Source organism: Pelodiscus sinensis, chromosome 31 (assembly GCF_049634645.1).
Source record: "Pelodiscus sinensis isolate JC-2024 chromosome 31, ASM4963464v1, whole genome shotgun sequence".
NCBI classification, from domain to species: Eukaryota; Metazoa; Chordata; order Testudines; family Trionychidae; genus Pelodiscus; species Pelodiscus sinensis.
In genome coordinates, this window is record NC_134741.1 from 1,174,984 (window position 1) to 1,236,568 (window position 61,585).

Consider the following 61,585-nt stretch of genomic DNA (forward strand, 5'->3'; position numbering starts at 1 on the left):
CTTTCCTGCTGCCACGACTCTTATTCCCACAATGCACTTGTGCAGGGGTCATTGGTCTTCCTGACAAGGCATGTGGCTGGGAGCCAGGACTCAGGACCCTTCCCAAAATATACAAATGCCCCCCCACCCTCTGTTCTGCTCACACGGGGGCCACAATGATACCCACAGCACATGCCGAGGGCCGCAACTTAAGTGTGGTTGTATGTATATGCAAATATTTATGCAAATATATTCAAAAACCCTCTTTCACACTGATGGGCATGAATACAAAGATTAAGGCAAGACTACAGAACACGCAGGCCCTATGAAAGTCAGTTCTGCTGATGTTAATAAAATGCAATACTTTCCTAATTTCCACCCATATGACAACACTTTTAATGAGCAATGGCGGTCCAGGAATTTAACTACTAAAACACATCTCAGCAGAAGACCATTATATTGACTACTTTTTTGTTTTGGCTTCACAATTTTAACAAATCAAACAAAAACTTCCAATACAATATTTACTGAAATATAGATACAATCAATGTGAAGTTAAAGGCACTGAGGGGAGAAGTGGAATGGCTAGAAAAGAAACCCAGGAATTCTGCTTCCCAGAGTCTCTTCCTTCCCCTGCCCACCCCACCAAGCACTAGCTCCCACAGTCCTCACAGAGCAGAGACTGGAATTCTCAAGTCTGACTAATATACCCACTGCCCACCCACAGGGAAGGAAAGAAGTCAGAAGTTTTAACACCCAGTTCCTGGCTCTAACCCTCCCCCAGAGTAAGACACCCCTCAGACTCTTGCTCTAACTCAGTGCCCTTTCCCTCCCACAGAGCAAGGGGAATAAATCTAGCAATGCGGAGGGTAAAGCCCTGGATCTCACTGGAGCCATGGGTTTTTCCCTCCAGGTACTGGGGCCTGGCCCCACACATGGCTCCAAACGTTCCATTGAAGGCACCTCTACTCTTTAGACAGTCTTTAGACTCTTTACGCCTTAGAAACCTCATTTTTTGAGGAGTAAGGGTTATTTCGAGGGAAGGCCCCATTTATTTCTCTCTCAATAGCGCTATTTTGCAATAGTGCCAGTCCGCAACTATGCAAATGAAGCACGGGATATTTAAATTTTGGATGTCTACATTTGCATTCCTCTCTTGAAGGAGGAATCACGTGTAGACATACCTTTAGTAACAGAATATTTATCTGCATTTAAGTACAGAAGGAAAGGCACTTAAGGCTGTTTCTGTGGTGTAGCGGCGCTCATGTTTGCTTAACTGGCAGAAAGTCACTGATTCAAAACCATGCAGAAACAGAAAATCTTTTCCTATTGCAACTCCCTTTGGTACCCACAAGGCAGTTCCAGGGCCTGCCCCCTAGTGTAGGGGATGGCATGTGTGTGCTGATTTTCAGGAGCACAGGGGAGACAGCTCAGCAGGTTAGGCAGAGATAGGAGGAGGCAGCACTGGGCTTGAGGCTCCTCAACTGTGCCATGGCAGGGACCAGAGCATTGCAGCCACATAGGCCAAGGGCAGCACCTCCAGCCTCTGGGACAGCTATAGCCTTTGCTGCAAGGGACACAAAATCAGGTAAGGTTCCCCACAATGCCCAGATCCCAGCCACCCAAAGACCTGGCACCCCCAGCTTGCTCCAACACCTTCCCTTTCTCCTGCACCCTCTCTCCTGGCCCCACACAGCACTTCTCAAGCCAGGCCCTGCAAGGAGCAACCAGGGCAGGAACCAGCCCTAGGAGCTCAGCTTGCACTGGAACCAGCAGTTTCCCACCACATCTCGCTTGAGAAGCGGTGACTTATTCCCCTGCTGCTCGCCTCACATCTCTCGTCTCTGTTCCCTTCAAAGGTCTCCTCCACCTCAGAACCTGCCTCCTCAGGGTGCTGCCCCTCTGCCACTGGGCTGGGAGTGGGCGACTCCAGAGTCTGTGCACTTGGGCTGAGAAGTCTAATTGGGACTCTTCCATTGATGGCGTTAGTCAGCCGGATCCCAGCCAGATCTATTCAGTAGTGCTGCCCGAGAGGTAGCTTTCCCAATGTCTATTGGTATTTCCTGGGGCTTTGTGTAGAGGGATTGGGCTTAGCTACGCTGGAAATGCCTCTTCTTTGGAAAGCAGCTCCCAGGAGTTCATGGAACTTCTTCTCAGCTTGGAAAAGGGATGAGCAAGGGGCGATGGGACAGGGGTTATGTAATGATGACAGGGATGCAAAAAGCAAATCAAAAATTATTTTTTCTCCTACTCAAGAACCAGGGTGCTAGAATGAAACTGGTAAGACACCAAGTTAAAAATAAACCAAAAGGAAGCATTTTTGCACCCAGTGGAACTCCTTGCAAGAGGATGTTGAGAAGGTGAAATCTACAAGAAGGTCCAAAAAAGAACTGGATAATTTAATGTAGGAAAGGTCAATCAATGGCATTTAACCAGAATGGATAGGGAAGGTGTCCCTAGCTTGTGTATTCCAGAAGCTGGGAGTGGGTGACGGGAGGGATCACTTCATAATTGTCCTGAGGATTCCCTCGGGACAATGAAATTGGCTGCTGTCATGAGACAGGATCCTGGGGTAGTTGGACAACTGGCATGGCCCAGTCTGGCTGCTTTGATGTTTTGTTTGGCTTTTCTTGTCCCCTCTGGGCAAGGGACAATGGAACCCCCCATCCCGAAGTGGACAGAAAATGGCCTGCGAAAGACTAGTGTAAGTGAGCAAATATGCCCACTTCTGTGTTCCTAGTGGTTAGGATACGGCACTCTTGCTGTTGTGGCTTGGGTTTGATTCCCAGTCAGGGAAACCAACCTGAAATTTCACATGACAACTGCCTAATTGTTTTTTTCACCTCACTGTCACATGTTACAGCAGCTGTGACCTAAGAGGTTACTTCAGAGCTCCTTCCCATTCTTCCTCACTGTGAAGACAACACTTGCCATTTTCAGAAGGGGCAGAGCTGGATGACTCAAACTGCCCTCCTCTCTCCTGCATGGGCAGCGCTACAGGAAGCTCCCTGGCACACACAGCACTAGCCCAGCGCAGTGTCAGGTTGGCACAAAATCCATTGATTCAGTTTTGTTGTTGAAGGAGACAACACAGAACTGGCTCCAGCCCCCACTCAGTAACTTGGGGAAATGACCCACCAGGCCTGGGCACCTAGGAGAGGCAACAATTCCCCACAGGCCAGGGCAGAGCCTCCCTCTTACACAGTCATGGAGCCTTCTCCCCCTGGTCCTGCCTCCCCCTTCACTCAGCTCGCACTGATTGGTGCTTCCAGGAAGGGGCCTCACTGCTAGAGCCGCCTGGGCAGGTTCTTGCCACAGAGACACATCCCAGAGCAGGACGGATGCTCAGACTGACACTGAGTGTTGCTCAGCACTAGGGTGAGACAGGAAAGGACAAAAGGGTCTAACAGCACCTGCAGCCTTTAAGAACAGTCCCCGACCCCACCCCCATGTACCAGCCCTTCCCTCCGCCCTCACTGGGCTCCACTGGGCACTGCCTGGACTCAGGCCTCCCCAGTGCCAGCCTAAGAGCTCATGGCAGCTGTGTGGGCAGAATTCCAAACCCCTGGCTGGGCAGGGCTCATTAAGCAGCTGTGGGGCTGAGCAGGGAAAGCGCTGTGGGTTGGCGGCAGATGGAGTAGTGGTTCGCATGGCAGCCGGCCAAGGAGTTAGGCTGGGTTTTTGGATGTTCTTTACTGCTGCCCTGTCTCTGTTTTCTGACTCACCCTTTCCTGTCCCCTGGTCTTGCCCATCTCTGGCTTCCTCCTGGCTGCCTCCCGCATGGGCTGAGTTCAGGAGCTGGGTTGGTGACCTGCTCCACCGACACCTCCCATCAGTCTGCTCCATCACTCAGTGCATGCCAGGGAGCCGAGCAATTGTGCCATTGAGTGGCACTCTTTGCCAGCCAATCAGCTTTGTGAGGAGGAGCATGGACGCTGGGGCAAAGAGCTGTCTTGTTAGGCCAGCAAGGAAGCAGCCAATGCTCCACCCCCAGGGAGCTGGCTGGAGACCATGTGGAGGGAGTCACTGCCTCTCCCCTGTGTAGCAGGCACTTTCCCATTGGGCAACTCTGCCCCCTGGGGCCTGTTTCCACCGCGTCTGTCACTGCGAGGCAATGGAAGGCTGAGTCCCAGCAGCTTTCTACCCCAGTGTGGCTGGCTTTTGGGGAGACAACGTAGGAAGAGGGAGGGGGCCACTAGAGACACTTAGCCCCCTGGCTGGCTCTACCTGTGAGAAGAAAAGTGGGAATTTTTCCCCAATAGTGGAGAATATGGGTACCAAGCCTAATACCTCTCACTACTAAGTGAGCGCTCTGCCACTTGAGCTAATTCCCCTGATATAGCAACAAGAGACCTCTTGGAAGCTTCTACCTTCTCCACAAGGGCATCTGTCTTCTAGGTCAGTTAGTCAAGGGAAAGGAGAATTTACCTTCCTTTTTTCAGTGAGACAGTTGGCAAGGATGCTTCACACTTGCAATCTCCCCCTCTCCAGGAGCTGTCCAAATCCCTCATTAGCAAATAAGAACATAAGAATGTCTGTGCTGGGTCAGACCAAAGGTCCATCTAGCTCAGTAGCCTGTCTGCCGACTGTGGCTAGCACCAGGTGTCCCAGAGAGGGTGGACCAAAGATAATGATCAAGTGATTTGTCTCCTGCCATCCTTCTCCAGCCTCTGACAAACAGAGGCCAGGGACACCATTTCTATCCCCTGGCTAATAGCCTTTTATGGACCTAACCTCCATGAAATTATCTAGCTTCTCTTTAAACTCTGTTATAGTCCTAGCCTTCACAGCCCTCCCACTTCAGGTGCTTTGCCTTCCTTGTCCTCCGGTTCACCAGAGTTTTGTGCCTCCTGCTGGGTGTTTGACAACCACTGGAGCTTGGTCTCCAGACTGAGCAGACAGGCCTGATGCCATCACAGCTGCAGCACAGGCCACTGGCTCAGTCCGTGCTGTAGACAGCCAGACAATGTGAATGGAACAGAGGGTCAGGGGATACATGTAATAGGTGAAGGGCCCTGAGTCCTGGCTTCCAGCCAGAAGCCTTGGCACAAAGACCAACAGCCCCTGCACAAAGTGCATTGTGGGAATAAGAGCTGGGGCAGCAGGAAAGGGGCTGGCTCCTCATCACCAGAGAACAAGTGGGAGCAAATCCTTGTGCAAGGGCAGCACTTTTCCAATGGAGCTAACCCTGCTCCACCTGCAACCAGTGCTCCTGCCATTGCCTGGCCCTGGGGTCCAGCAGCTTTCAGTCCTGGCTTTGTGGGAGGCCAAGTAGGAAGGGGCCACTGGAGGCGCTTAGCCCCTGTCCTACTCTGTCTGTGAAAAGGAGGGAAGAGGACACTCCTGTAACTGGAAGGGGAATTAATCCCACTCTTTCCTGTCTGCTAAGCACATAAACTACCATTTGAGCTAATGCCCCTGTCTTCGTATTCTACCCTCCTGCCTCACCCATCTCATTCCAGACCCCACACTAGCTCTGCTGCTGCCCAGGGCTCCATTCCAAAGGGGTCACTTGGGGAATATTTTCCCTGTGGGCTGGATAGCTCAGTGGCTTAGCATGCTTTGCTATTAATGCCACAGTACTGGGTTCCAACCCCTGGCTAGCTGCTGACTGTCCAGGACAGATTGTCAGACACAAAAAATGAAACAGGAAGAACATTCTGCAGGCAACAGGTCAGAGTCCTGCTGGGAGAGGTTCCATCATGAACAGACTTTGTGCAGGGCCAGCCATGGACTTTCCTGCCCTCTCTGTTACCTCCTTCACCTGGGGCTGAATGAGACTTGGGCTGCAGGCCAGTCCTGCCCAGCTGCCTTCCCCAGTGGGAGGAGACAATGTTTATGGCAGGGCTCACACATTGCCCCAATACACTGGCCTAAGGGCCTGAATTCTTGCTGCCCCTGGGGTGCACCCACCTATTGTGAAAGGGTCACATGAATGAATATCAATACTTGACTGACAATGCACCTCAAGTGGCACCAAATACACAGCTGAAGACTTTGATATGTAAGTTCAGACCAGCATGTACACCATGGCTGTTTGTCTAAAAGGACTGAGTTATGCATGGACAGGTGACTTGCTCCTGTGAAAAACTCCATTTTGGGAGGTACTTTCACACAATGAGAAGAATGGAATTTCCTCCACATAGGCAAGGGTATAAAGCGATTCCCTGGGGGATCCACATCTTCATTCCAGCTTATCACTTCAGGAACATCTTTAATATGAATTGAGCCCAAAAGGACTGGTGACCCATCCTAACAATGGGAAGGGCTCCAGAAAGATTTAAGATAATGATTTATTCCATCTCTGCTGCAATTCTGCACCAGGAACAGTGCAATTAGTGTATTCAATTTGTTTCATTCTACAATTTTACTCTCAACATTTTCTTTCTTTCATTATTAATAAATCTTTTGGTTTTAGATTCTAAAGGACTGGCACAGTGTGCTCTTTCAGGTAGGATCTAAAGTATAAATTGACCTGGATATGTGGCAGATCTTTTGGGATCATGAGAACCTGCTTGGATTTGGTGCAATTGGTTTTTATAGCCTTCATCTGTGAAAGGTGTGGTACTGGATGTGGCACAGGAGAAGTTGAAGGGTTGCTCTTCAGTGTGGATTTTCCTATATCTAAAAAGTTCTGAACTCTGAAGGTTTTTTCACACTCATGGCAGTTACACACAGTGTTCCATTGAATTTTTGCCACACGGGTGCAGAATGAGTTTTGTTACAGGTATGTGATGGGGTGCTTGCACCCTGCACTGTGGTCAGGGGAGGTGTCACACTCTGGGACGAGATAGCCTCACTGCATTGGCTCTGCTGTGCATGATCCCAGGCCGCGGAGGTAGGATGGCAGTGGAAAGCACTTGTGTGCACCTGGTTGCATTCAGCCATGCTGGCGTTCCTCTTGCAGGAACTATAAATGTTCCCAGACTGCAGGGGGAGGAGAGAGAGTCAAGAGGAGCACTAAGCATGGAGGCAGCAAGGGTACAAGGGCCTGCCTTGAGTGAGCTGGTCCACCAACCCCAAGTGGGGATCACCTGGCGAGGGATGCCAAGGGTGCCAGAGGAACCAATGCCCCTGTCTGGGGCAGGCCAGGACCTCTCAGACCTTCCTGAAGCTGGGGGAGTGTTTGCGATACCAGCAGGGGTCAGTCCCTCCCAGGTCACCGATCCTCAGGTAGGGGTTCCAGCAAGAGCAAGGCAGCGAAGATTGCTAGACCAAGCTGAGCAATCCTCACCGCAGCTGTCACTGAAGTCTTCATCCCAACCAACAAGCCTGGTTGTGATTCTGACCTTAGCGATGGAGAGTGACTACAGGTAGGCAGACACTGCATGGTAGGAAGTGGCCCAGGGTGGGAATACTTGAATTGCCCCTGGGGTTTGGTGAGTTTTGGCTCATCCCACCAACCCTTTCCCTGCCCTTCGGGCCCTGGGTTGGGACCTGATGGAAAGGCCCACGTCCCCCTACCTCCAACCCAGGGGCTGACCCCTTTGCTAGCCCATACTAAGATTACCCTGTTGTTGCACTTGAGCCGAGAAGGCTGTGCACTTAAGTAAGAACGTTTCTTGGGGGACAATAGCCTGGAAAGCTGTGATTCTGTTGATCTGAGGCCCTCACTGGAGAGCTCTGGCCGGAAGAAAGTGTGGTATGTGTTAATCAAGGACCCTACTCATAGACATTAGCCAAGGTGGTGATTCTTCTGTTAATTAAGGGGCTGGGTTTCGTTAATAAAAGGGCCTCTGCTGGACAATTTGGAACAGGGTGCCAGTGTTTGTTTTTGAGGGATTCTGGGGTGTGGCTTAGGCTAAGCCCAACAGCATGACAGTGTACCCATAGGCAGGGAATGTATGACACCCCATCTCTGTGTTGGTACAAAAAAGTAAGGAGTGAGGCTCAGGGTATTTGGATTGTGGGAAGGAACATAGGATTGGGGCAAAGAGTTGGACAACGCAGATGTGAGGGCTGGTTCTAGGATGGGACTGAGGCTGAGAACCTCTACAGCAGAGCCACACAACAGCTACTCAACTGCTCTGAGGTGAGCTGTGTGGCAGACCGCGCTTGTTCTAGTGGCCCCAGCCAAAGCTAGAGCCATAGCTGGCACTTCCTCCAGCAGCCTGGCTGGAGGGAGCAGTAACTGTGCTGCAGGTGGTTTATGCTTTTGCAGCCTTTGCCAGGGCCTGAGTCACAGCAGCATCATGGGCACTGAGTTCTTCAGCAGCCCCAGCCCAGAACCACGTGCCAGTGGGGTCACTCCAGCAGCCAAGGCCAGAGCCAGGGACACATGGTAGTGTTCCACCTCAGGATCACAAGTTAATTCTGCAGGTTATTTGAGGGATAAAATAGATGGCAGATGACTACAGAAATGATCTGCACCCAGTTCATATTTAACAGCCTAAATCAAGTAAAGGAGAACAATTCTCTCTGACCCTCTATATTCTTGTCACTTGTGAAGGCATCAATCATTCAATAGTGTTGATTGTGCCAATGACTATTTTTCTCCCTGTGGAAGTTATTTCTCTCAATCTTGCTCTCATACCCACATTCACTGTGTAGCGGCAACTAAAATTTTCTTAATGGATGTTGATTATTTTCTATTGATGCTAAATCAATATGCAATTGAAGACAACATATTAAAGGGACTTTTCTATGATTCACAGGGGTCTAAAGAAAGCAGATACTATAAGAAAATCAATAATTAGATTATGTCCTATATACAGTGTAGGAATGTGGACTGAAGAAAAAGAGCTGGATAAAAGTTTCTGGTGATATCCCTAAATTCATCTTCTAAATGTCATTAAATTGTAACTGCAGGATGAGTTTCAAGAGTCAATGGCGAGGGACGGTGTATTCATTTTTTATGCTTTACAAGTTACTGCACTTTGATTGGATTAGACTGGAGAAAAGTGGAGGGGTTTGACTGGAGGAAAGTGGACGGGTTGGGAGGAAGGGGACACTGCAAAAGTTAGAGGCAAAGGGGGCACAATGCAGGGACGGTGGTAAAGGGTGCACAAGATGGGGGTGCAGCGGCTGAGGAGCTCATGGATGCAGGAACAGTGGAGCAAGGCTGGGTGGGAATGAGATGGGTACCCAACTGGGAAGTTTTCAGGGTGCACATATGCAAGGTTATGCACCTTGGTAATTGTCGTACCTCAGTGTTTTCGTACCTCGGTACCTTCGGTGGTCTGGACTGTCAGTGTCAGCATTGTCTGGTCAGGGTTGTCCTGCCGCACTCCTGACAGGACTTCTACTCCATTGTTAAACTCTCGGCTGCGTGCTTAACAATCGGTACTCCCTTTTTCTAGAGTGTTAGACCCCGTGCACTTGGGTCAACACAAGAGATCTCTGAGGCGCCCCGGAAACGACAGATGCAGGCAAGGTTTGAAATCAATCGAGCAGGTTTATTGTCAAATGCGAAGCTCTACCAGTTGGTAACAGAGATCAGTACAATGTTACACCACTGGGCACTATAGCCCGCGTTGACAAGGTACCAACACTGGGCAGGCCTATTGCCATATAACAGATATTAACAGCAGTCAGTCAGAGTTAAACTACTGTGCATTCTGTAAGTTTAGGCAATGACACCTGCCGTTCAGGCACCTAGTGCGACCCCCCCAAGGTCGGCCGGAGAGCACCCTCTGCGGTGTCCTTTTATAGACAGGTACAACTTACATCATTTCTTTACGTACCAGGTTACCACCCTCTGTTGCCTAGTTACCACCCCTCACCTTATGGAAGGGGGGCTTACTTACTATCCTTCATGCTGTCAATTCCGACCCGGTCCTGAACCTAGGTCAATATGTGCATTAATTTTTAGGGAGTCTTTGTACCAAGACATTTCTTATTAAGATTTTCCATTACTCCCCTTTGGCTTACAGTCTGTACCCAGTGCCTCCCTATGTCCTTCCATGCTCGACCTAACTTACACAATCACACAGTTTATCAATAGGGCTTCTTTCTTGGCTCCTGTGTTACTGAACCAAAGTCTTGCTCATTAGATTGCAGGCCTGTTGCTGTTTTCATGTTACAGGCCTCTGTTTAGGCCTGCTGACTCCATGTTACTGACCCTCAACTTACTACAGTAATTATCCTTGGTTTCAGTATTTTTCTTCCATAATTTAAACTGAACCTGTGTGTGTGTATGTGCACGCATGTGTGTAAAAATTCTCAGTAACTTGTGGGTGTCACCGTGGCACACATCTGAACAAGCACATAGGATGTCACTCTGTGCACAAGAAAAAACTCGCTCTATTCATGGATGGAAAATCTTAGAGGGAATTTTGGTTGAGGGCTCCAGCTAGGGGTGTGATCTCAAAGATGGAGAGGATTTGCATGTATGCCACAGAAAGGCTACATCCAGGAGAGAAAACTCCCATAAGTTCTCCCTCACCCAGTTCAGGTGCTACTGTGAAGGGGAAGGGAGACCCACCTCTCCCTGCCATGGTAGCTTTGGAGCTGGGGCCATGGGATAGCCTACTGTCCTCTGGCCACAGAAGGACTCAGCTGGGGTTGAGACCAGTGGGTAGAGGTATCTTTCCCCACCAAAGCCCTACAAGCTCACATGTCATTTAATAGGCTGCGGCACAGCCACCTGGCCACATAGCTTAAAGCTGGGGTCACCAACCAGTCGATTGCAATCAACTGGTCGATCTCGAGGCCTCGACCAGTCAATCACGAGCAACAATGGAGGAAGCAGCAGCTTCCCACGGAGTGGACAGAAGTCCTACAGCTGCGCATCGCTTCCAGGGGTTCCAGAAATGCACTAGCTGTTTCCTTGCCCCAGATCCCTGATGTTCCGGGAACTTACAGGGTAAGTCCCCAGAGGCTTTCCTTTCTCTGCGGGAGGAGGGAGTCAGGCCCAGAGGCAGCGCGTGCATGGGCTTCCCTGCTCTGCCGGGGAAAGGGCAAGTCAGCATCAAGGGGTCACATGCACGGGCTTTTCTACTCCATGGAAGGAGGGAGTCAGGCCCCATAGAGGCACGCGACGGGGCTTCCTTCCTCCATGGGAGGGAGGGGTCAGCCCCGGCAGGAGTGCGCAATGGAGGCTTCCCTCCAAGGCTGGTGTAGGGGACTCCCTGACCCCACTGGCACCCCGCCCCCAAACCCTGTTCCTGCCCCCCAAACCCTGTCCTGCTCCCTGCCACAGAACCTTCTCCCCCACTGCAGAAACTCATCCCCTGCCCTTTTGCCCCTCGTTCCCTCTCCCCGGCCCCCCCGCTGCAGTCCCCATGGGCACTTTGCCCCCTACTGCAGAAACCTGTTGCCCTCCCTCTGCTGCAGAAACCTGTCGTTCCCCCCCTCTGCTGCAGAAACCTGGCACCCCCGGTCCTCTGCCACCCACTGCAGAAACCTGTCCCCTGCTGCAGAAACCTGTCTTCATGGCACCCTGTTTCCTCTCCCTCAGCTCTTCTGTTCCTGCCCTCAGCCACAGAACCCTGCCCCCACTGGCACCCTGTTCTCTGCCCCAGCGTCCACTAGCACCCTTCCTCAGTACCATGTCCCCTGCTCTCAACTGTCTTTTCTGTGGGTCAGTGACCCCTGACTCAAGACAGGTTCCCTGCCCTTCTCAAATAAATACAACGCAGAAATTTTGTGTTTGACATAGTATTTTATTTAAAAATGATGCCTGGCCAACAAACCTCCAATTGGGGCCAAGCCCCCATCTGGCCACAGCCATTCCTGCACTCCCCCTTCCCCCAGACCCTCCCTACATCTGAGCTTATCATACACTGGAATCCCCTGCCCTGAGCCACTCACATACCCCAACCCAAATTCCTGCACCTTCACATCCACAAGCCTGTGGCTTGCTTAGTACCCCAACACTGCCTGGCCTAGAGCCCCCTCCCCGAGGCAGTGTCCCCTTCTCCACCTCCTCCTGCATCCAGATTTCCTCCCAGAGCTTGCACCTCTCACCCCTTTCCACGCCCAAATCCCTCATTCCCACCCCAGAGCCTACACATCCTGTCTCAACCCAACAAAGATACGGCTAGACTGCAGGAATTTTTCAGGATTCTGAAGATATCCCAGAAAAACTCTTCTGCATCCAGGGATGTGTTTGTTCTTCCACTTTTTTTAGTGGAAGAGCAAACATGCTCTTTTGGTCACCCCTATATTCCTCTTTCCACAAGGAATAAGGGGGCTTCCAAAATAAGGGGTTTTTCTGACATTTGGTCCAGTCCAGACAGGCCAAATGTTGGAAAAACCTCTTCCTATTGAAGAATTGGCCGGGGGGGGGGGGGGGGGGGGGGAAGCAGCAGTATACGGACTGGGGATAGCAAGTGATGGAGAGAAGGAGAATAGAAAGGGGCAGGGATTCAAGAAAGGGGCAGGGCAGTAGATTTTGGCTTGGTCTGTCATTTAAAAAGGTATCTTGGGTGTAAAAAGTTTGGAGACCACTGGCTTAAAGGGAACTCAGGTTATAGGTTTCTCACCTCTGTGGGTTCTCCAATGGCTAACAAGATTTGAGCTCTGACTGAAGCTTTTCCCACCATCAGAGAAGCTGAATAATTTCTCTCCTCTGTGGACTGTCTTACGTTTAACAAAATCTGACCTGTTTTTGAAGCCTTTTCTGCAGTCAGACCTGTTATGAGGTGACTCTCTGTATTATCTAATGGTTAGTAAAGCAGGAGCACCAACTGAAGCTTATCCTGCAGTCAGAGCAGGTAAAGTGAAGGGTCTCTCTCATGTGTGGGTTCTCCTATGTTTAACAAGGTGTGACTTCTGACTGAAGCTTTTCCCACAGTCAAAGCAATTGAAAGGTTTCTGTCCTGTGTGTCTCCTCTTATGGGTAACAAGGTCTGAGCTCTTCCTGAAGCTTTTCCCACAGTCAGAGCAGTTGAAGGGTCTCTCCCCTGTGTGGGTTCTCCAATGGATAACAAGGTTTGACTTGTAGCTGTAGCTTTTCCCACAGTCAGAGCAATTGAAAGGTTTCTCCCCTGTGTGGGTCCTCCGATGGGTAACAAGCTCTGAACTCGTACTGAAGCTTTTCCCACAGTCAGAGCAGCTAAAGGGTTTCTCCCCTGTGTGGGTCCTCCTATGGGTAACAAAGTTTGACTTGCAGCTGTAGCTTTTCCCGCAGTCAGGGCAATTGAAAGGTTTCTCCCCTGTGTGGGTCCTCCTATGGGTAACAAGGTTTGAACTCGTACTGAAGCTTTTCCCACAGTCAGAGCAATTGAAAGGTTTCTCTCCTGTGTGTCTTCTCCTATGGATAACAAGGTCTGAGCTGCCACTGAAGATTTTCCCACAGTCAGAGCATTTGAAAGGTTTCTCTCCTGTGTGGGTCCTCCTGTGTTTAACAAGGTGTGAATTCTGACGGAAGCTTTTCCCACAGTCAGAGCAGTTGAATGGTTTCTCCCCTGTATGGGTTCTCCTATGGAGAACAAGGACTGAGCTCCCAATAAAGCTTTTCCCGCAGTCAGAGCAATTGAAAGGTTTCTCTCCTGTGTGGGTTCTCCTATGTCTAACAAGGTGTGCTCTTCTACTGAAGCTTTTCCCACAGTCAGAGCAGTTATGGAGTATTTCTTTTGTAGGTATTATCTGATGGCTCACACAGTGCAAGTGCTGACTGAAGCTTTTCCCAGAGTCAGAGCACTTGAAGAGCTTCTCTCCTGTGTGAGCTCTTTTATGTTCAATAAGAGTTTCACAGTCACTACAAGTGCAGGGTGTCTGTTGATGGGGGATTTTCTGTTGAACAGTTTCTGTGTTTCTTTTCTCCTCTCTGCTTCTGTGACTGGATTTACCCTGTCCCTCTATTGGATGGTTTCCGTGCTGCCTTTCTGGGCTATGCTGACTCTCACAGGTCTCTCCCTGCTCACATATCTGGGAAACATGCCCTTCAGGTCTTCCCAGTGACATCCCATATGGAGCCACTTGCTCTGGTTCTTCCTGCTGAAGACTCTTCTCGTGGTTCTCAGTCAGCATCCCATCACCTGTTGGAATAGAGAAATAATCCAGACAAGAGCTATTGTCTATGATGAGCTGAAAGAAAACTCTGAAAGAAGAATAGAAAAGGGCCAGAAACTCAAATAATGGTTGAATTATCATGAGCTGAGTTAATTCTCCTCCTTCACAACCCTTCCATAGAGAAGAGAACCCAGCCTTTCCCCACCCACCATGCTCTGACTGGAGTTGAAGACAGGCTGAAGAGTCAGACAGACTTCATGAAAACACACAAGTTACACCTGCTATAAACTGGTTTCTGAGTGAGTTTTAACTGATTGGTCACATGTGTGGGTGCCACTGTTGATCTCCCCTTCCTCCCAGCTCTGGGAATCTGGGACCTGCAACTCCTCCTCTTGCTCCACCCAGGAGATCACATGATCTTTTGAGACTGGAAATCCTGTTTGGAGAGCAATGAAGCAAATGCTGATCTTGTTCATTAAAGTCTGTGACATTACTGCTTCCAGAGCCAGGATCCAAGTCACCCACCCAGAGGCTCCTTTCCCCACCTTGCAGAGACGGGGCTCTGGCTGGTACAAGATCCCAGGACACACGCACCAGCAGTAAAGGTGCATCTCCCCCCACCACAATCACGGGAATGGCCCAGCGCATTCCCCAGAAGAGCTGAGCACTCTGCTGCACTCTCTAGGGTACAACTCAGTCTCCCTCACAGCCCGTTCCATCCCCCTGGCATCCCAGGGCTGGACAGGAACACACTGCTCAGAAGGGGTGCTCTAGTAAGGCTAGTTTGATAACCAAGGTCCCTAAGCAGGGTTCAGACTGCAGCTGCTACACGGCAGGTCACTAAGACTTGGAGATGAGGGACTGAGCAGATCTCTACTCCCTAAGGCTCTGCCCACAAAATTCCTGGCTGGTGGGCTGGGCTTCCCCGATCTTTGGCTCAGATGTTCTACTTGGGCCAGAAGGAGGCAGACGAACTTGCCTGAGCATCTAAGTGAATCCTTGGCTAGTTGCTTCAGGTCCTGGCTGTGCTCCTGACTCTTGATCCCAATTGCCTGTGTCTGGGTGGGCTCTGCCAGCTGCCCACAACAGTTGCCATTCCCGCGGCTGCCCAGGGTAGTGCTGGGCTTCTCTTGGGGCAAGCTGGGGCAGAGCTGGGCCATGCTGCTTTTCTGGTGCTTGTGGCTGTTGCTCAGCTCCCTCTCTGCAGCCTCAGTTCTACTCTGCCAGCAGCAGCCTTTCTGTGGTTTCCTAGTGTGGCTCTTCTGGGGACCCTGGCCTTTGATTTGGTGCTCCTCTAGGGTTGCACAGAATCTATCACCTTTACACCTCAGCTTTGGCCCCATCCCTTCTCGGAATTTCATTTAGTTTTTGGAAGATCCACCTGTGACATGACCATGGAGATCATTGTGATACTGCTGTTACACAACTGCAAGAAAGCTTGTGTGAAGTGTGCTGTCTGCCATGTCAATGGGAATGTTCTGATGTGATGACTATGACTATCTTGTTTATGTCCATTGTTTTTGAACTAGAACAGGCTGGGCTTTGCAGAATGTTGGAGCAGTGGGTACTAACAAACCAGGCAAGCACATTCCTGAGCAGGAGGAGGCCAATCAACACACAGATCTCCGCAGTAGTTGCAAACACACAGTCCTAAGAGATGGCTCAGAAAGACACTGACCCTTGTGCACAAGAGCGGGATGAGGGGATAATGGATATGGATGTTTTGTTCAAACAAACAGGCAGGAGGCTAAGGGGGTAGAACACACGGAATGCAGCATGCATTTTGTTTGTGTCAGTGTATGAGAAGAGAAGTCAGAGGAGGGGCATGTTGATGCTGGCTGAGGGGCAGCATTCTGACTGAGCTGGTACTGTTATTGGGTTAGGACAAGTCTCATTGTACCTATGCCTGAGGAGCTGGGACACTAGCACCCTGCTCCTTTCACAATAAACCTGGCTGAGCACCTTAGACTCCGAATGGAACCTGGGTCTTTCTTAGTGACAACCCTGTGGAGTGCTGCATGGGCAAGCCGCATGCTCTGCCAGTGCCGCTGGCATCAGAGCTCCAGAAAGGGGTGCCCTGAACAGCTGTAATGACTCTCTGTGGTGCTAGCAGCAATTCATATGGCACTACATTTGCTATGGGAAGCAAAATTATCAATCACAGCAGCACCCGAGAACTCTGGTGTAAATAAGAACCGCACTGTGCTATTGGGGTGCTCATATGGGGCTAAGAATCACCCCTCTTTAGTGTAGCTATCTTTCCCAGCTCTGAGAAACACAGTCTATAATAACTATTGCAGACGGAGATGACCACACTGAGAGAGTCTAAGTGACTTGATCAAGGTCATACAGGAAGTCTGTGACGAGCAGAGAACTGTATACAGGTCTCCTAAGCATGAAGCCAGACAATCAAAGAGGAAGAAAAAGTCCCTACCCGAAGATATTTCACTCTAAAAAGACAAGACAGATGACGTGATTTATCTCCACTGAACACAGAGGCAAGTTAGTCCCAGAGAGAATGAAGCTGAACTTTAAAAAGGAAACCCAGCCTGTGCCTGAAATGCAAGGAGAGCTCTGCCCCCGTTTCTCTATTACCCCTGAGAAAACACTCTCAGAGCGTGAACTGCCCCTCCTCCATCATCCCTCAGCTCCAGCACCCAGCCCCTCCCACTGGAAAAAAACCAGCATATCAGAGATTAGCCACAGACAGGGAAGGGCGCCGCACCCTCCTTCCACAGGCTCAGCCTGCTGCCACAAGGGGACCCTGCAGGCACTAATAGCAGCCAGAGCCAGACCCACAACTCTGGTACCTGCCATTCCTGTCTGAGTCCTTCCACTCGCACCTCCGGCCAAGGCACAACATTGGCAAGATGGTGAAAAGCACATGGAGACTTTGGTTGTGGGAAGAGCAGCAACACTGTTATGTCCCTGAAACTGCTTCTCCTGGAAGCGGGTATGGAGGAGACAGTCTCTCACACAGAAGCCAGGATTATTGGGGCAGATACTCCTGACAGTGGGAGGCAGGAGCAATGAGGAACCCTAAACAAAACCCAACCCAGTTGCTCCAGAACTCACCCAGATTCTCATACCCAAAGGGACAGGAATCCTTACCCAGCCAGCTCACAGCCTCGTAATTCTCCTGCATCACATCCCAGTAGAGGGTTCTCTGGCCCGGATCCAGCAGAGCCCATTCCTCCTCAGAGAAATACACAGCCACCTCCTCGAAGCTCACCAGCTCTGCCACAGCCATCTCCTGTTCCTGGCTCTGCAGGGTAGGGGCTGAGCTGGGGGAAGACATGGGTGTTCTGCAGCCTGTCAGGAGAAGAGCCTCATTGGAATGTATTGTAACAACAGATGTAGCACACAGGGACTCTGGCACCAAAAAATGGGATGAGAACTACAAATATACGAGTAAAATGCAAAATATTTGTATATACAATGAAGTAAGAGAAAAGTAAGGTGGGTACTTCAGTGGCTGCAGGATGGGGAATTACTTTCAGAAATACAGATCTTGATAAGTTTGCAAGTACAAAATCATTTTCTAAAGCAGTGGTACCCAACCTTTTCAGGTTGGCGGGCGCCAGCGGGCGTGGCCGTTCGCCCGCCGGGTGCCAGGGACACTTGCCCGCCCGGGGGCGGCCCCCCCCAGCCGCATGGCCGGGCGCGGGGCCCCCCCCATAGCCACGCGGCCGGGGGCGGGGCCCTCCCCATAGCCACGTGCCCGGGGCCGGCGCGCCCTCCCCCCCCGTAAGCGCCGCGTGCCCGGGGCCAGCGCGCCCTCCCCCCCCGTAAGCGCCGCGGGGCCGAGGCGCCCTCCCCCCCCGTAAGTGCCGCGGGGCCGGGGCACGCGCGGTGCCCCCGGGGGCGGGGCCAAGGCCGGAGCCAGCAAGGGCACGCGCGGCACCCCCGGGGCCGGGACCTGCCAGCCCAGATTGCTCCGCGGGCGCATGTAAAGAGCCCGGCGGGCGCCATGGCGCCCGCGGGCACCGGGTTGGGGACCACGGTTCTAAAGTATCTTGGAGCTTTCACATTTAAACCATGGCCTGTAGTGAACATTCAGGAAGCAAAATCTACCCAAGTGGCCGGCGATGTGAGGCGATGTGAGGCTGAGGGTGACCGCATTTCCCTATATTGGATACTGGACCACTGGTAAAATGACTCTATTCAAGTGAGCTCAGCACCAATTCATCAGAACTGAGCAACACAATGGTTCAAATTAACGTCAAATCTCTCGTTAAGCATAATGACTGTAGCTAGAGCCTTCTTATCTTTAAGGCTTTAGGATTCAAAAGGGCGAGGGAACACCCCCCACACACACACATACACACACCTCTCTCACATGATTAGGTTTCTGGCAGAGCTGACTAGGGATGTTAAATATCAGTTAATTGAACAGTTGAGTAACCTCAAAAATTCTTATGAGTCACTCCACTATTCTATAGCCCGTAGAGGTGCGGATGGCAGCCAGTGTGTTCCAGCTTGATTCCTGACGAGCCCCCTGCCACTCTACACTCCTGCCACTCTTATATATCAGAGGTAGTAGTACACAGTGCAAAGCGAGACCTGATCTGAGAGGGGACTAGTTGAAAAAGCAGCTCTCCCCATGGACCAGCTGCCTGATGCCCTGGGATGCTACCTCTGATAAAGTAGCATGGAGTGACAGCAGCCCCTGAGCTCTCGTCCCTGTTTCCTAACACACTTTAAATGCAGAGGCACAGTGGGGATAGTTCTCAGATCCTCTTCAAGCCTGCTAAAAATGTACTGGCAAGTGTGTGGGTAGGTGGGGGAGGAGCATGCTATCTATACCATTAACCTATAAGTTTTTGCTTAATTGGTTAACTGACTAGACTATTACAACTCTAGAAGGCTATGTCTACACTGCCCCTTCTTGCGCAAGAAAAACCCTCTTGTGCAATGCCACTATGCTGATTATTTTCAGAAATAATAGCATTGTGCAAGAGGGTTTTTCTTGCGCAAGAAGAGGCAGTGTAAATTGCTCCTTCTGGCGCAAGAGCCTCTTCTGAAAAAAATGGCGGCTCATTAGGTATGCAAATGAGGCTCCATGATATTCCACACTTTGGCTCATTTGCATATTTCTCATGCAAGAAGCCGTGAATGTAGACATAGCTGAACAGAAGTTGTTGCTCTCCTCTGAGCCCAGTTTGGCAGAAGAAGGACACTCCCTGGGGCAGCCCCTGGACCCCTGTTCCCTATTTGTGGGTGAGCAGGGATCTGGCAGCAGAAGAACTCACCAACTCTGATGGGGAGAGAGACAGAAAATATGGGACAATTTATCCATTTTTAAGAACAAGCCACAACCCTGCAGCAGGCCTTTAATCTCGCATGGGCAGCAGGTTTGTATAATTTTTGGTGGTGCCCCATTAGCCACGCCCCCTGACCCCCATTAGCCACACCTCTGGAGAAAACATGCTCAGGGCAAGATGGACAAATGACCAGAAGTAAAAGGTGTCATGTTACCCCTCTCGAAGGGCTTTTCCCACCATCCTCCTACCAACAGGGATTAGTTTGGCCCCCACCATACCCCCCTCATGCAACTATCCTGCAGTTGCATTAACCCAATCTGTGTAACATTAATTTGGGGGCAGAGAGGCTGGGGAAGTGTTCCCTCTAAGGCTACGTCTAGACTCACAACTTTTTACGCAAGTAGTCGTTCTTATGCAAGAACCCACAGAGTATCCACACTGCCTGCCTGCTCTTGCACAAGGAAATTTACAGTACGGCGTGGTAAGAGAGGGCATCTTGTGCAAGAGCTATGCTCTTTTCTAACAGGTGTAAGCTCTCTTGCGCAAGAGGGAAGTGTGGATGCTCGACAGGGATTTCTTGCACAAGAAACCCTTATGGCTAAAATGGCCATCGGAGCTTTCTTGAGCATACACACTGCCATAGATGCTCTCGTGCAAAAGTACAGCTTGCACATGGCAGTGTGGACGTGTTCTTGTGCAAGAACTCTTACGCAAGATGTTCTTGTTCAAGAAACTGCAAGTGTAGACATAGCCTAAGAGTTTCCGCCCATGAGCAAAATATATTTTGTGTTGTGTATCAGTGCTTAGTTCATGTGGCTTGTTTGGATGTGCCACTGTGGCACCCAAGATATTACAAAATATTTTTAAACCTTTACCTTTTCTCTCTGCTGCCATGTCTCCTCCCCTTGTTCCATCAGCTCCCCCAGTGCCTGCTGCCGCCAACTCCTCACCCTCCTCTGCTGTCCTGACTCCTGCTCTTCTCACTGCCCTCAGCACTCCTGCAACCTGCCCTTCTATATCCCTTGTGCCCATTCCTCCAGTAGCCCCACTCTGATCATGTGAGCTACTCCTCCTCATCCCCTCTTCTAACACCTCCCTCTACAAACCTGCCCTGCCTCTCTTCTCTGGTGCTGGTCCTTCCCCTGCAGGGCTACGTCTACACTGGCCCCTTTTCCGAAAGGGGCATGTTAATTTCACAGGTCGTAATAGGGAAATCCGCGGGGGATTTAAATATCCCCCTCGGCATTTAAATAAAAATGTCCGCCGCTTTTTTCCGGCTTTTAGAAAAGCCGGAAAAGAGCGTCTACACTGGCCCCGATCCTCCGGAAAAAAAAGCCCTTTTCCGGAGGATCTTATTCCTACTTCAAAGTATTTATTTTTACTTTGAAGTAGGAATAAGATCCTCCGGAAAAGGGCTTTTTTTTCCGGAGGATCGGGGCCAGTGTAGACGCTCTTTTCCGGCTTTTCTAAAAGCCGGAAAAAAGCGGCAGACATTTTTATTTAAATGCCGCGGGGGATATTTAAATCCCCCGCGGATTTCCCTATTAGGACCTGTGAAATTAACATGCCCCTTTCAGAAAAGGGGCCAGTGTAGACGAGCCCCAGGTGTCTGCCCTTCTGCTTCACCTCCAGAATCCCCTGGTACCTGGACCTTCTCTTACTCCTGCACCCTCCTGGTGCCTCCCCCTTCCCTCACTACCCCTGCCCCCTTTTTCCCCTGATGCCCACCCACCCACTCACCACCCTCTGCCCTCACACATGACTTGCTCCATCACACCCTTCCTCATGCCCACCCCTTCTTTTAAGCCTTCTCTCAGCACCTCTTCCTCTATCCCCCAATGCCCTTACCCTCTCCTCTCCCAGCATCACCCTGTCCCCCTCCCACTGACACCTCCCCTCCTGTCCTTTTCCTCATTGTCTGCACTTGGCCCCCTGGCATTTGTCTCTCCTCTACCCTGTCCCTTTGGTGTCTTCCCCTTTTTTCCCCCTCCCCCTCCACACAAACCCCTTCCTCTCTCAGCCCTTCCCCTAACTCTAACCCTAACCCTCCCCTACCTTCTGCCTTCCACTTTGCGGGGCTGGAGTCTTCATTCCATCCCCGGACTCTGAATCCGCAAATTAGCTGCATGGTACAGTGCAACACAGCACCCTGCAGTTGTAAAGTGCTGGGCCGTGACTTTACGGACATCTCCCCACCCACTTGTTTGAGCATGCCACGCATGGCAGCAGCAAGCAGCAAGGGGGAGTTCAATGAAGGTTGTGCATGGCAGGGCCGGGGAGAGACGCTCTGTGGCCGGGATGGGCGGATGCACGGTGGGGCCGGGGGCTGCCCCAGCTCCAAATGTTGGTGGAGTATGGGCACCACGAGCCCATACAACTCGCTGCCCATGCCTGGGACATCTGCTCGCTAACTAGAGTGCTAGGCAGGAGGCAAAACAATAGCTCTCACAGGCAACCTCCAGCTGCTGAATCTAACCCCCTTGGGGCAGTGTCCACCTCTCAAGTAGGAAAGGGGCATCTTCTCCAGGCACTGGCCACCCACACAGAGCTGGGAAGTGGGTGCTGTCCCCTCGCCTGTATTTTTACAAACACTGTAAATGCTCCTCACCCTCGGGGATGTATTTCTGGCAGGGCCCGGATCCTATTCTTAACCCTGCTGCCTGCCTCAATTTTACCCTTTGGCTTCTCTCTTGGCCCTGCAGTCAGTTTGGCCCCTGCACAGACTTTGCCTCCCCTGTAAAAAAAACAAACTGGGTGGGGGGACCTTTTGCGGGCAGGGGCATTCAAGTGAGAAGCAAAACTGAACAAAACCCAAAAAACCTCACTGATGTGGCCCCTGACTCTCCACATTCACCACACACCAGGGTGGTCCAACCTAGTAGATTTTGTGTGGTGCAGACAGTGAGGGGGAGGGGGAATTTAGAAAGCCAGGGCAGGCTCCCCAGTACTGGAGTTTTCCCTGAGCTTCAGGTGCCTGTTCCAGGCAGGGTGGGGCCATGTCCGACCCCAGGTTCCCAGCTCCTGCCTGACAGCGGGAGCCAGGCCGCTTGGAGCAGACGCAGAACAGGGATTCTCCAGGCCCTAGAGCCAGGCCAGGCCACGGCGGGTTTCCAGGGGCTGCAGCTAAAACGTTTCCCCGCGTCCCGCCCCGCGCGCAGGTGAGCTCCCGGCAGCGAACCGCCGCCCCGGCCAGTCCCTGGGCACGTGGTGCCCACCAGACCCCAGCCCTAGGATGGCCCCGGGAAATCCCCGCCCCCCGGGCCCGTTTGCAAACACCGCGGATGGGTCCCTCCCCCGTCACTTCCGATCCCCCCCGCACCGGTACGGGCAGTTCAGCCCCGAGCAGCCCCCGCCCCGCACGCACCGGGCTGCTGCGGCCCCAGCAGCTGGTCTCAAAGTTCGCGCCTTAGGACGCGCGGCGCATACGCCCCCTTCTTGGAGCATGCGTATTAGCCGTGGCTGAGACGGCTGCCCTCACTCTATGCGCAGGCGCAGACGGGAGTTGGCCCGCGCGGGCTTGCGGGGGTGGGAGGAATGGAACGCTGGCGTGCTTAGCTCGGGATCAGGACCGAAGTCACTGACCCACTGCGCACGCGCAGATTGTTCCCCTCCCTCATTTTCCCCCTGATGCCGGTTTTTCATTGCCAGTCCCCATGTTACCCTCTGTCCCTCCCGCTGCATTCTGAGGCGCGAATTCTGAGGGAGCCGGTGGGGCCGTTACTCACCGCGCTACTTCCGCTTCCGGGCAGCGCTTGGGGGCGGAGGAGGAGAGTGAGGTGGGGCTGGGAGGCTGAATCGGTGACTGTGGATAGATCTTGACACCAGCCTGCGCGCGGTGCCTTTTGGCTCTTTGGAGACAGCGGCTCCAACTGCCGCGCGGGGAAGGGGAGCGGGAGCGGGCGGGGCCGGGGAGCTCCCTGATGCTCCCGCCGGGCGGGGGTGATCGTTGGGTGCGGGCCGGGGGCGCGCAGAGGGGCTGTCTGCGGAGGGGGGATTTTAACGCAGGGTGAGGGGGACCCTGACCTGAGGAACACAGAGAGGGGGAGGGGAGGGCTTCTGGCTGGGCAGGGGGTAAACAAGACTTTGGGGGCTTTTTTTTATTTTTAATTCTGATTTTTTTTGTATCCTCAGTGCTGGTACCTCACACACCGGTCCCCGGGATCTGCCCCTCCATTGCTGAGTGCAGGGAAGTGACACAGCCCCCTAGCCTTGAGGCAGCCATGGCTGCAGAGAGCCCTGTGGAAAGTCTCCAGGTAGGAAGCGACACGTCCCGTCTGTCTGGAGGATTTCACAGCCCCTGTCACTCTGGAGTTTGGGCACAATTTCTGGCAGATCCCCCTCAGTGCAGAGACACACAGCAGCAGGGACCCCTCCGGCCCATTCAGCGGCTAGCAAACGTGATGGAGTTTCCAGGTAGCAAAGAGAGCAACATGGGACAGGGTGTGTGGGGAGCACCAGGAGGCTCTGATGCTGTTCTGTGAAGAGGATCAAACTCCCATCTCTGTGGTGTGAGACAAATCCCAGGTTCACAAGCTGGTACCTTTATAGGAAGCTGCTCAGGAGTACAAGGTACAGAGTTCCTGTCCAGTGTGATGGGAAATAACATTGGCTTTTAATTACAGGCTAATTTCACTGACTGTTACCTGGCATGGCTCTTTAAAGCCTTCATGGTACAAGAGATGCTGTAAAAAGTAAATATTTTGGCTTTGTGGCAACTTACATCAAGTTTTTACAGATACCTGATGTGGGAAAAGTTTCTCTGAGGCTCTGAATCCTGAAACCCAGCTTTCAGTGGTGACAGGAGGGGTTTTAACATAAGGGAAGGTGTTAACAATCAGAGAGGTTTAGATCAGTGTTTCTCAACCAGTGCTATGAGTACCCTTAGGAGTACTTGACACAAAACGGGGGGGGGGGGGGAGGGGTACATCAACACAACTGAAATTTGGAGAGAACTGAATTTTTGTTTTATGTTTTACAACGCTTTGTTATTTTTGTAATTCTTACACCCAAAAATTTAATTGCCTGCCCTGCTACAATTAAGTTATTTAAACAAATGTGTTGCAATGGTAGGAAAAAAATGGTGTGTCTGAAAACTGTAGGTACTAGGGGTACTTTTTTTTTAAGGGGTACTTTATTTAAAAAAAAAAACAGTTGAGAAACACTAGTTTACATCACAGGAGCTGAAGGCCAGTCTCTGGGAGTGAGCTGCCTTAGGACTGGAGAAGAGGAGGTTAAAAGCTGTTACTGATTGGCTGAGAAGCAGTAGTAATCTATCAGTTGTCTTATAGACCCATAATGCCCAGCAAGGGACAGTCTCTGGCCTGAGCAGGTCATAGTCTAGTTGCACAAATGGTGGGAAGGGAAAATGAAGCAGCAAGTTTCCTTATGGTGACCAAGCACATCAGTTATAGAGTTTAGTCCAGAACTCTGCTCTCTCCACGCTCAGTCCGAGGCTACACTAACCACTAAGCCACACTCCCCCCTGCCTCTCCACATCACTGAACAGTGATGAAGTGTGGCCCTTGGAGGGAAAGACGCCTTGCTACCTGCCTCAGGCCCTGCAGGGAGAGGAGATTTCCCACTAAGATGCTGAACTCCTGGGCTGAATTATGAGGGGTTACAGATAGATGCGGCAACCGGCACTAGAGGAGGTCGCTGGGCTGGATGCTGTGGGGCCCCGAGCATCTTGAGTCCGCCCATAGTAGGGCTCCAGGCGGTGCAGAGCCATGCCAGATATCACTGGGATTTGACTGGGTAGTAGCCAGGGTTCAAACTGGTTAACTGATGAGCAAATGCTTATTGGTTCCAGTTACTGGTTAAACTCCCCACTGTTCCCAGCAGTGAATGTCAGTCTGGAGCTGCTGGTAGTCTCCACCCGCGAGAGAGCCCTGCCCCCCAGGAGAGACCACATCTACTACTGATCTTGTCTGTCAGCGGATTTAAAAAAAACTGTAACAGATTAAATTGTAATCAGTTACTTAGTATTTTTAACCCTTTTTACCTCCCTCATCCCCACTTACATCATTCTTTATGAAGGTGCCACAACCACTTTTTCCCCCACGCTCACAGGCATCCTGCTGCATCTGCAGTCTCCTCCTGTCCTTTTTCAATGGACAAAGTAACATCCAGGACTGAGTCCTTGCTGGACAGGGACGGTGCCAGTTTTCCAGAGCTCTATCTTAGAGGCAGACAAATGGGCTCCCAACATCTCATGGATTTACCCTGGTGCTTATTTCTGTTTCTTCAGGAAGAATTGAAGGCCCATTTGAAGACTCTGAGGGAAGAGAGAGAAAAGCTGCTGGGAAGGAAAACGACAGCAGAGGGGAAAAGCCAGGAGTATCTGGTAGGTGCCAGTGGCTAGGGACTGGCAGTGGGAGGGCTGTGTTAGGAGGCAGATTCCTGTGTGGCCTGGTGAGATTGGGCTTGTTTGTATCTCTCCTGGATCATAGATTGCTGAGTTAGATCCATGTGTAGACAAGCCCTGAGCTTTCATGTCAGTGGATGAGTTAATGTCCAGCTCTTGTGGCTTTCCCAGACATCCTCCCCAAGTTGAGTGTGCCCCTGAAGGGCTGTCTCCTCACTTGGTACATTAACATGTTTCCTTCTTTTTCCTTCCTGGGTATCTCTGTCAGGCTGGAGCTGAGTCCTGCCTCCTGCTGCTTTGGGTCTGAAAGTCCCAGCGCCCATAAATAACACAACCTGCTGTACGTGACAGCATGACATCCCTTTCAGAGTGACACAGGGCCAAAGAAGATGCTGGAAGAGATGCCTCTGCCTAGTACCCAAAGAGTAGAGTCAAGTATCACAAATTTTAGGGTTTTCCAAGAAGTTCTCCCTACTGCGAACTCAGCTTCCCTTAAAAGGGCCCCAGGCTCCATCCATGTCCCTGACCATCACTTTCCCTGTTTTCATACAGAAATGGACCCAAGCTGAGAGGCAGATGATTGTGGCTGAGTTTCAGCAGCTGCGACAGTTCCTGGAAGAACAAGAGCAACTCCTGCTGGCCCAGCTGCAGAAGCTGGATGAGGAGGTTGGGAGGCTCCAGACTGACACTGTTAGGAGACTCTCTGCGCAGATTTCCCATTTCAGCGAGCAGATCGTTGAGGTGGAGGGGATGTGTCAGAAACTAGCGAGTGAATTTCTACAGGTGAGACTGAGGGAGAAATGTCTGAGCTTCCCACACAGGGAAGGTAGGCTCCTGAATTACAAGTGCTGGGATCCAGCCATCCAATCTCAGTGTAACACCGCATGCATTGCTGACATGTGAGTGACTGTTGTGGTTTGCAGAGTTACGGGCACAGAGCTATTAGAGATGGCAAAGCTCCACTCATTCAGGGGATCCATGGGCCTGGGGCCAAGGCAAGGCCCCTCTTCCCATGTTTACAAAATCCCTTCCCTGCGGTCCCCTATGTGTGTCCAATGGGGCTGAGATTCTTTTCTGTCTCTTTTCTCTAGGACATCAGAAACACCTTGACCAGGTAGGTGGTTCTCACTCATCTCACTACACAGCGCAGGGAAAGGGCTTGGAGCTGATGTTAGCAGCACATCTCCCCAGGGCTGTACAGCCAAATGTTGGATACAAATGTCTCTGATTTAATTCTGAGGGTTTCACCCTTGCACAGTAGACTCTGGAATTCCCCATTCAGGGCACAGTCTGACGTCAAATATTTCCTAGAGCTGTCACCTCACTGGGGACTGGCTGCCTCAGGACTGTGGGACTGGAACATGGGCATATCACTACTAGGCACATTCAGCCCAGAGCAGCAGGGATCAAAAGTCTGTCCCACTCAAGGGCTGTTTGGAGACCTGTGTGGAAGGAGCTGGGGAGGGGGCAGCTGGAGTCTGTCTAGTCCCTAGTGGGCAGATTCCTTCAGCCCTTCACCTAGGAACCTCCTGTTCCTCAGTTCCTGGAGGCCAAGGAGTGAGATGGCCATGGAGACTCAATTCCCCTTTTGTCCCCCAGCTGGTCTCGCTAGGCCAGAAGTGAAGAACAGCAATGAGACCTTTCGGGGAGGGTTGCGCGCCCATGGACTGTGTTGCCCCATCTCTTAGACTGGGAGAATTGGAGGAATTCTAACTCCAGACCTGTTAAAGCTGAGACTTACTAGCCGGAACTTCTCATCAGTAAATTAAATACAGTTACATGGAATTGTTTCTGTCCAGGTGTGAGACAGGGGAGTTCCAGCTGCCAGAGGAGATTTCCCCTGAACTAGAAGAACAAGTCAGCAGTTTCTCCCAGAAAACGATTGCTCTGTCAGAGACTCTGAGGGAGTTCAAAGGTACCTAGAGGGGATGGAGGAGGGGAAAGTGGTTCAAGTATCTAAAACTGTTGAATCTGGCCTCTGAAGCCAAACTTCCCCTAGCTCAATTCCCACGTGGAGAATGACGGCCCCATAACTCAGCTCTCAGAGACACTGAGTGAACAGACCCAACTGCTTGCAGATAGAGCCAGGGGTTTGCAAACTCTGATCCTCTCATTCAGAGATCAAAATGGCTAAAGTTACTGTGATGGCCATGTGTTCTGCCACCACAGCTTCCGGTTATGATAAGAGGCAATAAGTGAATTGAGAAACCAAGTGGGAGGAGGTGAGGAGGGAAAAGTAAATCTCTCTTACAGCTTGTCTCCCCTGGGATGGGGGTGAGGCTGCAGGGATGTTGGCTCCATTGCTGGGAGGTGCTCAAGCGAGAGAGGAAATGAAAGTTTCAGACTCTTTCATACTCAGTACCTGAGTGTGTGTCTGTCTGGTCTCTGATACAGTTGAAACACAGAGTTCACAGTGGGGACATTGTTATGAAGAGGAGAGTCTGGAATCTCACCTCCCTTATTCCTTCTCCCTCCAGACACTCTGCCCTCTGCACTGGAGAGAGGAAGAAGAAAATCCCTGGGAGCTTTCAGACAAGGTAAATTTGCAGGTGAAGATTCTTTAAATGATGAGAAAATTCCCGTGAAAACATTTTCATGGGATTGTCATTAAAGTTACCAACCAAACCCAGCGACCATGGTGCACACAGCCCTAAATCTCACCCACTGATCAGTGAGGAGACCCAGGGGCACTGTATGGGGACCTTTGGACACTTTGAGAAACACTGGTCTCTGAGGTATGATGCTACAGGGATGAAGTTAAAGCACACAATGGACAGCACCTGCAGGCTCAGATTTCACTGCTCAGTTTCAATATGGGGTTGGTTTCAAGCCATAAATAGGCTGAAAGGCTGAGAGCTGACTGGCTTCCACTGTATCAGTCTGTTCATGGCAAGAAACTGCTGGATCCCCAAGGGCTGTTCACTGTAGTGCAGGCCTGAGCAAAATACAGCCAGCCCGTGCATTTCCTCCATTAGTGTCATGGAAGAGTGCAACTCAACCACTTTCCAAAATCTTGGAGTGCCCACCTCCCATCAAAATGAATTGCCCACCACTGGTCTAGTGGCTACAGCTCAGTGAGAGCCAATAACTCAAAGTTGAAGCCAGACAATTTCAGGCTAGAAAAGAGGCACAATTGTTTGATAGGGAAGAGGATTAGCTGCTGAAACAAATGAGAAAAGAACTGATGAACTCCATCTCTTGATGTCTTCAAATCAATACTGGGCAACTTTCTAGGAAACATGCTGTGGGGAAACAGAGCTTTGTGCCTGGTTAACTGGACTAAGTGCAGTGGCTTGTGCCACAGAGGGGGTCAGACTGCAAGGCTAAAGATATCTTCTGACCCCATGAATCCACGAATTTTAAAAACTCATCCTGCAAACAGTATACGTGTTATATGATCTGAATGGTTTTAACTTCATTTAATCTCTGTTCTGCGTCAGCTGAGAGAACCATAATTTGTGCTGCGAATCAATGAATGAAGATTAAGAATTTTCAATACAGCCGCTTAAATTTAACCTATGTCCATGTTCAGGCAGGTGAATATATGGTTTATCAGAAACACTGAGTGCTGAGAATTGAATTTCATTGTTACAGGCGCAGTAATGTTGAAACTCAAGTAGGTACCAAGAGAAATGAATATGGATTTGGGATCTAACTTGAAGGTGCTGTTTATGGAATATCTAGAATGTGTATCACTAGGAATAGTGTCTGGGCGGAATGGGGGTGTGGAAAGGATTAAAGCCCCTTCTGAAATGTCTCCAATTGCCCTTCTCCCCCTGACAGGCTGCAAAACTGCCACGTCTGTCTCCAGCTCAGCCCCTGGCCTGCAGAGCCAGGGACAGGAAATGGCTGTGGCGGAGCCGGTGAGCTTCAAGGAGGTGGCTGTGTATTTCTCTGAGGAGGAATGGGCTCTGCTGGACCCGGGCCAGAGAGCCCTCTACAGGGATGTGATGCAGGAGAATTATGAGTCTGTGAACTGGTTGGGTAAGGATTCCTGTCCCCTCCGGTATCAGAAGCTAGGTTGGGTTTGGTTGAGGCCTCAGTGTCAGGAGTAGCAGCCCCACTAATCCTCGCTCCTGTGTGAGACTTCCCTCCACGCCTCCTGTCAGGGGAAGCAGGTTCAAGAACATAACAAAGGGTCTGCTCTTCCCACAGCCAAGGTCTCAATGTGCTTCCCCATTATCTTGCCCATGTTGTGCCTTGGCTGGAGGTGTCAGTGGAAGGGGCCAGCCAAGATCAGCAGATGGGTCTGGCTGCTGTTAGTGCCTGTGGGGTACTGTGGGGTATTTCGCCCCCGGGGAGGGCTTCCGTCCGCCCCCCCCTTAGTCCTTTTAGCCGTTGTCAGCCGCGCGCGCCCGGCTCTGCTCTGCTCAGCCAGTTGGGGGAAGGGGGTCTGGGCTCGCCCTGGCTCCGGACCCCGACCCAGGGCCCTAAGGTCAGGAAAAGAATCCCCACCTAGCGGGGGGGGGGTCGAAAACCCTAAACTCCCCCGCTCTCAGGGTCCACGTCCCTGCCCTGGGCCACTTCTTCCCCCCGGCCTAAATCGCCTCGCCCCCGAGGCCTTCCGCCCGGGCCCCTGCCCAGGGCCTCCAGTACCTGAGCCCTCCCGCTCGCTGCCAGGGTGGGTCCGTCTCACCAGTGTCCCCCCCTCTCACTGGTCCGGTGCGACCTTTTAAACTGCCCGTCGGTCGCAGGCAGATGACGTCACCCCCCTCGTCGCCTCCGGCCCCCCTTCGGGCCGGCCCACTGGTGATGTCACCCTCGTGGCCTCCTCGCCCTGCCCCTTGTCCGCACCGTTCGCTGGCCCTGGCTCATAACCCGGCCGGTGTGCCTCCGCCCCCGCTCGGAGGGGGCAGGCGGCTATACACGCCGCGCCGGGGAGGGTCCTTTCCCCCACGGCCGCGGCGCCCCGGCGGCTTCCGGGAGGGGCGGGGCTACCCTGCCACACACCTTCCCCCTCAAGTCTCGCGTCATACTCGCCATTACTGCCTCCGGGGTTTCTACTGCGCGGGACAGCCAGTCCGCGTTCCCGTTGTTGACCCCAGGGTGGTGCGTGACTTGGAACTGGTACGGTTGCAGGCTGAGATACCACCGCAAAATCCGTGGGTTCGTGTCCTTCATATGTTGCATCCATTGCAACGGGGCGTGGTCCGTCACCATGGTAAATTTATTGCCTAAAAGAAAGTAACGTAGTGAATCGATAGCCCACTTTAGGGCCAAGGCCTCCTTTGCGATCATCGCGTACCCCCTTTTCCGGGGGAAGAGTTTGCAACTTAAGTAGAGGATGGGGTGTTCCTCTCCTACCTCCTCTTGCGTCAGTACGGCCGCCAGTCCCACCTCGGAAGCGTCGGTCTGTAGGGTGAAAGGCTTATTAAAATCTGGCTGTGCCAGCACCGGGGCGTGTACCAACCGGTCTTTCAGTTTTCGAAACGCGTCATCACAAGCTGGTGTCCACCTTACCCTCTCGGGTTGTCCTTTCCGTGTGAGATCTGTGAGGGGTGCGGCTAAAGATGAAAAGTTAGCAATGAATCGTCTATAGTAGCCCGCTAAGCCGAGGAATTGTCGTACCTTCCTTGTTGTGGTTGGGGTAGGGTGTTCCCGCACGGCCTGTACCTTATCTATTAAGGGTTTGAGTTTCCCCCTCCCCACTGTGTACCCCAGGTATGACACTTCGGCCCTCCCAAATTGACACTTCTTTGGGTTAGCTGTGAGCCCCGCCCGCCTCAGGGCTTCTAACACGTTGGCTATATGGTCCAAATGTTTTTCCCAGGACTCGCTAAATATTACGATGTCGTTGATATACGCGGCCGCGTAGTCCTGATGATCCCTTAAGATTTGGTTCATGAGTCTTTGAAATGTGGCCGCGGCCCCATGCAGCCTGAACGGCATGTTCTTGAACTGATATAGCCCAAAGGGGGTGGCGAACGCTGTTTTTGCCTGGGCTTCGGGTGAGAGCGGGATCTGCCAATACTCCTTGGTCAAATCGAGGGTCGACAAATAGACGGCTCTTCCGAGACGGCCCAGTAACTTGTCTATGAGTGGCATGGGATATGCGTTGAACCGAGAGATCGCGTTGACTTTGCGAAAGTCTATGCAGAACCTCGTTGATCCATCTGCTTTGGGCACTAAGACAATGGGGCTCCGCCACTCACTACGGGATTCTTGTATAACTCCCCACTCCAACATGGACTGGAGTTCCTCCTTCACTGTACCCTATAGCTTCCGGGGAAGGGGGCGCATGTTATCTCTTACCACTTTACCTGGTTCCGTTTCTATCTTGTGTTGTATTAAAGGGGTCTGCCCGGGTCGGCTTGTCAATACTGGCCTGAATCGGTTGAGGAGGTGGTATAGTTGTTCTTGTTTCAGGGGCAGGAGCTTTTCTCCAATCCGTGTCCCCTCGATCCTCACCTCAGGCTCCCCCCACGGGCCCAATTCGATGTCCGTTGCCCGAGGGTCGATCAGGAGGGCTTCCCGCGTGTGCCACTTCTTTAGCAGGTTCACGTGGTAAATTTGAGTTTCCCGTCGGTTCCCGTTTACCCGCACCTCGTAGTCAACTGGGCCTAGTTTTCTTATTATCCGGAAGGGCTCCTGCCAGTGGGCTAAGAGCTTAGACTCCCCACTAGGAAGTAATAGTAGGACCTGCTCTCCCGGTTCAAATTCCCTCACCTGCGCTTTCCTATTGTAGTATGTCTTCTGCCCTTCTTGCGCCTTTTCTAGGTTTCCTCGGGCCCGGCCCGCCAAGTCATGTAGGGTTTTCCTCAGTTTCTGTACGTATTGGGCGGCTCCCAGGGCAGGGGAGACCGACGTTTCCCACCCTTCTTTTACGAGGTCCAAAACCCCTCGCGGTCGCCGCCCGTATAACAATTCAAAGGGGGAATACCCGAGTGACGCCTGCGGTACCTCTCTTACGGCGAACATCAGTGCAGGGAGCAACTTATCCCATTCACGGGGGTCGTCCTGTGCGAACTTTCGGAGCATCCCCTTCAGCGTGCGGTTGAAGCGCTCCACTAGTCCGTCTGTTTGGGGGTGATACACTGACATCCGGAGCTTCCTGATCTGCAACACCCTACACAGTTTTGTCATAACCTTAGATGTTAAGTTCGTCCCTTGGTCCGTTAGCAATTCCCTGGGCAACCCGACCCACGAGAACAGTTTTACCAATGCCTCGGCTATGGCGGGTGCTGTGGCCCTTTTCAGGGGCACCGCCTCTGGGCAACGGGTGGCATAGTCCACGATGACCAGAATGTAACTATGCCCGCGCCCCGACTTCTCGAGGGGTCCCACCAGGTCCAACGCTACCCGTTCAAAGGGGGTCCCAACCACGGGAAGGGCGACCGGGGGGGCTGGCGGCACCCGATTCCCGGACGTCTTTTGGCACTGCGGGCAGGAACTGCAGAAATTTTTAACTTCCTGGTACACCCCGGGCCGGTAGAATCTCTGTAGCACCTTCTGTCGGGTTTTTTCCGTGCCCAAGTGTCCAGCCCACGGGTGCTCATGGGCCAATTCCAGGACCTTCCACCGGTACGGCCGGGGAACCAGCAGCTGCCATCTTTCCTCCCCAGGAAGTTCCCCCGGGATACTTGGTACAAGTGATCGTCCCTTACCTCGAATCGGGGCCCGTCAGGTCGGTCGGGCGGGTTTCCTCCCGGCTGTTCGCTGGTTGTGCGCACCTGATCCCAGGCCGCCCACAGGGTGGGATCCTCCCGTTGCTGCGTGAGGAAGTCCCCTTCTTCCACCTCGAGGCGGGCGATGGCCAGCGTCCCCCCGATGGGAAAGTGGTGGGCGGGGCTCCCCCTCCGTCCTCCTCTCCTTGGGCTACCAGGGTCCCTTGCCCGGGTTCTGGCTCCTGTCTGGGGTTGCCTGCCCTGCCCCACTGCCCTAAGAGTCTTTTTAGGCCGGACCAATCCCACCCCAACAAGAGTGGGTACGCTAGTTTAGGGCCGACGGCGACCACACATTCGCTCTCTAGCTCCCCATCCCCTATCCGTACGCGGATCGTTGGGTAGTAATGAATGTCCCCATGGACGCACTGGAGGGCTATGGGAGCGCCCCTGGCCCGCACCGGGTATATCACATCCTTTCGGACAATGGTCTGTCCGCACCCTGAGTCTAATATGGCTTCCACCGGGTTCCCATTAACCCACAGTTCTTTTATTACCTGCGCCAGACTTGCTGCCCTTCTGTCGGTGCCGCCGGCGCGCCTTTGTCCGAAGCTATAGTCCATCAGGGTGCAGTCCCTTTTGTAGTGGCCCTCCTGGCCGCACTGATAGCAAATTACCTTCGGGGTTCCTTCTGGCGGGGGGGCACCCGACCCCGTCTCGGTCACCCAGTCCACCCTGGCTTCGCCGCCCGGCCAGCTCCACCAGGGTGCCAACCTCCTCTCAGGGAGGGGCCCTAAGGGGTTTCTCCGTACCTCCCCGCCGCGTTGAGTTCCTACGGGCTTTGGCGCCCCTGTTTCGCCCTTCCTGGGATCCCTCGGGGGCCCCGTAGTTACTTTCCCTTCTGTCCCCTCGGCGGCCAAGTAATGTTCCATGAGGGTTACGGCTTCGTCCAGGGTCTCCAGTAGGTTCCGCCGCACCCATTGCTGCCCTTCCGCGGGGAGGATACAGACATACTGTTCCAATATGACCAGGTCGTCCACCTGGACCCCTGTCTTGGTCTCCGGTTTGAGCCATCTCATCCCCGCTTCCTTCACCCGCTGGGCCATGGCTCGCGGTCGCTCATGAAGATCATACTTGGCTTCACGGAACCGCCTGCGGTGGGTCTCTGGGGTGACCCCCAGCTGATCGAGAATTGCCTCTTTAACCTTGAAGTAGCACAATGCGTCGCGGGCCGACATCCCCCGGTACGCCAGCTGGGCTGGCTCCGACAAATAGGGCGCGAGGAGGGTTGCCCAATGTTCCTGGGGCCATTTCGCTGCGGTGGCCACCCTCTCGAAGGTCACCAGGAAAGCCTCCAGGTCGTCCTCCAGCCCCAGTTTCGTTAGCCGTATCGGTAATTGGGTGCCGATCCCTTCCCCTCCTCCGGGGCCCCCGGCCACCCCGGGTATCCCAGCCGGGGCCCCTCGTGCCATCTGCTCCTGCCGCTCTTGGAATTGGTTGAGGAGCTGTTGCAGCGCCTGCATCTGCTGTTGCTGCTGCGCCTTTTGGGTTTCCGTCCACCACTCCAAGATCTTATTCGCCTCCATCGTCTCCTGACAATCAACACCCCGTTAGCGCCTTGCCCCTGGTCTAGACCCCCGTCTCGGGGTCTACAGTGCCCACATTCTCCACCACGTGTGGGGGATTTCGCCCCCGGGGAGGGCTTCCGTCCGCCCCCCCCTTAGTCCTTTTAGCCGTTGTCGGCCACGCGCGCCCAGCTCTGCTCAGCTCAGCCGGTTGGAGGAAGGGGGTCCGGGCCCACCCTCGCTCCGGACCCCGACCCAGGGCCCTAAGGTCAGGAAAAGAATCCCCACCTAGTGGGGGGGGGTTGAGAACCCTAAACTCCCCCGCTCTTGGGGTCCACGGCCCCTCCCTGGGCCACTTCTTCCCCCCCGGCCTAAATCACCTCGCCCCCGAGGCCTTCTGCCCGGGCCCCCACCCAAGGCCTCCAGTACCTGAGCCCTCCCGCTCGCTGCCAGGGTGGGTCCGTCTCACCAGTGTCCCCCCCTCACTGGTCCAGTGCGACCTTTTAAACTGCCCACCGGTCGCAGGCAGATGACGTCACCCCCCTTGTCGGCCTCCGGCCCCCCTTCAGGCCGGCCCGCCGGTGACGTCACCCTCGTGGCCTCCTCCCCCTGCCCCTTGTCCGCGCTGTCCGCCGGCCCCGGCTCGTAACCCGGCCGGTGCGCCTCCGCCCCCGCTCGGGGGGTGCAGGCGGCTATACACGCCGCGCCGGGGGGGGTCCTTTCCCCCGCGGCCGTGGCGCCCCGGCAGCTTCCGGGAGGGGCGGGGCTACCCCGCCACAGGTACCCTTGAGCTACATTGACAGAGTGTGCGTCTTGTCCGTGCCCCACAGCTCAGGTTGTTGCTGTAGAAAGACACAAGCTCCATTCAGGGGCTCAGGCTTTCAGCCAGGTTTATTGTCAGAGGAGCAGGGTGCTAGTGTCCCAGCTCCCCTGGCACAGGTACAATGAGACGTGTCCCACCCCGACAAGAGTACCAATCCAATTAGCAACCCCTTAATACCTCATACAATTGGGTGCCCCTCAATATGAGGCAGCTGAAATGGGAGGCTCAGAGTGATGGGTGGGAGCTGAGGCGGCAGGGGCCTGCCATTAAGCTCCAGCGAACCAGGTGATACAGGCACAGAGGCAGGCGACAAGGCAGCCTTTACCTCCTGGAGGATGTGTTGTGTTGGCAACACTACATCCTGGGCAAGCACCCTGGGGTCCACTCAGTCCTGCCAACCATTGTCCAGGAGATCAGTGACTTTGGTGACACCAGCCAAGACCAGCCTTGGGGCACCCAAGGGACATCCACCCTCCTGTGGCACAAGCAGGGGGTGAGCAGGAGGAGTTCAGGCTGGAGATCTCCACCCTCGAACCATGGGGGCAGATGTGATGGCAGAGCCCAGCTTTCAGGAGCTGAGGAGATCTCTGCAGCTCTCAGAGATTTCAGAGGAGATGTCTCAGAGGGATCACAGCCAGCTGCTGGTGGTAGCAGAAAACTGGATGGCAGGGGAGGCAGACAAATCCCCCAGGGCCACTTTCATAGTCTTGTGGTCTGACCTCGACTTGCCCCTTTTCATTCTGCCACTGCCCGTTTGTTCCTCGTCTGTCTTTCCCTTTTCTTAGCAACCCCTCTGTCCGCTTCTCCTGTGTCAGGCGCTAGAGGGGGTTGGGGAACGCAAAGAGCCCAGGGCCCGCTGGTGAGTTCCTGGCAAGCTGTTGCTGAAATCCCTGCTGCTCTGTGGGGCACAGAGAAAAGCCCGGGGGGCTGTTGGATTCGCTGCCACTGAGGCTTCTGCTGGCGGGAGCATCCATTGCCGAAGGCAGCCCTGGAACCCTGGTGGGCTGCCACTGCTGCAGTCGCTGCTTTTCCAGGCAGCCCCTTCTGCGCTGTAGAATAGTGATAGAAATGTAGCCGTGTTAGTCTGGGGTAGCTGAAGCAAAATGCAGGACAATGTAGCACTTTAAAGACTAACAAGATGGTTTATTAGATGATGAGCTTTCGTGGGCCAGACCCACTTCCTCAGATCAAAAAAACCTGATCTGAGGAAGTGGGTCTGGCCCACGAAAGCTCATCATCTAATAAACCATCTTGTTAGTCTTTAAAGTGCTACATTGTCCTGCATTTTCCTTCTGCGCTGGGCTGCCCTGCTGCTGCTGTTCCGTCAGCGCTGTCTTCCTTCTAGTCAGCATTCCCACTAAGGCAGCGGTTCCCAACCTCTCTCACACCGGAAACCACCAAACCCAGTCACAAACTGGTAACATTGAACGTGCAAAGACATTTTGCAAGTAATGAATATGCAAATAGTTACAAGTCCCGCAGAGATCAGAGTTCGCAGATATCGACACTAAAAGAAATCACAGAAAAAAATCCCTTTTGGCTGCTGAGTGGGGCAGCCCCTCCCCCAACTGGTGCCTGCAGGTGGAGGGGTACAAGAGGGGTACCCACAGCGGTAGAGGGCATTTGGAGCACCCTGTTTTGAAACTTTAGACATTTTGTTGGGGCATAGGAGCAGGTGTCCCCAAATGCTACCAGCAATAACCTCTGCCCTCCTCCCTCCTGCCCCTTGGGGTGAGAGAGCTGCCATGGCATCTGTCCCTCTTCTTTACAAGCGCTGCCCTGTATCTCTCCTCCCTTCCCCAGCCAAACTGCTCTTGCTCCCCCAGCCCCCCTCCTGCCCCCACCTCACACATCCCTGTTCCCCCTCAGCCCATCTATCTGTCCCCACATGGCTAGCTCCCCCCACCCTGCACACTCTGGAAGCTGATGGCAGCTTCCCTAGGCCCGGGCAGGGATTGCAGCCCCCTCCACTGGGAGCATCCTGTGGATAAACCCTGCCCCTGCAGCACTGGGACCCTTTTCCTGGAGGGACAGGAGTGGAGTGTCTCTGACCTCTCCTTAAGCGCTGCCTGCCCTGGGATAGGGGCTGGGCTGGGACACTGCTCTGGAAACAGCTTCCTGCGCACAGCTTTCTAAATTGGCCCAGTGGGAGATTTCCCCTTCCTGGCTGTAGCCTGAGCTGGGGGGCCCAGCAACCCTACCCACCCACCCCCTTCCTTCTCTCCAGGGCTCAGAGATCTAGACTTTGTCTGGCTCCAGAGTCTCAGCAAGCAGAGGCTGAGTGTCATTTCCTGCTGCTGCCCAGCTGGAGCCAGGGATCACTTTCTCCTGCTCCTGGGTCCTCTTGAGCAACAGGTTCCCAGGTTCCTGCTGGCTGCTGCTGAGTCATAGTGCAATACCTACCCCTGCGCTCAGGCAGCGTGTCGTGGCCCAGCAGTTCACGACCCACCACTGGTCCATGGACTAGCAGTTGGGAACCACTGCACTAAGGTGTGTGCCTGTGCAGCTGCACACGAAGAAGTGAATGCCACAGAGCCTGTTAACGAGGTGCCTCCTGGACCCTGCAGAGAAGGTGGAAGATGGTCATGTGCTGGAGAAATAGGGAGTGGGTGGGGTAGTGTGGGAGAATAGGAGGAGGGGTAGCAGGATCAGTGGGATGAGGTGGGGGTGGGCTGTTTGAAGCATCCCAGCATCAGCTAGAGCCTGGACACTTTCTTCTATGCTCAGACTGGGCAGGGGGGAGTAGGCTGCATCAGGGGTGGGGTGCCAAGAGTCAGGTCAGTCCAAACTCAGCTTCCCTTTTCTTGTTGAAGCAACCGTGAGGCTGGAGTGAGGAGCTGGTATTAACATTGATGTTATTCCTGGCATAGCTCACACCTTGTAATTATGTGATGGGGAGGAGAAATGCGAAAATGCTATGTTCCACTGCTAGAATTATAGAGCAAACCCCAAGCTTTGATTTCTCTGCAGTTCTAGGACAACGAGTGCGTCACCTCCTATCAGCAGGGACAGAGGAAGCACTTGCGTTTGGCCAAGGTGAGTTTCAGCTAACAGCTGATGGACATGTGGCGGGAGAGGTTAGTTTGGTGGGAGGGAGACAGATCCAGAGCAGAGAGGTGCAGAGAGCTGAGGGGTTCTCATAGACTCATAGACTTTAAGGTCAGAAGGGACCATTATGATCATCTAGTCTGACCCCCTGCACAGTGCAGGCCACAGAATCTCACCCACCCCTCCTAGAATAATCCTCTCATATATATATATATATATATAATATATATAAATACTTTGAAGACCCCAAGATGCAGAGATCTTCCAGCTGTGATCTGTACCCCATGTTACAGAGGAAGGCGAAAAACCTCCAGGGTCTCTGCCAATCTACCCTGGAGGAAAATTCCTTCCCACCCCAAATATGGCGATCAGCTAAACCCTGAGCATGTGGGCAAGACTCACCAGCCACACACACAGAAAGTTCTCTATAGTAACTCCTATCATCCCTCCAGGATCTGACTTCCATTGGTAGATTTGTAATTGTAAAGCCTTTATGCTGCCTTTGTGGACACGTGTCTTCCTAGTGCAGTGGTCCCCAACCTTTTGGGGCTGCTGGGCACCCAGGGGCAAGGCCACTCACACTGGGCACCCAGAGGCAGGGACGCTGCGTGTCCAGTGCCAGCACACCCCTTGCACCATACATCTGGGGGCAGGGTGCACGTGCCCAGGGGTGGGGCCACCATACACTGCGTGACCAGGGGCCAGCACCTCACATGTGCCAGGGGGCCGGGTCGGCCCCAGTCACTCGGCAGGAGCACAGAAATGGCCTGGCGGGCACTATGGCACCTGCAGACGCCGCGTTGGGGACCACTGTCCTAGTGTTCTGGGGAAGTTGAATATTTTTAAAAGTGCAGAGGAGGCTGCAATGAACCCATAACAAGCTGAGGATCAGGATTTAAACTGCCGCCAAGTCCACCCAGTGAACAAACCAAATAAACATCCTCAGGGCACAGAGAACCTGCAGCAGCAGGATGTGCACAGCCTCTGTGACAGGAGGAGCCGCATGCTGCCCAGGGGCTCTGCCAGCTCATGGGAATGCTCTGGGCAAGGACGACCCAGAACGTGCGGTAGAGCTGCATTAATCAGCCATTGGTGCCTGCAGATGGGCTCTGTGTGATATGCAAGAGTGAGGGGAAACTCTAGGCAGTCTCAGGCCCCCATGCTGACCACCAGGTCTGCATCCCACAGGGCCGCTCAGAGATTGGTCAATTTGGAAAGAAACGGCTGCGCTTAAGAGCAGCGCTGCCCCTTTCTAGGAGACACATGACTCTTTTTCTCTTCCTCTTCTCCAAAGCACACAAGAAGCAGCAGCAACAACACATCCCTTCAAGGGCTTTGATCCATAATTAGACAAAAGCTCATGAGCTAAGTCTAGGAATCAAGAGTTCTTCCCATTTCCCGCAGCATTCACTGCGCAGGCAGAGACAGTCAGGATTGGGAGCCATGTATATTTCAACCTCCATGACTTGATTAGGCAATGAGACAGCCAGGTCAGGGCCATATGCACTTAACCACTGTTGCTGCTGGGCTTAAAAACTGGCCTTCTAGCTTCTGCAGGCAGGCTGGGCAGGTCACAGGTAACCTGGCCCGCTCCATAGGTAGCAGTAGTCCTGGGCAGGTGCAGCTGCAGGTCCTTATTGCTGACCCTGGTCCCATGGGGTAGTCTCAGCAGGACAGAGTGACAGCTCAGCTCCTCCCCTTCTCTGAGCCATGGGAAAGCTGCACCTCTACCCTTGCCAGGTGAGCCAACCTCCCAAAAGGACTCCGCAAAGGTATCAGCCTCCTACAGGGTATTCTTACAATACCAGCAAGCCGGCCTGAGCTGCTTAGGTAAGTGAGGGTGTCACTGTTAGGGGTGCAATCAAATACACACACCCACATTGCAATGTTCTTGCATCAGGTTTGAGCTGATGATGGAATAAACTGCTGGTTAGGTAAGTGTCTGGTTGCTGCTTAAAGATTGGCCAGTCCTCTGTCCTGTGGTAGAATGATCTCAATAGGGTATGTCCATAAACAGGCGATCGGAGCTGGGAAGAGGCCAAATGGAGCTAGCCTTTTATAGCTCTCCGGCATGTGGATGGCAGGGTTCCCTATCTTTTTTCCATCCAAATGTGGAATGCATGTTGTGGTGAACTGACATGGGCTCTTGTGCGCCACCAGACCAAACAAAAACCCTTTTCGATTTAGTATCTAATTTTTTTAAAAGTGACCATATGGATAATTAGTTCAGTGAGGACAGGCTAGTTCATTCAGCACTCATTACTCAAAAAGTTAAATGCAAGTGTAAGAGAAGTAAAAAGCATAGACCAGTCAGATCATTAACATCCACACTTGGAAAGAATAAAATGATAGAGACACTATGGCTACGTCTAGACTGGCATGATTTTCCGCAAATGTTTTTAACGGAAAAGTTTTCTGTTAAAAGCATTTGCAGAAAAGAGCGTCTAGATTGGCACGGATGCTTTTCCGCAAAAGCACTTTTTGCAGAAAGTGTCCGTGCCAATATAAATGCGGTTTTGCGCAAGAAAGCCCCGATCGCCATTTTTGCGATCAGGGCTTTTTTACGCAACACAATATTGCGTTGTCTACACTGGCCGAACGGGAGCAGCATAGTATTTCTGCAAGAACACTGACAATCTTACATGAGATCATCAGTGTTCTTGCGGAAATTCAAGCAGCCAGTGTAGACAGCTGGCAAGTTTGCAGAAAAACTTGCCAGTCTAGGCGCAGCCGATATGTGCATTGCGGGTAGTGCCAAGCAGTAACAGCGACAATAATACAGTGATGTGCTGCAAGCTGGGTGAAAGACTGTATATCTCTGGGAGACAGAGAGATGTTTACTTTACAACCATGTGTGTGACACAGGCTGTGTGTGTAAGAGAGGGACAGAGATTGCTTGTGTGCTGGCTGCTACTGGGGAAGTTTCTGGGAAGCCCCGTATACTGTTTCTTTAAGACACTGTAAGCTGTCCTGCTTTGTCCCTGAGTCCTGTTGTCTTTTGAGTGTGCACCCATCTCTGTGTGTGTCAGAGTGTGTGTGTGAGTGAGACACAGAGACTATGTCTATACTGCACCCTTCTTCCACAAAAGCTTATGCAAATGAAGCATGGAGTAGCATATTGCCATGCTGCATTTGCATAATTAATTAGCAGCTGTTTTTGCTCCAAAAAGAGCTCTGTAGATGGCTCCTTTTTGCACAAAAACCTCCTCTTGCACAAGAGCCGTTCTTCCTGAAAAAATCTGGATGGAGAGTTTGTGTGTGAGACAGACTGTGAGCAGGCTGCTGAGATCTCTCACAAGCAGAGCACTGCTTCTAAGAGAGTCAGGCTGTCACCATTCACATCCTGAAGCAGCCAGACTGACCCCCCTCTGCCATGCTCTGTGGAGTTTGGGTACAACCTCTGGGGACACCCTGAGATAGCACTCCCCTCCCCCCACTCTGTGCAGTTAGGAGGTTCCCTCCTGGGAGCAGGTGCAGGATAGTGCTGGGCAGGATGTGATTTTCTCCTTGGCAGCTGCACGTGTGCACAGCTCACAGGGAGCACAGGTTGAAGGGACTCATTGTTCCAAGCAAAGCCTCCAGCACTGTGAGTAGAAACACACAGGGACCAGAGGGAGTTGTGTCACATGAACTGGTCACATGCCCGTGCCTGCTCTGATGAGCCACGGTGGCATTTCCCTCCGTCTCACTGGAAAGTCCATGGGAAGGTCTGTCCGTGGAGATGAGCTTTCCATGGCCTGTATGTTTTCTGGATGGACTGTCCCTCTGAATGCTCCATTCACAGTGTGCTGGCTGGCCTGGATGGAAATGACATGTTAGGTATTTCTACAGCAGTACCTATATTTGAAAGGTGGGCTCATGGTCAATATTCATAACTTGAGGTTCAACAATGATGTCCAAGTGCAGATAGGGATAATCACAACCATCGCATCAGAACGTTCCCATTGGCATTGTACATGGCACTATTACAACAAATCGGCTACGTCTACACTGGCATCATTTTCCAGAAATGCTTTTAACAGAAAAGTTTTCCGTTAAAAGCATTTTCGGAAAAGCACGTCTAGATTGGCAGGACGCTTTTCCGTAAAAGCACTTTTTGTGGAAAAGCGTCCGTGGCCAATCTAGATGCGCTTTTCCGCAAAAAAGCCCCAATCGCCATTTTCGCAATCGGGGCTTTTTTGCGGAAAACAGTACTGTGCTGTCTACACTGGTGTTTTGTGCAAAAGTCTTTCGGAAAAATACTTTTGCCTGAACGGGAGCAACATAGTATTTCTGGAAAAGCACTGACAATCTTACATGAGATCATCAGTGCTTTTCCAGAAATTCAAGCGGCCAGTGTAGATAGCTGGCAAGTTTTTCCGGAAAAGCGGCTGATTTTCCGGAAAAACTTGCCAGTCTAGACACAGCCATCTTGTGGTAGCACTATGACCTACATAGTCATATTTTAATCCTATAAAATCATAGGGGTTTCTTCCCAGCACTAGATGATTGTCCAAGAAGGGGTCTGGCTGACAGTGTGAGGAAGGCACCCATGAGGCAGAAAAAATGTGAATGGTTGATTCTGTGCAGCCAACAGGGACAACAAATAGGAGGCCAGGCTGGCCAGGTGGAAGGCTGGAATCCATACATAGAGGCTGCTGGTGGCAGTGGTTGTGGCAGAGTAGAACCAAGGTTCCAGAAGGGGAGCTGAGCTACAGAAACAAAGCAGCTATCACCCTGAGATACCACCTTCCCCTCCCTCACAAGAAGTGCAGCAGACACAGGTGGGGTCAGGAGTGTGGCACACAGGCAGGGTCTGAAGCAGCCAGCAAAGGATTTCCCTCATTGCTCAGGTAACTTATTCTACTTCTGCCTGGTTCAAGTAGAGCATCCAAGCCAATGAGCAGGAGCTTTGTGGACAGAGCCCTTGCAGAGCCACAGCTGGGGAGCTGCTGGGTCCTTTCTAAGTTCTAGTGACCTGCCATGTGGCCACTGCAGTCTATGCCTTGTCTGTGTCCCTTAAGCAGCATATTCCTGTCCTACGCTGGAGTGGGTGAGGGGATGAAAGAGGCCATGAGGGAGACTTAGTTGTACCCTGGAGCTGTGGATCTCAACTTTTTTAGACCATGGCCCTCACTGCTCACTGCAAATTTTCCATGGACCTCAAGCCAACCACCTGTGGTGACAGAATAGGTGTAGAAGAGCATAGTTTGGGTGAGAGGTGTGCTGGGAGTGGGGGTGTGAGGATAGGGATGTAGAATCTGAGGTGAGGGTGTCACTTACCTGTCTCCATTTTTCCCACAACTCCTAAGCACCGCGACTCCTACCCCACTGCTTCCATTTGCCCTTAAGAGTGGAGCAGAGCATTCAACTCCCCTAGGGAATAAGCTAGGCCATTCATCAGGCAGGGGGGTAATGCATCCTTTCTGCAGAGGAATGTGTCCTGGGAATCTTGTAACATCCAATCTCTGCAAGGTAGGTGGGTGGGTGAGTCAGATCCTGGGTCTGGAAGTAGTAATGGCACAGACTTTAATGAAGAAAATCAGCACTTGGTTAATTGCTCTCCAAGCAGGATTTCCAGTCTCCAAAGCTCATGCTAGATCCTGGGTGGAGCGAGAGGAGGAGATGTGGATCCCCGGTCTCCAGGGCTGTGAGGAAGGGGAGAGCATCAGACACACCCACACAGGTGAGCAATCAGCTAAACTGACTCAGGAACCAATTTCTGTGTGCTCATAGCAGGTGTCACTTGTGCACTTCTATCAAGTCTCACTGAGCTTTCAGCTTGTCTTCAATTTCAGTCAGAGTGGAGGGCAAAGGTTGGTCTGTCTCCTTTGGGAAAGGACTCTGTGGAAGGAGGATGGGCTCAGCTCATAATTATTGAACTTTCAAGGATTATGTGGGCATGTTCCCCATTCTGTATTCCCTGTTCAGAGTTTTCTTTTCAGCTCAATACAGGGAATGACTCCTGTCTGGTTTCTGTCTCTGTCCAAGCAGGTGATGAGATGCTGAGTGAGAACAATGAGGAGAGTCTTCAGCAGGAAGCACAGGAGCAAATCACTCCACATGAAATGTGGCTGGGAGGATCTGAAGGACATGTTTCCCAGATATGTGAGCAGGGAGAGACCTGTAAGAGTCAACATAGCCCAGACAGGCACATGGGAAACCATTCAGAGAAGGGACAGGGTGAATCCAGTCACAGGAGCAGAGGGATGAAAGGAAACATAGAAACCATTCAGCAGAAAATCCCCCTTGAGCAAGCACTCTCCTCGTACAATGACTGTGCTACTCTTATTGAACATCAGAGAATCCACACGATGGGACAAACCTTTTATTGCTCTGACTGTGGGAAAAGCTTTAGTAGGCGTTCAAATCTTTCTAGACATCAGAAAATCCACACAGCAGAGCCACGTTTGAGCTCTGCTGACTGTGGGAGAAGCTTCAGTGAGAGCTCAGACCTTGTTAGACACAGGAGAATCCACACAGAGGAGAAAACCTTCATCTGCTCTGACTGTGGGGAAAGCTTCAGATGGAAATCACATCTTAATCTGCATAGGAGAATCCACACAGGGGAGAAATCCTTCATCTGCTCTGACTGTGGGAAAAGCTTCGGTTGGAATTCACATCTTAATCTCCATAGGAGAATCCACACAGGAGAAAAACCCTACAGCTGCTCTGACTGTGGGAAAAGCTTCCGTGGGCGCACACATCTTCTTAATCATATGACAATCCACACAGGAGAGAAACCTTTCAGCTGCTCTGACTGTGGGAAAAGCTACTGTAGGCGCTCATATCTCGTTGTACATAAAAGAATCCACACAGGGGAGAAACCTTTCAACTGTTCTGACTGCGGGAAAAGCTTCAGTACTAGCTCATATCTTGTTATACATAAGAGAATCCACACTGGAGAGAAACCTTTCAACTGCTCTAACTGTGGGGAAAGCTTCAGTAATAGCTCACATCTTGTTAGACATAGCAGAATCCACACAGGGGAGAAACCCTGATTGCTCTGTGCGGGGGAAAGTTTCAGGGAGAGGTGAGGCCTTGTTAAAGGTTGGAGAATTAACACAGGAAAAACCCTTTGCCTGTTGAAAAATCTTGATTTGGCACTCACATTTTAACAGTCATGATACAATCCACACAGGAGCAGCATAGAACAGTAGAACTGGAAAGGACCTTGAGACATCATCACCTCCAATCCCCTGCCTTCAGGGGAGGCCCAAGCACCATCTATCATCCCTGATAGATGTGTATCTGACTTGCTTTTAGATACCTCCAATGATGGAGATTGCAAAACCTCCGTAGACAATTTATTCCAGTTTTTAATCACCCTGGGTATGTCTACACTACAGCGCTAATTCGAACTAAGCTAATTTGAACTAGCGCATCTAGAACTAAAAACTAGTTCGAATTAGCGTTTTGCTAATTCGAACTAGCACGTCCACACTGATTGGAGGCAGGGGGGCATTTAAGGGCAGCTGAAACTGGTTCTGGCAGGGCATCAGGTCAGTAGTTGCTTTGTGTGGCTGCTGTCTGAGGCTATCTGAGGCTCGAGCTTAAAGGGACCCCCCTGGACAGCCGGTTCTCAGCTTTTCCTGCTTGCTTGCCAACCTCGCCGAGGGACAGCAAAGTGTTGGTCTCTGTGCCCATCTCTGTCGGTGCTTCCCTTCGGGGGGGCCACCGCAGGTGGCAACATGGAGCCACAGCTCGCCCTGCACCTTCTGGTGCACTTTATGGACTTGCTGCTGCAAGCCTGCCACCAATGGCTCGAGGCTGCCTGGCACCTCCTGGTGCACGTCAGCCCCCTGCCTCTCCGCCTGGCCGCCCTGGGGGCCGTGGAGGAGCCGCGGCGGCGCCCTGGCACCGGCGTGCCCCGCCGCGTCTGGCGTCTGGACACCAGCACCGACTGGTGGGACCGCATCATCCTGGAGCACTGGGAGGATCGACAGTGGACCCAGAACTTCAGGATGAGGAGGGACACCTTCCTGGAGCTCTGCGAGTGGCTCGCCCCTGCCCTGCGCAGAAGGGACACTCGCATGAGACCCGCCATCCCCCTTCAGAAGCGGGTGGCCATCGCCCTCTGGAAGCTCTCCATGCCGGACAGCTACCGATCCGTCGGGAACTAGTTTGGCGTGGGGAGATCCACCGTCGGAGCAGTGCTCATGCAGGTATGGCACTCGTCGGCCACCGAGCCAGAGGGGAGGAGGGCTGCGAGGAGGCGATGGGCCGCCCCAGGGACAAAGGGGGGGCGGGAGGAGGCAAAAGTGCCCCGTACCGGAGGGGTCGGTCTGTCCCGGCCGTACTACACGCCGCCAGGGGGGTTGCTTCCGGGAGTGGGGCGCGGGGCACTGCCAGGGCATGAACGCTCCCAGCCACCCGGGTGCCCCACTGATTGGCGCTTTGCTATGTCTCTCTCCGCAGGTGGTCAAGGCCATCAACCGGGTGCTGCTCTGCAGAGTGGTCCGCCTCGCTGACCCAGATGCCGTCATCTGGGGGTTCGGCGCCCTCAGCTTCCCCAACTGCGGTGGGGCCATTGACGGGATGCACATCCCCATCCGTGCCCCGGAACACCAGGTGTCCCGTTACGTGAACTGCAAGGGGTACTTCTCTGTGATCCTGCAGGCCATGTGTGACCACCGGGGACAGTTCACGGACATTAATGTGGGCTGGTCCGGCAAAGCACACGACGCCCGGGTGTACCGCAACTCCTCCGTGTGCCAGCGGCTGCACGCCGGGACCTTCTTCCCCGACTGCCACATCAGGGTCGGGGGTGTGGAAATGCCCGTCTGCCTGGTGGGGGATGCCACCTACCCACTGCAGCCCTGGCTCATGAAGCCCTACACGGGGCACCTCAATCCCTCCCGCCAGGCTTTCAATGCCAGGCTGACCAGAGCCCGCATCGTGGTGGAGGGGGCCTTCGGGCGACTGAAAGCCCACTTTTGATGCCTCCTCACCCATCTGGACCTGGCTGAGCACAACATCCCTCCCGTGGTGGCAGCATGTTGTGTGCTCCACAATTTGTGTGAGCGAAAGGGGGAGGCTTTCCTGCCAGCCTGGATGGCTGAGGCTGACCGCATGGCTGGACACTATGGTCAGCCCCGCACCGCCGCCATCCGGGAAGCCCAGCGGGGAGCCGTCCGGATCCTGGAAGCCCTGCGGGAGAGCTTCCTGGTGGAGGAGGACGACTGACCTCTCCCTTGCGTGCCCCACTGGGGCCTTCTTCCACCCTATCCCCCTTCCCCTTTCCTCTCCCTACCTACTGTAAAATAAAGACACCTGTTTTTCAAACAAAAATGTATGTTTATTTCAGGTAATTGGGGTGGGGGAAGGGAGGAATGAGGGTGGGAGAGGGGAGGTGGAAACCTGGGATGAGGGAGCTGGGAAGGGAGGAAGGGAAAGGAAAGCTCAGGGGTGGGAGTCCGGCTGCCTCTTCCGTCTCGCCACACTGCGGGTCCGGGAGCGTCGGTGGGAAATGGTTGTGGGGGGGGCAGGAGGGACGGGGGGTGTGGAGGAAGCAGGAGTGGGAGCAGGAGGGGGAGGAGCAGGGGGAGCAGGGGGAAATGGGAAGCGGTCGAGCTGGCTCTGGAGGTGGCCTCTCAGGGCACGGCCCTGCTCCTCCAGGGCCTCCAAACTCCTCCGGCGCAGCCTCAGGTCCTCCTGGACCCAGTGGTCCTGGGTGCGGAGCTGGTGATCTAGGAACCGGAGGAGCCGCCTCTGGTAGTCCTCCTCATTCCTGGCTCTCCTGCTTGCCCGGGCATGGGCAGCTGCTGCAGGTGGTGTGGTGCGCCCTGCAGGCCCAGGTGCTGCAGCTGTGGTGCAACAAGCCCAGCGGTCAAATACCCCAGGGGCCCAGGTGTGTGAAACCCAGCTCCGCTCTGCAAGGCCAGGGCCCCTGCAGGATCCCCAGCTGCTGCTCCGTGGTGGGCAAGGCCCAGGCGCACGGTCCCGGGGCTCCCTCTTGCCCCAGCCCTCCATACACATAAGGGGAGCATGATGGTACTCACAGGTGGACGCCTCCCCGGCCTCAGACGACACAGGTGAGCGGCTCTGTGGGGTGCCTCGGGGGTCCCGGGTCCTGGGCAGGCTGGCGGCAGGCTCCTGGCTCTCAGAGCCCTCTTCCTCCGTCTCCTAGAGTGGGCCCTCTGCTCCGGGGTCTATCACGTCCCGGGGGGGCAGGGACGGCATGAGCCCCCAGGAGGCGGTCCAGGGTGTGGAAGTGGTGGCAGGCTTCCGGGTAGGCCCCTGGCTGTCAGGCCCGGGAATAGGACTGCCACAGGTCTTTAATCTTGCAGCGCACCTGCTCCTGGCTGCACTGGTGGCCCCTGGCGGCCAGGCTGTGAGCCATGCGGCTGTAGACGGCCGCGTTCCTGTGGCTAGTGCGGAGATCGTGTACATTGGAGGCTTCCCCCCAAACCTCGATGAGGTCCACGATCTCCGCACTTGACCAAGTGGGCGCCCGCCTTTTGCGCCCCCGGGCAGGCTCCTGGGAGCCGCCAGGCTCGTCCTGGGGAGCAGTGGAGGGCTGGGTGTCCTCAGGTGGCTGGCTCATGGTGTGGCAGGTGCAGGGTGTGCTGGCACAGGTGCTGGCAGCCTTGCAACTGGCACAAACTGTGTAGCCAGCCTGTGGCCCTTTAAGGGCTCCGGGGCCGGGAGGGGGGCAATAGAGTTTCCCTGGTGTTGGCCAGAGTGGCCGCCAGGGAAACCTGGGAAGCATTAGCCTCCCACTAGTTCGAATTAAGGGTCTACACAGCCCTTAATTCTAACTAGCTAGTTCAAACTAGGCTTAATCCTCGTAAAATGATGTTTACCTAGTTCGAAATAAGCGCTCCATTAGTTCGAATTAAGTTCGAACTAATGGAGCGCTAGTGTAGTGCCTATGAAAGTTAGTTCGAACTAATGTCTGTTAGTTCGAACTAACTTTGTAGGTAGACATACCCATAGATACTTAGGAAGCTTTTCCTAATGTCCATCCTAAACCTCCCTTACAGCAGTTTAAGCCCATTGCTGCTTCTGTCATCAGAGGTGAAGGAGAACAATTTTTTCTGTCCTCTTTGTAACATCCGTCTAAGTACATAAAAGACTCTCTGTCACCAAGGACAGGACTATGCAGCACTTTAAAGACTAACAGGATGGTTTATTAGGTGATGAGCTTTCATGGGCCAGACCCACTTCCTCAGATCAAATTGTGGAAGAAAATTTGCATGACCATATATATCAAAGGGATACAATAAAAAAAATGAACACATATAAAATTGACAAATCAGATTTTAGAACAGAGGAGGTTGCGGGGGAGGTAGTGTCTATGAAATAATATTAGGGGTGACAATTGGGGGAGCTATCTTTGCAATGGGCAAGATAATTAGCATCTTTGTTAAGGCCCATTTGTAAAGTGTCAAATTTAAGCATGAATGACAGTTCTGAGCATTAGACCACAACCCCAAGAGTCCCTATGACCATAATAGGGCTTGAACTATGATTTTAGCAGTATTAGCAACACACTCTAACCAACTGACCTAACCAACCACAGGAATAGGGCTCATAAGCAGCCCTTTCAGAAAGGAGCCTTGGGCAGCTGTGTTGTGGGCTGAGGAACAAGGTATGTGGAGCAGGAGAGCTCTTTCTGAGGTGGGGAAACTAGCTCAAGTGTCAGAGTGCTTATTTAGCATGGAAGAGGCACTGGGATCAATACTCACCTTCTCCAGTGATGAGGAGTCTGTATTTCTCTTGTCACAAGCACAGCCCATCAGGGTGGCCCCTTCCTTCTCCTAATTGCTTTCCTCAGAAGCCAGCCCTGCTGGGGCAGAAAGTCCCAGAGTGGCCACCAGGGAAACCTGGGGAGGGCTAGCCTCCCACTAGTTTGAATTAAGGGGCTACACACCCCTTAATTCGAACTAGCTAGTTCAAACTAGGCTTAATCCTTGTAAAATGAGGTTTTCCTAGTTCAAACTAAATTAAATTCGAACTAGCGGAGCGCTAGTGTAGCGCCTATGAAAGTTAGTTCGAACTAACATCTGTTAGTTCGAACTAACTTTGTAGTGTAGACATACCCTCAATGACTATGTTTACACTGCACTGTAACATTGAAAGAAGATACACAACGTGCTATGCAAATAGTGTAGCTTTTTCAAGTTTATTTCAGAAGAGGCTATTTTTAAATAAACTTAGAAATAAACTTCTGTTTCAGGATATCTCTTACTCCTTGTGGAACAAAGGTTACTGGGATGCTGAAATACCACATCCCTTATTTTGAAAAATATTTCAAAATAGCAGGTGGCTTGTGAAGACACAGGGCAGCTAGTTGAGGATATCTCTGGTATCCCAAAATAACTTTTATTTGTAAACATAGCCAATGACTCCAGAGGTTCCCTCCAGCCCTACAATTCTAAATGCTTCTGCCAAAGGCTGGAAATGAATCAGGGACTATTAGATCTTCAGTTTAAGGCTCTCCAACTGATCTACTTCAGCAGTTGTTGGTTAGCCTCTGGGACCGCCACTTCTCTGTAATGGATGCACAAGAGAGAAGCTGTTGCCAGGGGCCATGTAGGGCAAGATGAGCTTTGCCTGCATCCCTCTGCCTGACTCACTATTTTGCCACATTCCTTCCTCCCTTCCTGAGCTGACCCAGTGGCTGAAAGGGATGGAGGCTGCTGATGGTGGGGACAAAAATGGATAACAAGACTCTATGGCTGTGTCTAGACTGGCCAGTTTTTCCGGAAAATCAGCCACTTTTCTGGAAAAACTTGCCAGTTGTCTACACTGGCCGCTTGAATTTCCACAAAAGCACTGACTTCCTACTGTAAGAAATCAGTGCTTCTTGTGGAAATACTATTCTGCTCCCGTTCAGGCAAAAGTCCCTTTTGCGCAAAGCTTTTGCACAAAAGGGCCAGTGTAGACAGCTCAGATTTGTTTTCTGCAAAGGGTACGTCTAGACTACAGGCTTCTGTTGACAGAAGTTTTGTCGACAGATACTGTCGACAAAACTTCTGTAGACAAAGCGTCTAGACTACATTGAGTTCTGTCGACAAAGCAAGCTGCTTTGTCGACATGGTAGTGTAGACGCAAAGGACAGTTTACATGCAATAATATCTTCTGTCGACAGAAACTCTGTCGACAGAAGGCGTTATGCCTCATAAAATGAGGTTTACCAGCGTCGACAAAACTGCTGAGTTCTGTCGACGTTATGTCAACAGAACTCAGCAGTAGTGTGGATGCAGGTATAGTTTTGTTGACAAAAGTCCACTTTTGTCGACAAAACCCTGTAGTCTAGACACACCCAAAAAAGCCACAATCGTGAAAATGGTAATCAGGGCTTTTTTGCGGAAAAGCGTGTCTAGATTGGCACGGACACTTTTCCGCAAAAAGTGCTTTTGCAGAAAAGTGTCCATGCCAATCTAGATGCTCTGTTCCGAAAATGCTTTTAATGGAAAACTTTTCCGTTAAAAGTATTTCCGGAAAATCATGCCAATCTAGATGCAGCCTAGTAGTGAGAGGGTCAAGGGTCCTGCCCTCTCTGTGCCACTTGGCCTTGGATCCTGGCCACCCAGCATTCACTCTGATGAAGCCATAATAAGCAAAGGGGGGATTTCCACTGCTGCTTTTGTGTGGATTGGAATCCCAGCTCCCAGGGGGGGCCACTGCAAGGGGAAAGCCCTACACAGCTTGAAAAATCACTGCTCCAGGGAAGTTTGAACTCTAAACGTCAGCCTGTTTCCTATGAGTATTACCTTATAAGTGTTGTGTACTGACCCATTGCACCACTGGAGCAGTTGTTTAATTGGGTTCTTCAAAGTCCCTAGATTGAGAAAGTTAAGATGCACCAAGTAGAATTGGGCAAGGGGACAGGTGGCAAATGCATCGATTGCCAAGGATTTACAACAAATCAACATCTCACCCACAGGTACCACTGGTGGCGCGTCTAGACGGCCCCCGGCTTTGAAAAGGAGATATGCAAATGTGGTGAGTTTGTATATCTCCTATCGATTGCCTTTTCACAATTTTTTTTTAAAGCAACACCAACCCAATATAGAGAGGGTTTTTCAAAAAAAGATATATACCAATCTTGCACAAAAAGGGCTTTTTGCAAAAAATGGCCACGGCCACACTGCTTGTTTTTGCACAAAAACCCCTACTGCAAAAATGTATTGGTAGAGATTATGCAAATGAAGCATGAGGAAATGCTAACCTGAGCTTCATTTGCATTGCCTCTTCCAGCAATACTTTTGTAGTGTAGACGTAGCCTCAGGGTGCATCTACAATGCACGGAAGGTCAAAATAAGATACACAATTGGAGCTATGCAAATTGTCATTTTGACCTTATTTTGAAATAGCTTTGGCATGTAACCAGTGCCAAATTTAGAGCTGTCCTGCTATTTGTATACAGGCCACACAGGAAGGTTCTGGTTTGATGCTGAATTTTCAGCCTTCTGCTCCTGGGGCTTTCTGTTAAAGTGAGCTGAGGCAGGGGTGGAATCCATCTAATAATGCCCCCTAAGGATGCGATTATATTTCAAAATAAGTTATTTGAAATTTGGTTCATCTCACTGTGCCAATTTTCTAAATAAAACACTGTTTCGAGACATCCCTTAACCAGGATGCTGAAATAGTCTGCCCGTTATTTAAAAAAATATTTGAAATAATGGGCGGCTTAATAAAATGCAGGGTAGCTATTTTAGGATACTTCCAGTATCCTGAAATAACAGAACAGGTAGACTTACCTTAAGGGAGTGCCTGGAGGCCCAAGGAAACCTGGGCTGAAGAGAATTGCAGGGAGCACCCCACCTCCCAGGGGTGTTAACTGAACAGTTGAGCATCTTCAATACCCAGATTCTAAACTCTCACACCTGGCTCCCAATCTGGACTGCCTCCCCCCCATCCATATTGCTGTAGGTGCCAGTGTCTCACCACATGGTGCAATCAGACCAGAGACAGACACTGTCAGTAAAGGTTCCTTTCGAAAATGCTCCTCCAGATGCTGGGCCTTCCCTCACCCCACTGGCGCTGTGTGCTGCTGCCGTGTGACTGCTCCATGTGCATCTTCCCACTGCAGAGAGTGCTCCGAGCCAGGCTGCAACTAGCCAGCCCATGTCTGCGCACTCAGGGGGGTCTTTGGGTTTATTACCAGCACTGAGCTTTGTATAGTAGCCAGGGAACATTGTGAAAAGCCAAACCCCTCCCACCCTGGGTGTCCCTGGCCAGCCAAGTGACACAAAGGTTCCAGCAGTGCTGACTTTGGGTACCTTAACAGCTCAGATGAGGTGTCCAAGTGCTTATGGTGATGGGCTGCTAATCTAGTGTGCTGTGTACACATGGGTTCAAATCCCATCCTCACTGCCTACGTCTAGATTGCATCCCTTTTTTGTAAAAGGGATGCAAATTAGATGTATTGCAATTGCTAATGAAGCGAGGATTTAAATCTCCCCCGCTTCATTAGCATAAAAATGGCTGCAGCTTTTTTTAGGCACGGAGCTTTGCCGGAAAAAAAGCACCAGTCTAGACACAGATCTTTTGGAAAATAAAGCCTTTTCCGAAAGATCCCTTATTTTAAGAGGGCTAAGGGATCTTTCAGAAAAGGCTTTATTTTCTGAAAGATCCGTGTCTAGACTGGCGCTTTTTTCCGGCAAAGCTCCGAGCTGAAAAAAAGCAGCAGCGATTTTTATGCTAATGAAGCGGGGGATATTTAAATCCCTGCTTCATTAGCAATTGCGATACGTCTAATTTGCATCCCTTTTACGAAAAAGGGATGCAATCTAGACATAGCCACTGGGTATTTGCAACACCCCGTCTTGTTTCTCATAGAGTTCGCTTCAGTTCAGTGCCAGCCCCTGCTGTAGCCCTGGGCACACAGCGCATGTGCGGACCCGCCCGCCCCAGGGTGCACAGCACATGCACTGCCCAGCTTGGCCTGGCTATCACTGCTAGCGCGCATGTCAGGCTGTGCAAGGCCCCGTGGCCATGGGGGAAGGGAGCTGCTGGCTGGCAGCACAGGCCGGCATTGCGGGAGCCAGACACGTGGCGCCTGATGGCAGCTGTAAGGGATGCTGCACACCCCTTAGAGCTGCCATCAGGTGCCCCCCATTGGTTGGTGCCCCGGGCAGCTGCCCGGCTCACCCATGCTTCAGTCTGGCCTTGCCTGTAACCCTGCCTCCTCTACAGCCTGGGGAAAGGGGAAATCTCCACAGAGACACTCCCAGATGTGACCCTCAATCCCTTCTGCCCTCAAGGGGAAACCTCACAAAGGAGATTAAAAGCAGCCAGGCCATGGGTGTCTCTGAGATTGCCCCTGCCACACCTAGCTGTTGCCATGGACCCTCTGAGTGTTCACTGCCCCCCAACCAATGAGCTGAGGTGCTGCAAAAGGTCCTTGTGATATCACTGCTGTTTGCCAGGGCTGATGTCCTGCCCATGGTCAGACCCTTGGCATGTTTGAGCTGCTCCTCCTGTCTCCCCCACTCGCTCAGAGCTGGTTCTGGAGCTCAAGCAGGGAACAGCAGAGGGTGCCACCTGCAGACTTTAAGGCCAGAGGAGACAGATCATTTTATCTGCCTTACTTCTGCCCTTTCCCCTACTCCCCCTGCTCCATGTAGCAGCAGCTCCCTGCATGGCACAGCAGTGAGTTTGCACCAACACACACTCCAGAAAGGCATCTGACCTTTACTGCGAGGCCCCCAGAGGTGGAGAAGGCCCCACATCCCCTGGGAGTGGGAAGGGATTGATACAGCAACAGGAAGGTGTAGAAACTGTAGAAACCATTTCATATTTAGCTAGAAGCCATCTTGTATAACAGAAAATATTTCAGCTTTTCTCTCAAGCACGTAGACCAGAGAGAACTCTCTGTCACCCCGTGAGAAGAGGCCTATAGGATGGGCTATTGGTATGTGTTAATTGGGCTGGTTGGGACAGGAGAAGTACTCCCTCATACCTGTCCGCCATCTTGCTGGTAAGACTTTGTTTTTCCAAGTTTAATTGATGATTTCTGTAATTGGATGCCCTGACGTCAGACTGTTTGGCTAAGGGTATAAAGATACTAGGATTGATTGTATTAGCCAGCCTTACTGGGCCTGGCTTTGCTGGGACCACGTTTGGCTCATGCTGTGCTTTATTAATTAATAAAGCTGTTTGCTAGCTGCCTAAACAGAGAGGAGCGTTTTTTGCTTCAACAATTTGGAGGTTCCACTGAGATTCCTAACATGCCACTTGCCCATATGGACGGACCAGCACTCCATTTCCAAGCCTCTCAGAGCACTCAATAGAAGGTAAGGGGATACCTGTCACAAAATCTCCTGGTTGAGGGCTTGGGATTTGGAGTGACCGTTGGGGTAAAGGGTGCTACGGAATCCAATTTTGTGGAGCAGCTAACAATTTGTCTGTCTGTGTCTGTCTTTGTCTATTAGGCCTGTCTTATGTGTCACAGTTCCAAAAGGGCACACCGGTGTCTCTAGTGAGGCAGCCATGCGCTGGACCCTCTGTGTTCGGACGCTGAAAGCTGGTGTGGTGCCATTACACTCTCTTGGCACATGAAACTGTGGGAAAGCTTTGTTGTCTCTCTCTGTTACTTGTGGACATAGTACTAACCTTTGAGGCTAACTCCAGGCTATAGTATTCCCCATTCCGCCAGGCTGTCTCCAGGCACCAGGACGTGGTGTTCTGCCGGGCTGGGGCAGGTGCCGGAAACCCCTGCGAGCCAGGTGGACTTTGAGTCCAGTGCCTCGTAACCAAAAAGGGGGGGGGGGGATCAGTGTGAGCAGGCAAATTCTTAATTCGGTGACTTGCAGAAGAAAGTAGTGTAAGCTGGTGGACTCAACCTGGTGTCTTACAGAATCTTTAAAAGTGCGCGCAGAAAATGGGGGTAGGTCAGTCTATAGGAATTCCAGTGCCCTGGTTTTCCCTGGTATAGGATCCTAATGAAGTCTGATATTAAGTGCCAGGTGTCTTAGGGCAGCGCCACTTAATAGAAACCCATGGGAACTGGACAGTAAAGAAAGATGCATCTAAATGTGAAAAACTGTAGAAAAAAATGTGTGTGGAAAACGAGTATGAATGTAATGAGTGAAGTATGAATTCCGCTGCATAGGTCTGAGTCTTGAGCTGATCCCAGCTGCACCAGGGCGCTCCCACGAGGGAGCTCTGAACACGAAGGGGGGGGTCAGCTGAACCACGAGACTCAGCGGATATGTGAGGGAGTGACGACTCCCCTCATTTCATGAGCTGCTAAGGTCTGACACTCTAGACCTGGCAGACTCTTTCTTTGGAGTGTGTAAAGTTACTTTAGGTGGGGCTTAGTCTACACACACCCTCACATTGCCAAAAGGCACCCCTGTGTACTACATGTACGTGCATAATGGTCCAAGGACCTATAAGCATTTAACAAATTGGAAAAGAGGAAAAATCCCTATGGGATAAAAGTGAAGCTCAGAAAAGCAAAAATCCACGCTGCAGTAAGATAGGTAACTTACAAACTTGCTGCAGCGCCTCTGTGCCAAAATAATGCACAAGAAGTGGGGGAAAAAAAAGATTTCTCAGTTGGCACACCCGTATCAACCAAGATGGGGGGGGGGGGAATTCGGCATGACATCACCCCTCTACCCCTTTTTATAACGCATACACAGAGAGGAAACGTGAAAAATAACTGAAAGGAATTAGCTCTTCCCTTTGAAAACATGGGCTCGTGTAACAAACTTGCCCGATCCAAAGCAAAACACCAAGTTTAAAATAAGTTTAACAGTTTAAGGGAAGTGGTCTGCAAATTCTAAGGAAAAAATTAAGCAATATTGTAATGTGTAAGGAGGAAAAACTGCTTTAAAAATGACTCCTTGTTTCTTGCAGCCTCTTTCAATCATCTAAGCAAAGAACCAATCAAGTTAAACATTTAGCTACAGACACTTTGTTAAATCTATTAAAGGGAAAATAAGGAATTCTACTGAAACTTAATTGGTTAACCGCAGAAAAGAATAGAATATATACATTGTAAATTTGTAAAACCTGCACCCTAAGAGTTAAATGTGTCTTCCAAGCAAACTAAGTATTAAAAAAAAAAATCCACGTCCAGAAACTTCACGGTGTTTCTGTTCAAGGCTGAGTTGATAGCACTTTTGGCTTGCTTTCAGATCCAAGGTTGTGTGTGTCTGCAAACTGCTTGTCTGGAAGGGGGAGGGCCTGTAACATTGTACATAATTCTTTTCAGGAGAAGAAAACCTTTTTTGCTTGCTGGAATAGTAACTAGCAAGCGCCTTGCTCTAAGAAAAAATGTCTGTGGCAGTAAATCATTTGAAGCTTCACACATTAAAAAAAGCCTGGTCTGCAGTACAAGAGGGAAACTGAGGCATGCCACCTTTAACTTAATAATTAAACAATGAAGTAATTTACTCAAACCCTCTGAAGCTGGTGTGCAAAATAAAAGCATACCATTGGGTAACAGCAGGCTGATCAAAAAGTAGCAAAAACATCTGTAAAGGAAAAGTATTCTAAAATATAATGCACAACCCAATGTGGGTAGAAATGTTTTCTTTGTCTTTCAGATCATAAAAAAGCGCTAATATCAGCTGAAAATTAACTGAAAGAAAAAAAAACCGTGGTTTTGTGTCATGACATAATAAGTTTGTGTTCTGTGTTCTGTCCAGATTTGTTTTGTGTGTGTCTTAATTGTGATATATGTATTTCAAACATTGTTGTGTGTACAATATTGTTGTTTTAATGAAAGAATAATTTAAGTCCCTTGAATAATCTTAACTTTGTGCTTTACACAGATGGTTTTTTGCTTTTATAATTCTAGTGAAATTTTAGCGGAATCTGCTCCTGTAACTGCTGTTTTTCCCTTCTCTCCTACTACCGCCAGCTCCTTTGCCATCTCCGTTGGAACTGGCCCTCCTGCAAGACCAAGCCCCAGAATCATAAAAGCAGGAGTGGAGACTGGCAGGGTGCACTTGTGGTGAAGCTCTGATGGTCACATTGTTGCCCTCGTGGTCTTGCTACCTCATCTTGCCTCCGTGCTCCCTGGATTGTCACACATTGGCAAAGGGGGGATGGTAGCAACCCTAAAAAAAATTGGTTTGCTCCTAAATTCTCCCAAGCAGCCAAAGATTACTGTCTGGCTTGCCCTGTCTGCCAAGTTCACAACATGGGTAAACCTGTAAAGACAGTTCCGGCAACCAGACCTCCGCCTTTCGGACCATTCCTGAATTTACAAATGGACTTTATTCAATTGCCTTAATGTCAATTTTTTGAATATGTTCTGGTTATTGTTTGCTTGTTTTGGGGAGGGGTAGAAGCTTATCCCTGCAGGAAAGCTGATGCCATCACAGTGGCAAAAAAAACCAACTTCTGAATCATTACATCCCATCATGGGGAATACACCTTGTGATCTCCAGTGAAAAGGTACACACTTTACTGGACAAATTGTTCAAAAACTGGCAAAGTACTACTCTATTAGACAAGCACTGCACTGCCCGTGACACCCGGAGAGCGCAGAAGAAGTAGAAAGATGAAACAGGATTTTAGAGAACAAACTTGCTAAAATATGTGAGAACTCTGGCTTAACATGGGTAGAAGCACTCCCGATTACCCTAATGAGCATGAGAGCCACTCCTAATCAGAAAACTGGACTCAGTCCACATGAAATTGCATGTGGCCGACCTATGAGATTGTTAAGCAGCCCAGAAATTGACCTGGCTGATGTCACACTTATTAAAGGAAGCATAGTCAAGTATTGTCAGGAACTTATGAGGTGTGTACAGTCTTATAATTCATAGGTTAAGGATGCATTCCAGGAGGCCCCGACTGAGCCATGCCATAAACTACAACCAGGAGACTGGGTTTGCATGAAGGTTCACCTGCAAAAGACTGCCCTGGAACCCAGGTGAAAGGGTCCCTATCAAGTTCTACTGACCACTCATACTGCTTTAAAGTGTGAGAGATTGCCCGCCTGGATTCATGCCTCCCACTGCAAACCAGTTCCAGCCCCTAAAGAGGTTGGCCCCAACAAGGAGCACCGCAGACCTGGTACCAGAAACCCAGGTCCAGAAGTAGATGGGGATCAGCGCAGGCTCGGTACTGGCAATCCATACCCAGAAGCAGATGATCCTGAGAGACTGAGGCCAAGGTACCAGCTGCAGCCCAAAGAACCTGCCAGTGATAGGTGAAGCAAACTACAAAGTCCTGAAGAACAGCCAGCGTAAGGATGGACAAACAATTCATGTTGAGCTTATGCTTAATCTTGTTTTTAATACCTAGCAGTTATAACCTATATGGTTCAAATGTATTCATGCTTTTAATGAATCAAGTTTCCCAAGAATTTAATTCCACAGGTTGCTGGATATGTGCTCACAGTCCTGTACATTCAGAAGGAGGTATCCCAATGATTCCAGTCCCACTAAACAACATTCAAATGAATGGCACACTGTTTAGTGAACTAAAGCCAAATGATACTTGGCAGGATAAAGGGTTTACTAACCCAGGGTATATCCGCTTAGCCCTGACCCCAATTGGAAAGTACTGCTGGACATGTAATGGTTCAGGAGCCAGGGTGGGAAAAAGCCAAAACAGAATGGCCCTAGACTACGTCCTAGGAAGTAAGGGCAGGGTTTGTGCCTTAGTGGGAAGAGAATGCTGTGTGTATATTACGGACACCAGCACGCAAGTAGAGGAAGATGTCTCAGAGATTGAAAAAAAACTGGAAAGCCTAAGACAGGAGGAAAAGTGAACCCTCGGGTTGGTTGGGAGGCTGGTTTGGACATGTGGGAACTTGGATTTTGCAAGTAGTTTTAGTATTGGCTATATTCTTTTGCGCTTATTGCTGTTTCTTGTTAATCAATTGCTGTATTTCTTGTATTCTGGAAAACACAAGACAGACCCTTACCAAAGGGAATGTGGAACTCATGATGTTAAAATAGGATGAGCAGAGAAAGGAACAAGAAATGTACATAAATACTTTAATGGAAATGGAGGTATAAAATGGTTTCCAGGTTAGCCTTTAAAAGGCTAAAAGGGGGGAGCTGTTGAAACTGTAGAAACCATTTCATATTTAGCTAGAAGCCATTTTGTATCACAGAAACCATTTCAGCTTTTCTCTCAAGCACGTAGACCAGAGTGAACTTTCTGTCACCCTGTGAGAAGAGGCCTACAGGATGGGCTATTGGTATGTGTTAATTGGGCTGGTTGGGACAGAGATGTACTCCCTCGTACCTGTCCGCCATCTTGCTGATAAGACTTTGTTTTTCCAAGTTTAATTGATGATTTCTGTAATTGGGTGCCCTGACGTCAAGACTGTTTGGCTAAGGGTATAAAGATACTAGGATTGATAGTATTAGCCAGACTTACTGGTCCCCGCTCTGCTGGGACCATGTCTGGCTCATGCTGTGCTTTATTAATTAATAAAGCTGTTTGTTAGCTGCCTAAACAGAGAGAAGCGTTTTTGGTTCGACAAAGGGAAGTGATCCCAGGGCCACACTTGTGGGTCTGTATCACAAACACATGCACAACAGCCCTGTGCTCAGACTGAACAGGCACCTTCTTTCAGCAATTTCCTTACACTGACAGGCTTCGCTGCACACAGGGCTTGGTACTGCAAATATGGGGAGAGATGCACTAAGTTAGGGTATGTCTACACTACCCCGCTAGTTTGAACTAGCGGGGTAATGTAGGCATACCGCACTTGCAAGTGAAGCCCGGGATTTGAATTTCCCGGGCTTCATTTGCATAAACTGGGCGCCGCCATTTTTAAATCCCTGCTCGTTCGAACCCCATGCCGCGTGGCTACACGCGGCACGAACTACATAGCTCGGACTAAGGCTTCCTAGTCCGAACTACCGTTACTCCTCGTGGAATGAGGAGTAACGGTAGTTCGGATTAGGAAGCCTAGTCCAAACTACCTAGTTCATGCCACGTGTAGCCGCGCGGCACGGGGTTCGAACGAGCAGGGATTTAAAAATGGCGGCGCCCATTTTATGCAAATGAAGCCCGGGATTTGAATTTCCCAGGCTTCATTTGCAAGTGCAGTATGCCTACATTACCCCGCTAGTTCGAACTAGTGGGGTAGTGTAGACATACCCTTATTGATTATTGTGCGGGGCCCGCTG

General features: G+C 51.6%; 2 protein-coding genes across 2 annotated transcripts; one reads left to right on the top strand and one right to left on the bottom strand.

Moving 5' to 3' along the window:
* Positions 1-12,211: 12,211 nt before the first annotated feature.
* Positions 12,212-22,889, bottom strand: LOC142821570 (uncharacterized). Its single transcript, XM_075912914.1, has 3 exons — positions 22,504-22,889; positions 16,987-17,187; positions 12,212-13,901 (listed from the first exon to the last, which is right to left on the bottom strand). Exons 2-3 carry the CDS (start codon positions 17,171-17,173, stop codon positions 12,655-12,657), a joined length of 1,434 nt encoding a protein of 477 aa, XP_075769029.1. The 5' UTR covers positions 17,174-17,187; positions 22,504-22,889; the 3' UTR covers positions 12,212-12,654.
* A 237-nt stretch (positions 22,890-23,126) lies between these two features.
* On the top strand, positions 23,127-47,817 carry LOC102454509 (uncharacterized). The gene is made up of 12 exons (XM_075912885.1): positions 23,127-23,145; positions 23,271-23,392; positions 25,387-25,482; positions 26,056-26,286; positions 26,595-26,617; positions 27,303-27,418; positions 27,981-28,040; positions 29,287-29,487; positions 38,463-38,528; positions 44,089-44,205; positions 44,514-46,684; positions 46,938-47,817. The coding sequence occupies exons 2-11, from the start codon at positions 23,360-23,362 to the stop codon at positions 45,518-45,520; spliced, it is 1,950 nt and encodes a 649-aa protein (XP_075769000.1). The 5' UTR covers positions 23,127-23,145; positions 23,271-23,359; the 3' UTR covers positions 45,521-46,684; positions 46,938-47,817.
* Positions 47,818-61,585: the final 13,768 nt, after the last annotated feature.

Excerpts from the sequence above, each read along its gene's own strand:
- LOC142821570 (XM_075912914.1), bottom strand. The coding sequence starts at position 17,173 with ATGTCTTCCCCCAGCTCAGCCCCTACCCTGCAGAGCCAGGAACAGGAG. Across the intron at positions 13,902-16,986 it reads CGAGGCTGTGAGCTGGCTGG|GTGATGGGATGCTGACTGAG; the intron begins GTAAGGATTCCT and ends CTATTCCAACAG.
- LOC102454509 (XM_075912885.1), top strand. The coding sequence starts at position 23,360 with ATGGCTGCAGAGAGCCCTGTGGAAAGTCTCCAG. Across the intron at positions 38,529-44,088 it reads AGCACTTGCGTTTGGCCAAG|CAGGATTTCCAGTCTCCAAA; the intron begins GTGAGTTTCAGC and ends TTGCTCTCCAAG. Across the intron at positions 44,206-44,513 it reads CATCAGACACACCCACACAG|GTGATGAGATGCTGAGTGAG; the intron begins GTGAGCAATCAG and ends CTGTCCAAGCAG.